The sequence below is a fragment of the Lactuca virosa genome, chromosome 3 (assembly GCF_052849685.1).
Source record: "Lactuca virosa cultivar CGN04683 chromosome 3, Lactuca_virosa_CGN04683_v6, whole genome shotgun sequence".
NCBI lineage: Eukaryota > Viridiplantae > Streptophyta > Magnoliopsida > Asterales > Asteraceae > Lactuca > Lactuca virosa.
Window position 1 is genome coordinate 407,478,414 of NC_136428.1, and position 72,089 is coordinate 407,550,502.

Genomic DNA, 72,089 nt, shown 5'->3' on the forward strand with positions numbered 1-72,089 from the left:
CTAGGCAGGTGAGTCAACTGATGGGTTTTAGGTACAACAAATAAACTAGAAAACAATTCCTAAGTTCACATGCAACCTACTTTGGATCTATGTTTTAACTATTGAACATACAACTTTGAATTGCAAAACAAGAACCCTAGAGGAGAGAGGCTATTATCGAAAATAGTAAACTAGGGTTTAGGGTTTACATACCTTTCAATTGTTATAGCAAACAATTGACAATCCTCTTGATCTTGATCTTGATCTTCTTGGAAGCTTTAGCACCACAAGTGTAATGCCTCTAATGGAATCACACCCAAGAACTAGCAAGAAGGAAACTTGGAGGAGAGAGGATGGAGAGAGTATGCAATTTCGGCCTTAGGGTTTCTTCCAAAGAAATCAGTGACCAAAAACATGAACCAGGAGGCTCCTTATATAGCTGAGGGATCTAGGGTTTAAGGGAAACCCTAGTTATCCTTTGCTTAGGGCCTAAGCAAACCCAAGGGCCTTATCCAAGCCCCTATGGACGAAATTATTAGGGTTTCTCCTAAAGATTTCGTCCACCCTCTTCCAAGGGGGTTCTAGAGCCTTCCACTCAACTATTAGATAATTGCAAACTAGTCCTTGCACCTTATAATTAATTCTTTTAACCCCAAAATCAATTCTGATTAATTTCTGGCTAACATTTTATTAAACATAATGATTTCTAATTAATATATTAATCCATTAACATATTAATAAATCATTTATATATATATATATATATATATATATATATATATATATATATATATATATATATATATTAATTTATTAATCTTATAAATTAATATCTCTCCTTTCATAATTTCCTTGTCCAGTTGCTAGGTTGAGGGCAACCCAAAAGGACTGTGCTGCTATTAATTCAAGTACATACCAATTATAGTTATGGGCTTAGACACCTAATCCAACAGTCTCCCACTTGGATAAGTCTGTAACTATAATTGCTAGTATGCCTTCTAAATTTGACCAGCAAATTGTAGCTTCCAAAAGCTGCTGCCGAACTCTGACCCAGTCAGTTACGTGTCCTAAGATAAGTGATCATATAATCCTTCGTTCTGCTAGATATCCCTAGACATAAGACATGGAATGTAATCAATCTCTTTGTCCAGAATCTATGTTTCCCGATTCCTGATTTGTGATGATGTTGGACTTCTAATTGAACACATCAATTTAGTCCTGGCTGGGCCCAGCACATAAGTCAACACCAAATCATCGAGGGGCCCACAGATATCGCTTTTCCTGTTAGGGCAAAAGGAACGAATAAACGTTGACTCATATGCTTGTATCTTTTACTCATCAAATTATACATGACAATACGTTTTATAACACCAAGTTACTGATGCGGTTTCGTATCACCAATGTATTACCGACTTTGTAAATTACAACTCATATATCTTCGTTTCAAGATTATAAGATATTATCGTCTCAGTATTACTCGTGATGAATTCCATGAAGTGATACTCTGAGCGAGGGTTTATCCAATACTCAAATCTCAATTTCTGAGTACTCATGAACATTGCAGCAATTCTATTGTCATGTCTATCCTTAGACAATCTGCAATCCAATTCATGACAGTCTTAATTCACTACTTACTTCCAAGAGTACGAGCGACTGTGGAGTTTGAATAATCTCATTATTCAGGAAGTAAAACATGCAAAAATGAAACACAATAATAAACAATTGACAAAAGTTAGTAGCCAAACTTATAAATAATACTTTATTATTTAATCACCAAAAGTCAATTACATTTATTTTGTTACAAGTTTCAAAAACTAATCTAACTACTAAAACTAATATCATCTTTCAGTCCTATGCTCCGAGCATGCTGAATATGCTTAGCCCTACTCAGACCCTTTATGAGGGGATCTGCTGGGTTATCTTCAGATGACACCCTCTTTACTATAAGATGGCCTTCTTCAACTCTATGTCTAATGAAATGGTACTTTCTGTCGATATGTCTGGTCTTACCATGATCTCTCGGTTCCTTTGTCAAGGCAACCGCTCCTTCATTATCGCAGAACAGTTCCATAGGCTCCTGGATGGTTGGAACAACTCCGAGATCCCCGATGAAGTTCCTCAACCAAGCTGCTTCTTTCGACGCTTCACTTGCTGCAATGTACTCTGATTCACAAGTAGAATCAGCCACCGTATTTTGCTTAGAACTCTTCCAAGTAACTGCTCCTCCATTCAGTAAAAATACCCAGCCCGACTGAGAACGGAAGTTATCTCTATCCGTCTGAAAGCTGGCATCACTGTAACCATCTACTCTCAAAGTATCACTGCCACCAAGCACAAGAACCCAGTCCTTTGTCCTTCGCAAATACTTGAGTATATTCTTAACTGCTATCCAATGAGCTCTACCTGGGTTTCCCTGATAGCGACTGACCATGCTCAAAGCAAATGCCACATCAGGGCGAGTACATGTCATAGCGTACATGATCGATCCGACAGCGGAAGCATAAGGTACACGACTCATGTCATCTATTTCAACATCTGTACTCGGGCATTGAGTCTTACTCAATTTGGTATTGCTCTGGATAGGTAGCTCTCCCTTCTTGGAATTTTCCATACTAAACCTCTTTAGTACCTTATCCAAGTATGTGCTCTGACTAAGTCCAATTAGTCTCTTCTTTCTATCTCTCAATATTCTAATCCCAAGAATATAGGCAGCTTCTCCAAGGTCTTTCATGGCAAAACACTTTCCAAGCCAAGACTTAACTTCTTTCAAGGTTGGAACGTCGTTACCAATGAGTAATATGTCATCGACATACAACACCAGAAAAGTTACTATACTCCCACTAGCCTTGATATACACACAGAACTCATCTTCACTTCTAGAGAAACCAAATTCTTTGACTTTCTCATGGAAGCAAAGATTCCAACTGCGAGATGCTTGTTTCAATCCATAAATGGATTTCTCAAGCTTGCACACTCTATTGGGGAACTTTGCATCAACAAAACCCTCTGGCTGACTCATGTAAACATCTTCAGCCAACTTCCCATTAAGAAAAGCAGTTTTGACATCCATCTGCCAGATTTCATAATCATCAAAGGCAGCTATGGCGAGCAATATCCTAATAGATTTAATCTTAGCTACTGGTGAGAAGGTCTCATCATAGTCAACCCCTGGGGTTTGAGTGAAACCTTTTGCAACCAGTCGAGCCTTGAATGTGTGCACATTTCCATCCATGTCTGTCTTCTTCTTGAAGATCCATTTGCACCCAACTGTCTTACGACCTGGTGCACTATCAACCAAATTCCAAACTTGGTTGTCATACATGGACTTAATCTCGCTGTCCATTGCCTTTTTCCACTTGGAAGCCTCTGGGCCTGCCATTGCTTCCTTATAAGTGACTGGTTCATCTAAGTTTACCAGTGTTCTGTCACTTATGAATGTGTCACCATCTGAAGTAATATGAAAACCATACAACTCAGGTGGCACACTCACCCTAGTGGATCTTCTAAGAGGTAATGAGTTATCGATTGGTTCAACAGGAACTGTTTCCTCTGGTTGAGTGCTAGTGTCATCTAAGGTTCCTTCATTGGCTGACTCTTGAATTTCTTCAAGGTCAATAGTGCTCCCACTGTCCTCTTTGAATATGAGCTCTCTTTCAAGAAAGACTCCTCTTCGTGCTACAAAGACCACGTTCTCACTAGGCCTGTAGAACAAATATCCAAAAGGCTGCTTTGGGTAACCAATGAAAACACATTTCTCACTTCTAGCTGCTAGCTTGTTGTGAGTCTCTCGTCTTACGAAAGCTTCACAACCCCAGACTTTAATGTGTGCTAACGAGGGAACTTTCCCTGTCCACATTTCGTGAGGTGTTTTGGCAACCTTCTTTGTAGGGACAAGATTGAGGATGTGGGCGGCTGTCTCTAAGGCATACCCCCAGAAGTGAATGGGAAGCGAAGCCCGACTCATCATAGAACGAACCATGTCTAACAAGGTTCGATTACGCCTCTCAGCTACACCATTTAACTGTGGTGTCCTAGGAGGAGTCAATTGTGAGACTATCCCACATTCTTTCATATAGTCGTTAAACTCGATACTAAGATACTCCCCGCCTCTATCGGATCTAAGTATCTTTATCTTTCTGCCTAATTGATTTTCGACTTCATGCTTAAACTCTTTGAACTTTTCAAAAGTTTCTGACTTATGCTTGATCAAGTAGATATATCCATATCTGCTATAATCGTCAGTGAAAGTCACATAGAATCTATTAGCATCTCTTATAGTTGATCTGAAGGGCCCACACACATCCGTGTGTATGAGATCCAACAGACCTTCACCTCTTTCACAAGACCCTGTGAATGGTGATTTTGTCATCTTTCCCAAAAGACAAGATTCACACATATCATCTGACTTTAGGTCAAATGATTCCAACACTCCATCCTTTTGGAGTTGGGCTATGCGTTTCTTGTTAATGTGTCCAAGACGACAATGCCACAAGCATGCCTTGTCTACACTATTAGACAAGTCAATATTAAGTACACTATTTCGTAGGCTATCAACACAAGTCACTGTTTCATACACACCATTACAAGGCAAAGCTTCAAACATAAAAACACCATTCTTATAAACAGAAATTGAACCATTCAAATCATTAAAAGAATATGTAAAACCTTGTCTGAACAATGCATGAAATGAAATAATGTTTCTCGTCATCTCAGACGAATAGCAACAATTTATTAAATCTAATCTAACATCATTACTAAGCAGAAGCTGATAAACTCCGATCTTGGTTACTGGTGAAGACTTTCTGTTTCCCATGATCAGGTTTATCCTTCCTCGCTCTATCTCCTCACTTTCCTTTAGACCCTGCAAATCAGAACAGATATGAAAACCACATCCTGTATCAAGGACCCATGAACGAGAAGATAATGAGTTATTAGCAGAAATAGTGTAAATACCTGCCGAAGATGGCTTCACTTTGCCATCCTTGATATCTTGCAGATATTGTGGGCAAGATCTCTTCCAATGCCCCTTTTGGTTGCAGTAAAAGCAAACTGCCTCTTTTGGATCAGAAACATGGGGAGTGGAACCATTGGGCTTAGCCTTTGGGCCATTACTAGATGACCCAGCTTGAGCCTTGCTCTTCCAGTTTTGCTTGGGAGGACCTTTCCTCTTTTTCCCCTTTCCCTGTCCAATAGCCAAAACAGGGGCACTCGTAGGTGTGGAGGGTATACTTTTACCCTTCATCCCTGCCTCAGCTGTCTGCAACAAGTTGTGCAATTGGGCCAAGGTCTGCTCAGTATTGTTCAAATGGTAAGTTAGAATAAACTCACCATAACATTCAGGAAGTGAGTTCAAGACCATGTCAATGGCCAATTCCTCATCAAAGTGAATATTGAGTTTGACCAAACGCTCTATGTAGCGTTGCATTCTTTGCACATGTGACACAACCGACTCCCCATCTTTCATCTTGCAAGCCATGAGTGACTTGACTACTTCGAACTTTTCTTGACGAGCTCGCTTATGGTACTTTTCCATAAGGTCCTTGTTCATCTCGAAAGGCCAATAGTCCTCATAGTACCTCTGCAGTTCTGGGGACATAGTTGCCACCATGATGCATGCCACTTTGGTAGCATCATCGTAATGTTTCTTGTAGGCAGCAAGATCTTCAGGAGTAGCTTCATTCTCATCAAGCTCTTTGAGCTCCTTTTCAAGAACATATTCTTTGTTCTCGAAACGAAGAGCCATCTTGATGTTGCGCATCCAATCGTTATAGTTTGAGCCATCCATAACGACTTTAGAGCAGATATTGAGCAAAGAGAAGTTTTGGTTGGAGGAGGACGAAGCAGAAGTGTTTCCAGGAGTAGACATCTGAAAAAAAGTTTTAGTTAGATTTCAAGATACCTTAATAAAATAACCCAAAGATATAATATCAAGGTTAGGATCCAACTATGAAGATTCACAACTCAGAAATGGGATGCCGAGATCCAAGTGCAAATTTCATAAAGGTAGGTGAATGACGATTCACCAATTCCACCATTAGACGAAACAAACGAAGTGAAATTCCTAATTCTTTTGAGATACATTGAAACTATTCAATGGCATGTTTTAATCTCAGATTATGCTCTTCTATTTGTGACTGGGATGCCGAGGATCACAAACAAGATGTGAATAACCATGCAAATGTGCTTGGTAACCTCATTGTCTTTATCATTAACTATTGATGTGCTGGTAAACCACACACGCTCCATCAAAATGACAATTATGAGATACCCATTACTACTCTTTATTAGTGCCTTTTAGTGTGCTGGTTAACCACACACGCTCCACTAACGACCAATAAAGCATAATGTGCAATTTCATGGATTAGCATACTTTTCACATTTCTCCTAAAGTAACTAGAGTTGGGATTTTGAAAATAATGTTCTAGTACTTTTAATATCATTATACTTTTAATGAGAAGTAGTTGTCCTATCAAATCCGTTCTGCTAACGACCCTCCACTAATCAAGGAAGCGGTGGGTGAGAGTGGACACCCATTCAACTACCATTTTATAGGCAGTTTCCTTATACCCCCCTTATAGATTAGCTTCGTGAATGAGGCATACTAGCGATTTGACTGACCATATTCTTATACATATAATATTAAACCTTTAATTATAATATATATATAAGGTGTGTTTTAAAACCTTTTTAATACTTCAAGGGTTTATAAATTTCGAAATTTAAGCTATAAAATTCAAATTTAAATAAACCAATTAACTAGATTTAATATTTATCTATTAATTAACTATTAATCAAATTATTAAATCTTGTAAGGATTATCTAATTAAATTAATCAATTAATTTAATCCTAATCCTTATCCCTCTAATTTCGAAAAATAGGGTAAGGATAATTATCCAATTAATCTAATTAAGTAACAATTATCCAAAAACAAGAAACCCTAGTTATCCTCTTAGCATATTTCGAAATTCATAAGGGAGGAGGCTAGGGTTTTCAAAACCCTAACCCTAATTTCGATTAGGGTTCTTTGGAGGCTAGGGTTTTCGAAAAAACCCTTTGATCCAAAATCCTAGAAATCGAAAAATTGGCCTTTAGGGTTTAATAGCTATAAACCCTAATTTGCAATTCAACAATTGTAGCAATTCAATTTAAAACAACAATGTCTCTGATACCACTGATGGGTTTTAGGTACAACAAATAAACTAGAAAACAATTCCTAAGTTCACATGCAACCTACTTTGGATCTATGTTTTAACTATTGAACATACAACTTTGAATTGCAAAACAAGAACCCTAGAGGAGAGAGGCTATTATCGAAAATAGTAAACTAGGGTTTAGGGTTTACATACCTTTCAATTGTTATAGCAAACAATTGACAATCCTCTTGATCTTGATCTTGATCTTCTTGGAAGCTTTAGCACCACAAGTGTAATGCCTCTAATGGAATCACACCCAAGAACTAGCAAGAAGGAAACTTGGAGGAGAGAGGATGGAGAGAGTATGCAATTTCGGCCTTAGGGTTTCTTCCAAAGAAATCAGTGACCAAAAACATGAACCAGGAGGCTCCTTATATAGCTGAGGGATCTAGGGTTTAAGGGAAACCCTAGTTATCCTTTGCTTAGGGCCTAAGCAAACCCAAGGGCCTTATCCAAGCCCCTATGGACGAAATTATTAGGGTTTCCCCTAAAGATTTCGTCCACCCTCTTCCAAGGGGGTTCTAGAGCCTTCCACTCAACTATTAGATAATTGCAAACTAGTCCTTGCACCTTATAATTAATTCTTTTAACCCCAAAATCAATTCTGATTAATTTCTGGCTAACAATTAATTAAACATAATGATTTCTAATTAATATATTAATCCATTAACATATTAATAAATCATTTATATATATTAATTTATTAATCTTATAAATTAATATCTCTCCTTTCATAATTTCCTTGTCCAGTTGCTAGGTTGAGGGCAACCCAAAAGGACTGTGCTGCTATCAACTCAAGTACATACCAATTATAGTTATGGGCTTAGACACCTAATCCAACATCAACAATGACTCAGTAGTGAGTCGACTCATCGTTGCCACGTAAGCCAAAACCTAATTGCCACAAAGATAGAACTAATCCATCAGTTTATATCGGGACGTGAGGGCTTACGAACAGTAACAATGGAGCTTTTTCTTCGTCATTAACGCCATGTACTTCTCCTACGTTCTAATTCCAAAATCCGAATCCTAGAAAGTGTAGGTGAGATTTCCGATGTGGTGGTGGGTGTAAACAGAGAGAAGGGGGTGGCGGAGAAGACAACGGTGGAGCCAACATTAGGGCCACCACCCTCGATTTCGGTATTCATAGACTTTGTTCTTCTTCCCTTCAAGCATATTACTTGCAAATTGATTAAGTAAAGGAAGTTTGTGTAATGCGATTGATGGTTGAAGAAATGCCATGGATCGATCTTCGAGCTCGATATCACCATGGATTCGAGCAGAATTCATAAATGATTCCCATATTTCAAATGTAGGTTCAAAAGGAATGTTTTTGATGAACTCAAAAGCTTCGTTTAGATGCCTAGATTTCCCCAAAACATCAATAACCCCTAAATAATGATCAATTTTTGGATCTAGATTGTAGTCGTTCTTCGTTGATTTGAAGTGTTTGAAGCATTCTTGAACTAAATTAACACTTGCACATGCTGAAAAAAGTAATTGGTAAGTCTCCTTGTGTAACGCTTGATTCATGTATCATTTATTTCTCAAAACTTTAGGGTTTTGGGTTGGAACTTGACGAGTTGGGGAGCTCCAACTCGTCGTGTAGGAATCATTTTTTTAACACCCAGTTCCTGATAAGCATTCTTAAAATGAAGATTTATCGTTTTAGCAAAGGGACTCGACGAGTTGAAGGACCAACTCGTCGAGTAGGATCGGGCGTGGACGCGGGAGTTAAGTGACCTACTCGGCGAGTCGGTATACCGACTCGGCGAGTAGCAGCTGTTTGGGTAAACCCTAAATTGAGGGTTTGCACCCTATTTAAACACCTTATCTCAGCCTCCATCGTCCCTTATACTCCCAGAAGACATCATATCGAAACCCTAGCCGTTTTGTGTGTTCTAAGGCCATTTTGGTGCTTTTTGGTGGGTTGTGAAGCTTGAGAAGAGGAAAGGAGCTTGTGAGACCAAGGGGAAACAAGAAGATCCAGAGTTTGGAGCTCATTTTCAGCTTATTGGAGGTATGAAGTTGAACCTTTGTTTATAGATCTTGATTTTTGGGCCTTTTCCTTCATCTTTCTAAGCCCTAGAGAGGTGGTATTCGGGATTTAGTGTTGGAAGTCAGTGTATGCTTTAGATCCAGGTCTATTGGGGGGTTTTATGGCACAAAGGTGCCCATTTTGTTGCCATGAACACCCCATGCACCATGGAGGCCATCTTTTATGGATTTTCGGGCCAAAGACCCCTTGCATGTGTACCAAGTTTGGAACTTTATGTATGAAATGGACATTATGGGGCCATATCTATGGTTTTGAGGTGTTAAGACCCATTGAAATCGACTGTATAGTATTGCTCAAGGATGGACTCGACGAGTTGTTCTTGGGACTCGGCGAATCGCGGTGTATTGATCACCAAATCCTTTCTGTGGATGGACCAGTTGTTAGGGAGGAAGTCCCGTGGATGTTTAGACACGAAAAGGGACCTGGGAATCATGGGACTCGACGAGGGTATGAACAGACTCGGCGAGTCCAAGGCAATCTCCCAATCTTTGAAGATGAACTCGACGAGTTGTTCATACAACTCGGCGATTCGTAGACCGGACACGTTCTTATGAGGGAGATGAACTCATCGAGTTCAAGGAGAAACTCGACGAGTCGGATGAAGATGGTCCCGATATTTTGAATGAAGGAGAACCCGTCGAGTTCTTGCTAGACTCGACGAGTGGAGTCGGGGTTGGATCGGGTTAGTGGAGTATGGACTCGATGAGTTGGTAGACCAACTCGGCGAGTCAGGTCAACTGGGTGTTGACTTTGACCAATGTTGACCTTGCTTGGTTTTGGTATTGACCCTGGTTAGGGTTGTTTGTTCTGTTTGATGACTTGAGGGTTGTCGTGTAGGGATTGAGGAGTCGAGGAGAGCTGACCTTCACGTCGAGGACAGTTCAGACACTACACGACATCGGGGTGAGTTACCTTCCAGTAGGAGTGGGTCTAAGGCACCAAGGCCGGACCACTAGTGATTGTTTAGTTGGGATGATTATCTTTGTGATAATTGTCTGGTCTGTTATGGATGGATATGTGAGTATGCTAGATTGCTTGGTATGGAAGTATGCTAGTTGCTTTGTTATGTGAGATAGTATCAGTAGGAGGGGACTAGTCCCCGATTCGGTCGTTAGGACCAATGGGTAGGTCGGACACCCCAGATATGTCTGACAGCATGATTGTGATATGATATTATTGTTGGATAAGGTGTCTAAGTCCATAACTTATTTGGTATATACTTGACCCGACCCGGCATGGTCCATTTGGGTTGCACTTCACCCAAACGATTTATGGATAATTTTATGAGAGTTGTATACTTACGATTTATTAATATATTATAAGTTATAATATATTAATATAAAGTCATGCTACTTAATTAGTTTTAATCTTGAATTAATTATGAATTGATTTAGTGATTAAAAGGAAGACTAATTAAATCATGGGCTATTATATTTATATGGTGTGGGCTAATGCTCATTTGTTAATGGGCTAAGCTTATATGGAAGTCCATGGATGATCCATGGAGCTTTTACCCATGGATCCTTGGAAGAGGAAAAGACATGGGTTATTAGGGTTTCACCCTAACCATGTACACTATATAAACAAGCTTATGTTGCATGAAAAAGACACTAATGTGTGTGTAAGTGTGGTGGCCAAAATCAAGAGTTAGCATACTCTCTCATATATTTTCCAAGTTTGTGGTGATTTGTGATTTCCATTTGAGGCATTCACATTATTGGTGCTTGGCTCTCAAACTCCAAGGAATCAACAATCAACAAAAGGTATGTAATTCATCTAGTTCTTTTATGGTTAAAAGTACCCCATGCCATGCTAGATAGGTTATAAACCTTGGAAAATAATATTTTGCATGTATCTTAGACAAACATAGATCCAAGGTTTAATAGGGTTGCATGTACACTTAGGAAGTGTTAGAATGCTCAAAACCCAACAGTGGTATCAGAGCCTAGGCTTGTTTGTTTGATACTTGATGCAAAATAGTGATAAAAAGTCGATTTTTGCTGTCTGACTGATGAACTCGCCGAGTCCATGTGGGGACTCGCCGAGTTCATGTGTAAACTCATCCTACTCGGCGAGTAGGTTCGTGCACTCGGCGAGTAGGAGCCTCAGAATGCAGATTTTCGACTTTTGCTGCTGGAAATGGACTAGAAACATTACCCTAAACTGTTTTGGTGTTTTTAAACTTGTTTTAGTTGGTGTAATGGTTGTCCTAATCCATTTACAATAGCTTATATCAAAATTTCATGTTTTGTATGTGTTCATATAATTCTTGAAACTTTGATGATCATGTTCATGTTCTTATGAATTTAGAAGATGATAGGAATTATTTGCTGAATTGTTTAGGATTAATTCTTGATCATTTATGTGTTTTAATGGAGTCCATAATTTGTCCTCAAGTTATGGATATCCAAAGGTCACTTCTTTTAAACACACACTTAAAACACATAAGTTACATGGAAATGAAGAGTCTTCATTTTTATGAACCTTTAATTCATAAGTTATGAAATGAAAAGTTTTGAATAGTTTCAAAACTTGTCCTCAAGTTTTGGAATTTGTAAAGTTACACACACTTTAATATACTTTAATTCCAAACCCTTAGAGTTTTAAAAGTTAAAATTCAACCCTTATACTATTTATAACATTAATGGTTAATTATTATATATATGTATAAGATTAAAGTCGTCTTACCGCTAGTACGCCTCATTCACGAAGCCAGTCTATAAGGTGGGTATAAGGTTGTTGCCTATAAAATGGAAACTTAATGGGTGTCCACTCTCACCCACCGCTTGCTTGACTGGTGGAGGGTCGTTAGCCGAACGGGTAGGACAAGGACTTATAAATTCTCATTAAAAAGTATGATGAATATTATAAAGTAACTAAACCTTTTATAAATTCCCAATCTTAGTTACTTTAGGAATATGTGAATATGGTGCTAACCCATGAAATTCACACTTTGTACCTTACCAAGCCGTTGGTGGAGCGTGTGTGGTTAACCGGCACACTAACTTGGACTAGTAAGGATCACGAAGGGTGACTTAATGTTTATCATAGATCGGTGGAGCGTGTGTGGTTAACCGGCACATTGATTAGGTGATAATATTAAGGGTACCAAGTGAATTTGCATGGTTATTCACACCTTGTTTTGTGATCCTCGGCATCCCAGTCACAAAACTTGAAGGGCACAATCGAGATTGAAACATGCCATTGAAAAGTTCAATGAATCTCAAAGGAATCTAGGAATTTCAAAAACCAATTAAACCTAATAATTCATTTCGTTTTCATGGTGGAAATTGGTGAATCGTCATTCACCTACCTTCAAATATATTATAGCTTAGATTACGGCATCCCTCTTCTAAGTTATAATGTATTGTGTTGGATCCTAGCCTTAATATTACATTTGGGTGTATTATTAAGGATTCGATATATCTAATCTAAACTTGTTTTCTTCTTTTCAGATGTCTTCCAACAACAAAGCTTCGGGCTCTAACCCTACTGGCTCGTTTTCCCTCATGAACCTTTGTGGGAGGGTCATCTTTGATGGTTCCAACTTCATGGATTGGATCCGGAACATCAGGATGGTTACTCGTTACGAGGACAAGGAATATGTCCTCGATAAGGAGCTAAAGGAGCTTGATGAGTCCACTGCTACTCCTGAGGAGGTCGTTGAGTATCAGGCACATGAAACAGATGCCACAAAGGTGGCATGCATCATGATGGCCACCATGACAGCTGAACTCCAAAAGTCCTATGAGGACTATTACCCTTTTGAGATGCATCAGGATCTGATGGAAAGGTACCATCAGAGTGCTCGTCAAGAGCGGTATGAAATAATCTCCTCCATGATCACTACCCGTATGAAGGATAGCGAACCAATCACGAGCCACATGCAGAAAATGCAAAGGTATGTGGACCGTCTAATGAAACTGAATGTGAACTTCCCTGAGGAGTTGGCAATTGATATCATTTTGCACTCCTTGCCATCGTGTTATGATCAATTTCGTATCACATACCACATGAACAAGGAGGAAGTCACACTCAGTAAGCTTCAAGGACTTCTGAAGACTGCCGAAAGTGGTCTTAAGAGTAAGTCGGTTGCTACTCCTACTCCTACTACTACCCCTGTTTTGGCTATCGGGCAAGGCAAAGGGAAGAAGAGGAAGCACCCTTCGAAGGGTACCAAGGGAAAGTCCCTTGAAGGCTCCTCATCTGGAACCCAAGGTGGTTCTATCACTCCTTCTGCCATTCCTAAGGATGCTGAATGCTTCTACTGTCAAAATAAGGGGCACTGGAAGCGAAACTGCCCAAAGTACTTGCAGGATGTCAAGGATGGGAAAGTGAAACCATCCCATGCAGGTATTTACACTATATTGTCTAATAACTCACCATATTCTAATTCTTGGGTTCTTGATACAGGTTGTGGTATTCACATCTGTTGTGACTTGCAGGGCCTAAGAAGAAGTGAGGATGTGGAGCACGGAAAGATAAACTTAATCATGGGGAACAAGAAGGTTGCACCTGTTACCAAGATTGGAGTTTATACTTTGTTGCTAGGTAGTGGGTTAAAGTTAGATTTGAATAAATATGTGTACTCGTCTGAAATGGCGAGGAATATTATTTCCTTTCATGCTTTGTAAAAACAAGGTTTTACCTTTTCTTTTGATAATGAAGTTGGTAGTATTAATGCTTTCTTTAATAATATTCTTTATTTTAAAGCATTACCTTGTAATGGTGTGTATGAAGCTGTATCGGTTGTAGATAATTTAGGGAATAATGTATTGTGTATTGATTCTTCTACTAGCTTGGATAAAGCATCTTTGTGGCATTGTCGTCTTGGACATGTAAGCAAGAAACGCATAGGCCAGCTCCAAAAGGATGGAGTCTTGGAGTCGTTCGACCTCAAGTCGGATGATAGTTGTGAGTCTTGTCTACTTGGAAAAATGACAAAATCACCCTTCACTGGTACTTGTGCAAGGGGTGAGGGTTTGTTGGACCTTATACATACTGATGTATGTGGACCATTCAAAACCGCCACAAGGGATGCTAATCGCTATTATGTGACTTTTATTGATGATTTTAGTAGATATGGTTATGTCTACTTAATCAAACATAAGTCAGAAACTTTTGAAAGGTTTAAAGAGTTTAAACAGGAAGTAGAAAATCAATTGGGCAGGAACATTAAGATGCTTCGATCCGATCGAGGTGGTGAGTATCTTAGTACTGAGTTCCTCGACTATCTTAAGGAGTGTGGGATTGTCTCACAATTGACACCTCCCAGGACACCACAGCTGAATGGTGTAGCTGAGAGGCGCAATCGAACTTTGTTGGACATGGTTCGCTCTATGATGAGTCGAGCTTCACTACCAATCTCTTTTTGGTGGTATGCCTTAGAGACTGCCGCCCACATCCTTAATCTAGTCCCTACAAAGAAGGTTGCCAAAACACCTCATGAAATGTGGACTGGGAAAGTTCCCAATTTGGACCACATCAAGATTTGGGGTTGCGAGGCTTTCGTGAGGCGCGAAACTCATGACAAGCTCGAACCTCGAAGTGAAAGGTGTGTTTTCATCGGCTACCCACAAAAATCCTTTGGTTACCTCTTCTACAGACCTAGTGAGAATGTGGTCTTTGTGGCTAGGAGAGGGGTCTTTTGAGAGAGAGAATTTATAAGCCAAGGAGACAGTGGGAGGCAAATTGATCTTGAAGAAATTCAAGACTCGATTGGTGAAGGAACCTCAGACACTAGCAATCAACTTGAGGAGGAAATTCATGTTGATACAGCTGACGAGTCTATACTTCCGAGGCGTTCCACAAGGGTTAGGAACACACCTGAGTTTTATTATGGATTTCATATTACTACGGAAGGTGATACATTTATCAGTGACAGTACACTGGTAAATCTGGATGAACCTAACAGTGTTAAGGAAGCCATGGCAGGCCCAGAGTCTGCTAAATAGAAGGAGGCTATGGACAGCGAGATACAGTCCATGTATGACAATCAAGTTTGGAACTTGGTTGACAATGTACCAGGCCGTAAGACAGTCGGGTGCAAATGGATCTTCAAGAAGAAGACCGACATGGATGGGAAGGTGCACACTTATAAGGCTCGACTGGTTGCGAAGGGTTTTACTCAGACTCAGGGTATTGATTATGATGAAACCTTTTCACCAGTAGCAAAGATTAAGTCTATTAGGGTTATGCTAGCCATTGCTGCATTTCATGATTATGAAATATGGCAAATGGATGTCAAAACCGCTTTCCTTAACGGAAATTTGGCTGAGGATGTTTACATGAATCAGCCAGAAGGTTTTGTCAGTGCAGAGTACCCCAATAGAGTGTGCAAGCTTGAGAAGTCCATTTATGGATTGAAACAAGCATCTCGAAGTTGGAATCTTTGTTTCGATGAGAAGGTCAAAGAGTTTGGTTTCTCAAGAAGTGAAGATGAGTCCTGCGTGTATGTCAGAGCTAGTGGGAGTATAGTTAGTTTTTTGGTACTGTATGTGGATGACATACTACTCATAGGAAATGACATCCCAACCTTGCAGGAGGTTAAGTCCTGGCTTGGGAAGTGCTTTGATATGAAGGACCTTGGAGAAGCTACCTATATCCTAGGGATAAGGATATTAAGAGAAAGGATTAAAAGACTAATTGGACTTAGTCAGAGTATCTACTTGGATAAGGTGTTGAAAAGGTTCAACATGCAGAATTCCAAGAAAGGAGAATTACCGATCCAAAGCAATGCCAAACTGAGCAAGGCTCGGAGCCCGAGTACAGAAGATGAGATAGCTGAGATGAGTCGATTACCTTATGCTTCCGCTGTTGGTTCGATCATGTATGCTATGACTTGTACTCGTCCTGATGTGGCCTTCGCTTTGAGCATGGTCAGCAGATATCAGGGGAACCCTGGCAAGGCTCATTGGACTGCGGTAAAGAATATTCTCAAGTACCTGCAGAGGACTAAGGATTGGATCCTTACCCTTGGTGGGAGTGATGACTTGAGAGTAGTAGGGTATAGTGATGCTAGCTTTCAGACTGATAGGGATAACTTCCGCTCTCATTCGGGCTGGGTCTTTACCTTAAATGGAGGGGCAATCACTTGGAAGAGTTCCAAACATGAGACTGTAGCTGATTCGACTTGTGAATCAGAGTACATAGCAGCGAGTGAAGCGGCAAAGGAGGCGATATGGCTGAGGAACTTCATCGGAGACCTTGGAGTTGTACCAGCTATTAAGGAGCCTATGGAGATTTTCTGTGACAACAATAGTGCGATTGCCTTAGCCAAGGAACCAAGAGATCATGGCAGATCCCGACACATTGACAGAAAATATCACTTCATAAGACACAAGATAGAAGAGGGACTCCTCGTGGCAAAGAGGGTATCGTCAGATGAGAACCCTGCGGATCCCCTTACGAAGGGACTGACGAGGGTTAAGCATTTGCAGCATGCGAGGCGCATCGGGCTGAGGGACGATATTAGTTTTACAGATTAGATAGCCTTTTCTGAAACTTGTAAAATGTAATTGACGTTTGATGATGAATAAAATTTGTGATTTATTTATGAGTAAAGTGTTGCTATCATTGTCAATTATTTACTATTGTTTCAGTTTTGCATGTTTTGACTTCCAGAATAATTAATTTATTCAAACTCTCCACAGTCGGTCATATGTCGGAAGTAGGTATGAATCAAGACTGTCATGAATTGGGATTGTAGATGACTAAAGGTGTTTAGCCATAGCAATGGTTGCTACAACATTCATGAGTACTCATAAGTTATGAGTATTGGAATAAACCCACGCTCACTTGTATCACTTCATGGAATTTATCTCGAGTGATCGTGAGACGGTAATATCATATAAGTCTTCAAACCTAGAGATATGAGTTGTTACCTATGAGTTGGTTGTGCATTGATTGCACGTAAACGCATCAGTAACTTGATGTTATAAAACGTGCCTTTGTGTGCAATTCAATAAGTAGTAGAACAAGCATATGAGTCGAAGTTTATCTGTTCCTTCTAGAAATAGAAGCGATATATGGGCCCCTCGATGATTTTGTGTTGACCCATGTACCGGGCCCGGTCAGAACTAAATTGATGTGTTCAGTTAAGTTCTTTGTCAAACAAATCGGAAATCGAGAAACAACTGCTAGACAATAAGCAAGACATTGTTCCATGTATTTGTCCGGCTGATATCATGAGAGCAGAGGATTATATGATCACTTATCTAAAATGGCGCTTCATAGTTCAACAGAGTTTTCGAGAGCTACGATTGCCGGTTGGTTCCTGAAGTAATATAGGCAAATATAGTTATTAGACTTATCCAAGTGGGAGTCTGTTGGATAAGGTGTCTAAGTCCATAACTTATTTGGTATATACTTGACCCGACCCGGCATGGTCCATTTGGGTTGCACTTCACCCAAACGATTTATGGATAATTTTATGAGAGTTGTATACTTACGATTTATTAATATATTATAAGTTATAATATATTAATATAAAGTCATGCTACTTAATTAGTTTTAATCTTGAATTAATTATGAATTGATTTAGTGATTAAAAGGAAGACTAATTAAATCATGGGCTATTATATTTATATGGTGTGGGCTAATGCTCATTTGTTAATGGGCTAAGCTTATATGGAAGTCCATGGATGATCCATGGAGCTTTTACCCATGGATCCTTGGAAGAGGAAAAGACATGGGTTATTAGGGTTTCACCCTAACCATGTACACTATATAAACAAGCTTATGTTGCATGAAAAAGACACTAATGTGTGTGTAAGTGTGGTGGCCAAAATCAAGAGTTAGCATACTCTCTCATATATTTTCCAAGTTTGTGGTGATTTGTGATTTCCATTTGAGGCATTCACATTATTGGTGCTTGGCTCTCAAACTCCAAGGAATCAACAATCAACAAAAGGTATGTAATTCATCTAGTTCTTTTATGGTTAAAAGTACCCCATGCCATGCTAGATAGGTTATAAACCTTGGAAAATAATATTTTGCATGTATCTTAGACAAACATAGATCCAAGGTTTAATAGGGTTGCATGTACACTTAGGAAGTGTTAGAATGCTCAAAACCCAACAATTATGTGTTAGCAGTAGGGGTGAAATAGTCCTTGTGTTCGGTTGAGATAGACCGGAGGGTAGGCCATCACCCCAGAATGGCTTGACATGAGTAGGTCAGCACCCCAGAATGGCTTGACATGGGTAGGTCAGCACCCCAGAATGGCTCGAAATGGGTAGGTCAGCACCCCATAATGGCTTGACATGGGTAGGACGGGTGCCCCAGAACTGCCCGGCAGTATGTATGCGATGTGTGTTGGATTAGTGTCTAAGCCCGTAACTATATTTGGTATGTACTTGACCCAGTTGTGCATGGTCCTTCTGGGTTGCCTTCACCAAAGCAACTTGACAAGGTAATTTGATATGAGAGAGAGGATATTATGGTTTATTAGTATATTATAAGAATAATATATTAAAGGAGAAATCATATTTATTTAATTAGTATTAGTCATAAATTAATTAGGAATTAATTTGGTGACTAAAAGAGATTAATTAAATAAAGGGGTATAAACTGTCAAATGTGTGATAGTTGGATTTTGGGCTAGGAAGCCTAATGGACAAGAGGGGGAACGAAAATATGATGAAAGGATCATCATATTTCGTCCAAGGCCATATTCCAGAAGGTTCCTTGGGCTGCTTGGTGGCTAAGCTGTCCATTAGGGTTTAGACTGAAACCCTAGTAGCCTGCAAGTATAAATATGACCCCTAGGCTATGGAAATCGGCTAGACATTATTCCAAGAGAAACCCTAGGCCGATTTCTAGCATCCTCCCTCCTCTCTCTTATTGCCTTCTTGCTACTTGGTGTTTGTGATCCATTAGAGGAATTACAATTGTGATTCTAAGCTCAAGCAAAGAAGATTCAAGCTATTTGAAGAGGTAAACATCTAGATCTGATGTTGTTTGTTATTTTGATAATATGTATGCTAGTTTAGGGTTTGCAAGACTTGGATTCAAAGCATGTACAATAGAGAAACCTAGATCCAAGCATTAGGGTTTGTATGAGCACATAGGATTGTTTCTTATGCATAAACCCATCAGCGGTATCAGAGCCTTGATTGGTTTCAATTGTATGTGATGCTTAACTGTTTTGCTTGCTGAAAATCGAGTTTTTTTGCCTCTGCCCGACTCAACTCGGCGAGTCAGTATCTGGACTCGGCGAGTTGGCCCCTACTCGGCGAGTTCAGAGCTGACTCGGCGAGTACGAGCGTCAGACAGAGGATATTTCGGGATTTAGTTGCTGTTTTGACTTGGATACAATGCCTAAATCGTTTTTTGAAGTTAAAATCCGAATTTTATCTTAATTAAATGATTATCCTTGCCAAAACAATAGATAATTTCAAATCTTTTGAATATTGGTTGTTTATATGATAAATATGGATTATTTAAAATTATTTGGTAATTATCTTATAACTAAATAAAGTTAGATCAAATATAGATAATTATGAAATTAATTGTTTAATTTGAATTATGTGTTATTTGATCCCTTATGTTTTGAAAAATTCAAAACTTGCCCTCAAGTTTTGAAATTTGAATTTTGTGATTAAAAGTTTAATTTGAATGATTTAAATTTCAAACCCTTAGAATTTTACAAGTTTAAAATTCAACCCTATGCTATTATATTATTACAAGATTAATTAATATATATGTATAAGCATAAGCTAGTCTTATCGCTAGTAGGCCTCATTCACGAAGCCAGTCTATAAGGTGGGTATAAGGTTGCTGCCTATAAAATGGCGCTTAATGGGTGTACACTCACACCTACCGCTTGCTTGACTGGTGGAGGGTCGTTAGCCGAACGGATAGGATAGGGCGTTTAATTCCTCATTATAAGTATAATGGAAATATTAAAGTAACTACATTGTTTTATAAATTCCCAATCTTAGTTTCTTTAGGGTAAAATGTGAAAATGATGCTATTCCATGGAATTACACTTTGTACCCCTGTCAAACGTTAGTGGAGTGTGTGTGGTTAACCGGCACACTAATTTGGGATACATTGGTGACAAAGGGTGGCTCGATGTTTTATCATAGATCAATGGAGCGTGTGTGGATAACCAGCACATTGATTAGGTGGTGAAGACATTGAGTGCACCATGTTGATTCGCATGGTTATTCACAAACTTGTTTGCGATCCTCGGCATCCCAGTCGCAAATTTAAAGTGCATATCGAGATTTAAACATGTCATTGAATTGTCCAATGAATCTCAAAAGAAATCTAGGAATTTTCAAACACATCTAAAACTTAATTTCCTTTCGTTTTTATGGTGAAAATTAGTGAATCGTCATTCACTTACCTTCAAATTATTTACTTTTAGATTACGACATCCCTTTTCTAAGTTGTAAATAATGTTGTTGGATCCTAGCCCTAATTTATCATTTGGGTGTTTAATTGGGGATTCATTTCTAATCAAACTTTGTTCCTTTCTATGTCTAACGCAAACGCAAACAACAACACTTCTGGGTCATTCTCGTTGATGAACCTGTGTTAAAAGGTGACATTTGATGGCTCGAACTTCAATGAGTGGATGAGATACATTCGCATGATAACTCGCTACGAGGACAAAGAATATGTCCTCGACGAGAAGCTAGAGAAGATTAACCCAGAAGAAGCTACTCCTGAAGAGCTGGCTGCCTTTGAGGCCCACGAGCGTGATGCAACGAAAGTTCATTGCATCATGTTGGCCACCATGAACCTCGAACTCCAGAAGTCCTATGAGGACATGTATTCATATGAAATGCATCAAGATTTGCTGGACATGTACCACCAGAGCGCGAGGCAAGAGCGCTATGAGATCATCACCAACATGATCACAGCTAAGATGGGAAGTGGAGAATCCCTAACATCTCATTTGCAAAGAATGCAAAGGTATGTTGATCGTCTTCTCAAACTTAATGTTAAGTTTGATGAGGATTTGGCTATCGACATCATCCTCCACTCCTTGCCTCCTTGCTACAACCAAGTCAGGATGACCTACCACATGAACAAGGAAGAGGTCACCCTGAGTGAACTCCAAGGGCTCCTGAGGACAACTGTGAGCAACCTCAAGGACAAATCTGTTGCATCATCCTCTACTATAGTTGCTCCTGTGTTGGCAATCGGCCAAGGAAAGGGTAAGAAGAGGAAGGCTCCTTCCAAGAGCCACCATAAGGGTAAGACCCAAGATGGTTCCTCTTCTAGTGGGACCAAAGCAGGTTCTATTAAACCCTCTTCTGACCCAAAGGAAGCAGAGTGCTTCTACTGCCACCAGAAGGGCCACTAGAAACGAAGCTGCCCCAAGTATCTGCAGGATATCAAGGATGGGAAGATAAAGCCCACCTTCGCAGGTATGTATTTAATTAAATCTGATAACTCATCACTTGCTACTTCATGGGTCCTTGATACAGGATGTGGTTACCACATTTGTTCTGATTTGCAGGGGCTAAGAAAAGGTAGGGAAGTGCAGCATGGAAGGATAAGCTTGATCATGGGAAACAAGAAGGCTTCACCAGTAACCAAGATCGGAGTTTATTCCTTAGTGTTGAGTAATGGGTTAGGACTAGATTTAAATAATTGTTGCTATTCGCCAGATATGGCAAGGAACATCATTTCTTTTCATGGATTGTTTAGACAAGGTTTCAGATATTCGTTTGATAATAGTAATGGTTCTATTAATGCTTATTTGAATGGTGTCTTTTATTTCAATGCATTACCTTGTAATGAGATTTATGAATCTGTGTTAGTTATTGATAATTTAGGAAATGATGTTTTGAATATTGATTCGTCCACAAGTTTGGACAAAGCATGCTTGTGGCATTGTCGCCTTGGCCATGTTAACAAGAAACGCATAGCCCAACTCCAAAAGGATGGAGTCTTGGAGTCATTCTACCTAAGGGACGATGACGTGTGTGAGTCTTGTTTACTTGGGAAGATGACCAAGTCACCCTTTACTGGCATATGTGAAAGGGGTGAGGGTGTATTGGATCTCATACATACAGATGTATGTAGACCCTTTAGATCCACCACAAGGGACGCTTGTCGCTTCTACGTGACTTTTACAGACGATTATAGCAGATATGGATATATCTACTTGATTAAGCAAAAGTCAGAAACCTTTGAGAAATTCAAAGAGTTTAAGAATGAAGTGGAAAATCAGCTGGGCAGGAAAATCAAGATGCTTCGATCTGATCGAGGGAGAGAGTACCTAAGTCTTGAGTTTCACGGCTATCTAAAAGAGTGTGGAATAGTTTCACAATTGACGCCTCCTAGAACGCCACAATTGAATGGTGTGGCTGAGAGACGTAATCGAACCTTGTTGGACATGGTTCGGTCTATGATGAGTCATGCTTCGTTACCAATCTCATTCTGGGGGTATGCCTTAGAGACTGCCGCCCATATCCTTAACTTAGTTCCCACCAAGAAGGTTACCAAGACACCTTACGAGATGTGGACAGGGAAAGCTCCCTCGTTAGCACATATCAAGGTTTGGGGTTGTGAAGCTTTCGTAAGACGAGAGACTCACGACAAGCTAGAACCTCGTAGTGAGAAGTGTTATTTCATCGGCTACCCATAAAAGTCTTTTGGCTATCTCTTCTATAGACCAAGTGACAATGTTGTCTTTGTTGCTAGGAGAGGGGTTTTCAGAGAGAGAGAGAGAACTCATAAGTCAAAGAGACAGTGGGAGTCAGATTGACCTTGAAGAGCTTCAAGAGTCAGGAGATGAAGGAACCTCTGACACTGGCATGCAACCTGAGGAGGAAACTCCGGTTGAACCAATTGACCAATCCTTACCTCTTAGACGTTCAAGTAGAGTTATTGTTCCACCCCAATTTTATGGTTTCCATATTACTACTGACGGGGACACATTTATTAGTGATAGTACACTAGTAAATCTGGACGAACCTAACAGCTACAAGGAAGCCATGGCAGGCCCAGAGTCTGATAAATGGAAAGAGGCAATGGACAGCGAGATTCAGTCCATGTATGACAACCAAGTTTGGAATTTGGTTGATAATGTACCAGGTCGTAAGACGGTCGGGTGCAAGTGGATCTTCAAGAAGAAGACAGACATGGATGGGAAAGTGCACACTTACAAAGCGCGATTGGTCGCAAAGGGCTTTACTCAAACTCCTGGAGTTGACTATGATGAGACCTTTTCGCCAGTTGCCAAAATAAAGTCTATTAGGGTAATGCTCGCAATAGCTGCGTTTCATGATTATGAAATCTGGCAGATGGACGTAAAAACCGCTTTCCTAAATGGGAAGTTAGCTGAGGATGTTTACATGAATAAGCCAGAGGGCTTCGTCGATGCGAAGCATCCAAATAGAGTGTGCAAGCTTGAGAAATCCATTTATGGATTAAAGCAAGCATCTCGCAGATGGAATCTTTGTTTTGACGAGAAAGTCAAAGAGTTTGGTTTTCTGCGAAACGAGGATGAGTCATGTGTGTATGTCAAGGCCAGTGGGAGTATAGTGAGCTTCCTCGTATTGTATGTCGATGACATACTACTCATAGGAAACGACATCCCAACCTTGCAGGAGGTAAAGTCCTGGCTTGGGAAGTGTTTCGCTATGAAGGACCTCGGAGAAGCTGCATATATTCTGGGAATAAGGATAGTGAGAGACAGAAGTAAGAGACTGATAGGACTCAGTCCGGATACATACTTGGAAAAGGTACTAAAACGTTTTAGTATGGAAAATTCCAAGAAAGGGGAGTTACCAATCCAATGCAATACCAAACTGAGTAAGACTCAGAGCCCAAGTACAGAGGCAGAGATAGCAGATATGAGCCGAGTACCTTACGCTTCCGCAGTTGGCTCGATTATGTACGCTATGACCTGTACTCGCCCTGATGTGGCCTTCGCTTTGAGCATGGTCAGCAGATATCAAGGGAACCCTGGTAGAGCACATTGGATTGCTGTCAAGAATATTCTTAAGTACCTACGAAGGACCAAGGAATGGTTTCTAGTCCTCGGTGGGAGTGATGACTTAAGGGTGCGAGGGTATAGTGACGCTAGTTTCCAGACGGATCGGGATAATTACCGATCACAGTCGGGCTGGGTCTTTACCCTGAATGGAGGATCAGTGACTTGGAAGAGTTCCAAGCAAGAGACCGTAGCTGATTCAACGTGCGAATCGGAGTACATTGCGGCAAGCGAAGCGTCAAAGGAGGCTATATGGTTAAAGAACTTCATAGGAGACCTTGGAGTTGTGCCAACCATAAAGGAGCCCATGGAAATTTTATGTGATAATGAAGGAGCGGTTGCCTTGACCAAGGAACCAAGGGATCATGGCAGATCTCGACATATCGACAGGAAATATCATTTTATTAGACATCGGGTAGAAGAGGGACTCCTCGTTGTGAAGAGAGTATCGTCAGAAGATAACTCAGCAGATCCCCTTACGAAGGGACTGAGTAGGGTCAAGCATTTGAAGCACGCTAGGAGCATTGGGCTAAAGGACGATATTAGTTTAGATTAGATAGGTAGGAAACTTGTAATAGATAATTTTATATTCAACATTTGATGATTAAATAAAGGTGTTTTATTTATAAGAAAGTTACTATCCTATGTTGATTATTTATCTATTGTTTCAATTTTGCATGTTTTGACTTCCTGAATAATAAGATTATTCGAACACTCCACAATCGATCATATGTTGGAAGTAGATATGAAAGAAGATTGTCATAAATTAGTTTGTAGATTGTCTAAAAGGTTTTAGACATAGCAAAGGTTTGCTGCAAAGTTTATGAGTGCTTATGAAATATGTTTTGAGCATTGGAATAAACCCGCACTTGCTAGTATCACTTCTTGAATGTTATCATAAGTGATCGCAAGATGATAATATCATATAATCTTAAAACCTAGAGATATGGTTGTTGTTTGCTAGTTGATTATATATTGATAATACGAAAACACATCAGTAACTTGATGTTATAAAACGTATTATTGTGTGTAACTTAGCTAGTAGATAATAAGAGCATATAAGTCGAAGTTTATCTGTTCCTTTTATTCTAAGAGGATAAAAGCGATATCTTGGCCACTCGATGATTTGGTTTGACTTATGTGCCGGGCCCGGTCAGGATAATGTTGATGTGTTCAACTGAATTCTATGTCGAACGAATCAGAGATCGAGAAACAGAATGCTAGACAATAAGTATTGTCTGCATGATATCTAGAACAGAGGATTATAGGATCCCTTATCTGAAGGACAGGATTTTGATCAGAGTGACAGAAGCGTATAAGAGCTACGATTGCTAATCGGATTCTAAAGACGTATGTGAGATATAGTTACTAGACTTATTCAAGTGGGAGACTGTTGGATTAGTGTCTAAGCCCGTAACTATATTTGGTATGTACTTGACCCGGTTATGCATGGTCCTTCTGGGTTGCCTTCACCAAAGCAACTTGACAAGGTAATTTGATATGAGAGAGAGGATATTATGGTTTATTAGTATATTATAAGAATAATATATTAAAGGAGAAATCATATTTATTTAATTAGTATTAGTCATAAATTAATTAGGAATTAATTTGGTGACTAAAAGAGATTAATTAAATAAAGGGGTATAAACTGTCAAATGTGTGATAGTTGGATTTTGGGCTAGGAAACCTAATGGACAAGAGGGGGAACGAAAATATGATGAAAGGATCATCATATTTCGTCCAAGGCCCTATTCCAGAAGGTTCCTTGGGCTGCTTGGTGGCTAAGCTGTCCATTAGGGTTTAGACTGAAACCCTAGTAGCCTGCAAGTATAAATATGACCCCTAGGCTATGGAAATCGGCTAGACATTATTCCAAGAGAAACCTAGGCCGATTTCTAGCATCCTCCCTCCTCTCTCTTATTGCCTTCTTGCTACTTGGTGTTTGTGATCCATTAGAGGAATTATAATTGTTATTCTAAGCTCAAGCAAAGAAGATTCAAGCTATTTGAAGAGGTAAACATCTAGATCTGATGTTGTTTGTTATTTTGATAATATGTATGCTAGTTTAGGGTTTGCAAGACTTGGATTCAAAGCATGTACAATAGAGAAACCTAGATCCAAGCATTAGGGTTTGTATGAGCACATAGGATTGTTTCTTATGCATAAAACCCATCAATGTGGTTGTATGGTATGTGGTATGATGGGGAACTCACTAAGCTTTGTGCTTATAGTTTCAGTTTTGCTTTCAGGTACCTCTTCGTCTAAGGGGAAGGAGCCGGCGATGTAGCAACGCGTCACACACACACCTATGATTTCCGCTTAGAGTTTTCTGGGATTGTACTCTGATATTTGATACTTCAGATGTTTTGGTTTGAGACTTGATATTATGGTTCTATGTATTGACATGATTTTGGCAATGATTTGATAAACTATTTATAAACCACTTAATTAAAATGAAATTTTTGGCCTCGAATTTTGGGATGTTACAGTTTTGGACGCGGGATTAAGGGTCTACTCGACGAGTTGGAAGGCCCCAACTCGACGAGTAGATGTTGGAAAGGAAAACCCTAATTATAAGGGTTTGCACCCTATTTAAAGGCCTTAAGCCTCATTGTTAGCCTCCCTTACCGCCCCCTTTTGTCCAGAGAAACCCTAGTTCGTGATTTTCCTACCATTTTGAGTGTGTGATAGCTTGAGGGGTGCCTTTTTGGTGTTTATGTGAAGAAGCTTGAAGTGGTTGGTGCATAGCTGAAGGGAGAGGCTGTAGATCCGGTGTTTACTCTGTTGTGGCAACAGTTTTAAGGTATAAAGTCGATACCTTGGCCTTTTATTTCTTAGATCTTCTCCTATGAAAGTTTATGGCCATTATTAGCCTATTTTGGGACCATTCTTGGATTTGAGCATGTTATGAAGATATGGCTTCAGATCTGGACATCTCATGGCCTTTGTAGACTTAAAGTTGCCAACTTTATCAAGTCTTGGCCCTACTTCATGCTCTAAGTCCCTTGATAAGCTTTGTTTGAGTGTTTTACCCCTTTGATGCCTTGCCTGGATGTAAAGTTAGGAACTTTACATGGTATCTTAACCCTAAGGGACCGGATCTGTAGTTTGGGGCTTTAGATTCGACTGGAAAGGGTTGAATATGTTAAGACTGGGAAAAATCGAAGAGTTTCCCTGACACCCAGACGAGTTGGATCGGGTTTTCCCGCCTTCTGGCAACTGAGCGAACTCGGCGGGTTGATGAGATAACTCGGCGAGTTAGCTAAGGTTTTTCCCGGTTTTCTGAACACTGAAGGAACTCGACGAGTTGCTAGATGCACTCGACGAGTTGGGTCAACATGGACTGTTGACCTTGACTTTGACCATGGTTGACCAAGTTTGACTTTAAGGGTATTTTTGGTATTTCGGGATTTTGACAAAGTTAGTCACATGGTGGTTGTAGGCAGTTGAGTTGGAGATGTGAGTTGGGATTGATCTTATCAGTTCAACATTTCTTGAGAGGTGAGTCTTCTCACCATACCAATGGGTCGAAGGCACCAAGGCCGGCCCATTATATGATATGTGGATTGTTAGTTGATTATGTGTTATGTTGGTATGACATTTGCATGGAAGACCCCGGGGGGTTCCCGTGGCGGTAGATTAAGACCATGTGGGGTTCCCATTGCATTTGGTGTAATGCCTTGGAGGGTTTCCATGGCATCCTAGTATGTTGGCATGTTTAGTTTGTATGTCATTTCCTGATTAGCTAAGACCATGTGGGGGTTCCCATGGCAGTTAGTGAAGACCGTGTGGGGGTTCCCATGGCAGTTAGTGAAGACCATGTGGGGGTTCTCATGGCCGTTAGTGAAGACCATGTAGGGGTTCCCATGGCAGGTAGTAAGACCATGTGAGGGTTCCAGTGGCACTCGGTATAATACCTTGAAGGGTTTCCATGGCATCCTTATATGTTTTTATGCATGGCTTATGTTGTTTATGTAGCTGATATAGCTAATATGGATTATGTGATTATATGGATTGCGTGGGGTATGCTCTGGGAACTCACTAAGCAGTAGCTTACAGTTTGTTGGTTGTTTCAGGTACTTCATAACCTAAGGGCAAGGGCCCGACTTGATGGCGCGGCATGCACTCTCCGATGTTTCATTTGGGGACACTCTGATATTATGAATAAAATGTTTGATGTTGTGGATTTTGAAAACAATTGTGATTGGTATTTCATGTTTATTGGAAATGATTTTGTTATTTAAAAATGAAAATTTTTATTGGAAATTTGGTTTGTTACAAGTTGGTATCAGAGCCTTGGTTTGAGGGATCCGGGCACACTCTCGGGTGTGTCAGAACTCAAACTAAGGAAATGGTAAAATTGTTTTCAAAAATCAAAGTTAAAACAACTTAAAACCGAAAAAGGGAGAGTGCAATGCGCGTAATCGGCTGAGCTCAAGTAAGTGGTTCCCCAATATGTTAGCCATGTTATACTGATATTTGGAATATGATAGTTGGATGGATTTTGCTATGTGTATGCTTTAAAAATTGTATACGGTTAGGATCTTATATCCTTAGAATGATTGATTTGGCCTTATTTCCTGTTCCTCGTCTGGTTGTGGTCCTAGGGTAGAGTCTGTTATTCGAAAGTCTATTTGATCATGTCATGTGTGTAATTTTCATGCATAGGGCAACCTGTTATGATTGATTTGAGTTCTGGTTTGATGGGAATGGAGCAAATCTTAGGGTAGCCTTGGATTTGAATTGTGCGATAGTTTGTGAGATATGTTATGTTCTGGAACGAATTAGAGTTATCATGAAGAGCCTTGGGGAAGGTACAGGTAGGTGTGGAAAGTAGTATTGGGCCCGTACTACTGAAAGCACAGGACCTGTACCCGAACTAATGCTAGATCTGGAAGCTCTAAGGAGAACCGGTGTGGAGGGATCCCCTTTTTGGATATCTTGATCATTCTGTCTTGTGGTATTTCAGATCAGAATGGTGGTGACACGTCATAGAGCAGGGGGATCAGGATACGAATCTGGGTCGGGCGACGGTACCGAGCCTGTAACACCCCGACTCTCAGGTATAAACTTTCAGTTATATATATCTCCATTAAAAGGTCGACTCGACGAGTTGGATGCCCTGACTCGTCGAGTAGGCAAGGTTTTGGTCGCGGGTCTTAAGTGACCGACTCGACGAGTCATAGGACAGACTCGACAAGTTGGAGCTGGAATGAGAAACCCTAATTTTCGGGGTTTTACACCCTATTTAAAGGGCCATTAACCTCCCTGAGCCTCCCTTGCAGCCCCCTTTGAGTCCAGAAACCCTAAATCGCCGTTTTTCTCTCTTATTGTGTGATATTAAGCTTTGTGGTGGATTGTGGAAAGAAGATTTTGAAGTGCTCGAGCTTGGAACAAGAGGAAGGCTATAGATCCGGGTTCTTCTTCATCTTAGCACTGTTTTTGAGGTAACTAGTTGTTACCTTGACCTTCTTCTACCTAGATCTATGCATGTATGAGATTAGGGCCATTTTGGCAATGTTGATATGTTATTTTGGGTATTAGGCATGATCTGAAGTTGCAACTTCAGATCTAGGCTTATCTTGGTCTGTAAGATCATAAAGTTTCATCCTTTAGTGACTTAATACCTTCCTCATCCCTTAGAACCTTTCTTTAGCTTGATTTGGACCATTATCACCTTGCATGTACGTAAAGTTTGTAACTTTACGTAAGAAGTATGCCTTAAGAGCTTGGATCTGCATTTTGGAGCTGTAAAGTGGCTTAAAAATCGTCTGGATGGAAAAAGGACTGAAGGGACTCGACGAGTTGCATAGCCAACTCGGCGATTCCAATGAAGATTGGCCTTGAAGGTTCCTGCATGGACTCGGCGAGTCAGTAGGGTGACTCGACGAGCTAGTTAGGGTTTCCGCGATTTCAGATTACGCATAGACTCGACGCGTTGGTGGTAAACTCGGCGAGTCAGTGAGGGTTTTATGACCTTCTGAACCCTTAAGGAATTCGACGATTTGCTAGCTGCACTCGACGAGTTGGGTCAACATGGACTGTTGACTTTGACCATTGACTTTGAATTTGACCAAGGTTTGACCAGTTGACCTCTGGGGGTATTTTGGTAATTTGGAAATTTATGGAAATGGTCTTATGGAACTATAGGTGGTGGAGTTAGTGGCGGTGGTCCGAGAGTTTGAGCTTATCAATTTCGTTCGACAGTTGTGAGGTGAGTTTTCCTCACTATGCTCAAGGGTCTAAGGCACCAAGGCCGGCCCTTTTTTATTGTGACTCTGATATGTTATGCTAGTATGATCTGTTAGATTAGCATCCTGGTAGAGAGGATGGTATTATATTTCTATGATCTGTAGATCAATATCCTGGTAGATAGGATGATGTTATGCTAGTATGATCAGTTAGATCGGTTTGTATGTCTATAGACTGTTATGTGATTATCTGATATATGTGCACATGTTGATTAGTGGTTGAGGCTCCTCTTCTTTGTGCGAGAGCCAATAGACCTGTGCATTCCAACCCGATGGTTGTGGGCCGTGAGTATTCCATCCCGAGGATGATTGGACTCATAGTATGAGGGCATTCCAACCCGATGGTTGTGGGCCTGGGGTATTCCATCCCGAGGATGACTGGACCTATAGCATGAGTGGCATTCCATCCCGATGGTTGAGGGCCTGGGGTATTCCAACCCGATGGTTGATTGGACCCATAGTATGCTGTTTGTAATAGTATGTGTATAGTTGTGTGTATGGGTATTTTGGGGGAACTCACTAAGCTTCGGGCTTACAGTTTCAGTTTTGGTTTCAGGTACCTCAGATGATCGCGGGAAGGTAAAGGCGTGATCGTACAACTCCTCACTTTTTATGACTATGTTTATGGGATACTCTGATATGGAATTATTTTGAAAACAAATTTGTAATAACTGTTGGTTTCTAAATGTTTTAAAAAGTTTAAATTTGGCTTGATTTTTATGGATGTTACAGAGCCCATTGATGAGAGGCTGCGGGAGCTCATCGTAGCCGAGGTTATGAGGGGCATCCTTGACGCTGCCCCAGTGATTTTCGGGACCGTCAAGGAAGGGATGATGGAGATCGTGGAGGAGCGGCTCAGGTCTTCCGAGTCGAGATTGCTACGGACTAGGTCGGGGCCCGAACTCCCTCGTTCCGGGAGGTCAAGGTGTGCGGAGCGCCTGAGTTCTTTGGGGTCAGGGACCCCATAGCTAGTCGACGCTGGGTGGCAGACATGGATAATGCCCAGCACACGAGCTTTTTCCCCGAGGCGGCAAAGGTGGGGTTTGCCTCGTGTATGTTGAGGGACCGAGTCAGGGATTGGTGGGAGGAGGTGACTAGCCAGGTGGGATCAGCCGGTGTGGTTGAGATGTCATGGGAGGAGTTTGTCAGCCGCTTTGATCTGGAGTTTGCACCATCTATTGAGGTGAAACGGTTAGCGAGGGAGTTCCATGAGCTCCAGCAGACCACCGAGACTGTGGCGGAGATCCCTGCCAAGTTTCGGGAACGAGCGTTGTTGATCCCGCAGTATGTTGCGGATGAGGATATGAGGAGGACGAGGTATCATTCTATACTGAGGGATGACATCTGTGAGTTCATAGCTTTACGGGGTGCAAAACCCTGAATGAGATGGTGGAGAAGGCCCGAGAGCGGGAGATGGAGTTGGAGCTTCGCACCAAGCGGAACCCATAGCAGGTTCAGACAGCTGTAAGTCAGGCTAAAAATCCTAAGACCTCTGATTCTTCCAGTAGGGGCCAGTAGGGTCGTGGCCGGTGTACCAAATATGGGAGATCGCACGGTGGGGTTTGTCGGGTGACGGGCCCGGTGTGTTATACATGTGGTCAGTCGGGCCACGTAAGTAGAGATTGCCCCAAGAAGGGCTTGATTTGTTTCCACTGCAACCAGACCAACCATAAAAAGGTCGATTGCCCGAGGTTGCAGGGAGGAGGAGGAGCAGTGGCGGCGCCTGCACCCGCTACAATGAGGATCACTGATGGCCGCCCTGCTAAGGCGGATGCTCCTGTGGTGAAGAGCCGCTCATTTCAGTTGACCACCAAGGATCGGGCAGCGCCAGACGTCATGGTTGGTACGTAAATTATTTTCCTGCTTGATATTGATTTGTATTGCTTATGTATATATGTGCTCCTGTATAGGGACCTTTTTGTTCAATGGTATGTCGGCTCATGTTCTTTTCGATTCGGGAGCTACCCGATCGTTCGTATCTCTTGCGCTTAGCAAGAAGTTTTAGGATGCTCCGGGGACTTTGGATTCCCCGCTTGAGGTTGAGATTACGGACGACCGCACTATGAGTGTTGCGAGAGTATATCGGGACTGTGTCCTGAATGTGTTGGGGTGAGGTTGGGCACCAAGTCATGGGAAGCACCGAGGTGGTGCTTAAGACTACCGAGCTGATCCAGCAAGTGCGCGACAGACTGCGAGTCGCGCAAAGCCGTCAGAAAAGTTATGTTGATCGGTGTCGCTCGGATCTTGAGTTCCAAGTGGGAGACTTCATTTTGCTGAAAGTGTCACCATGGAAGGGCGTCATTAGGTTTCAGAAGAGGGGGAAGTTAGGGCCCCGATATATTGGTCCGTTCAGGATTTCTGCCAGGGTGGGCAAGGTGGCTTACCGTTTGGATTTGTCAGACGAGCTTAGCCAGAATCACAACACCTTCCATGTGTCTCTGCTTCGGAAGTGTGTCACAGAGGAGGCCACGGTTATTTCTTTGGATAACATTCAGGTGGATGAGAGCCTGAACTACATTGAGAGGCCCGTTGCGTTCTTGGATAGGAAAACTAAGGTTCTCCGTAACAAAGAGGTGAAGCTAGTGAAGGTGCAATGGCAGCACCGGAAGGGCTCGGAATGTACATGGGAGCCGAAGGAGGAGATGCGAGAGCATTACTCGGGTTTGTTTGCATCAACAGACTTCGAGGACGAAGTCTAGTTCAAGTGGGGGACATTTGTAACGCTTGATTCAGGTATCATTTATTTCTCAAAACTTTAGGGTTTTGGGCTGGAACTCGACGAGTTGGGGAGCTCCAACTCGTCGTGTAGGAATTGTTTTGGACGTGGGATTAAGGGTCTACTCGACGAGTTGGAAGGCCCCAACTCGACGAGTAGACGCTGGAAAGGAAAACCCTAACTTTTAGGGTTTGCACCCTATTTAAGGGCCTTAAGCCTCATTGTTAGCCTCCCTTATCGCCCCCTTTGTCCAGAGAAACCCTATTTCGTGCTTTTCCTACCATTTTGAGTGTGTGATAGCTTGAGGAGTTCCTTTTTGGTGTTTATGTGAAGAAGCTTGAAGCGGTTGGTGCATAGCTGAAGGGAGAGGCTGTAGATCCGGTGTTTACTCGGTTGTGGCAACCTTTTTAAGGTATAAAGTCGATACCTTGGCCTTTTATTGCTTAGATATTCTCTTATGAAAGTTTATGGCCATTATTATCCTAGTTTGGGACCATTCTTGGATTTGAGCATGTTATGAAGATATGGCTTCAGATCTGGACATCTCATGGCCTTTGTAGACTTAAAGTTGCCAACTTTATCAAGTCTTGGCCCTCCTTCATGCTCTAAGTCCCTTGATAAGCTTTGTTTGAGTGTTTTAGCCCTTTGATGCCTTGCATTGATGTAAAGTTAGCAACTTTACGTGGTGTCTTAACCCTAGGGGACCGGATCTATAGTTTGGGGCTTTAGTTTCGACTGGAAGGGGCTGAATATGTTAAGACTAGGAAAAATCGACGAGTTGCCCTGACAACTAGACGAGTTGGATCGTGTTTTCCCGCCTTCTGGATACTGAGCGAACTCGGCGAGTTGATGAGATAACTCAGCGAGTTGGCTAGGGTTTTTCCCGATTTTCTGAACACTGAAGGAACTCGACGAGTTGCTAGATGCACTCGACGAGTTGGGTCAACATGGACTGTTGACCTCGACTGTTGACCTTGACTTTGACCATGGTTGACCAAGTTTGACTTTAAGGGTATTTTTGGTATTTCGGGATTTTGAAAAAGTTAGTCACATGGTGGTTGTAAGCAGTTGAGTTGGAGCTGTGAGTTGGGATTGATCTTATCAGTTCAACATTTCTTGAGAGGTGAGTCTTCTCACCATACCAATGGGTCGAAGGCACCAAGGTCGGCCCATTATATGATATGTGGATTGTTAGTTGATTATGTGTTATGTTGGTATGACATTTGCATGGAAGACCCCGGGGGGTTCCCGTGGCAGTAGATTAAGACCATGTGGGGGTTCCCATGGCATTTGGTGTAAGGCCTTAGAGGGTTTCCATGGCATCCTAGTATGTTGGCATGTTTAGTTTGTATGACATTTCCTGATTAGCTAAGACCATGTGGGGGTTCCCATGGCAGTTAGTGAAGACCGCGTAGGGGTTCCCATGGCAGTTAGTGAAGACCATGTGGGGGTTCCCATGACAGGTAGTAAGACCATGTGGGGGTTCCAGTGGCACTCGGTCTAAGACCTTGGAGGGTTTCCATGGCATCCTTATATGTTTGTATGCATGGCTTATGTGGTTTATGTAGCTGATATAGCTAATATGGATTATGTGATCATGTGGATTGTGTGGGGTATGCTTTGGGGAACTCACTAAGCATTAGCTTACAGTTTGTTGGTTGTTTCAGGTACTTCAGAACCTAAGGGCAAGGGCCCGACTTGATGGCGCGGCATGCACTATCCGACGTTTCATTTGGGTACACTCTGATATTATGAATAAAATGTTTGATGTTGTGGATTTTAAAAACAATTGTGATTGGTATTTCATGTTTACTGGAAATGATTTTGTTATTTACAAATTAAAAATTTTATTGGAAATTTGGGCCGTTACACCTTGTTTGGAGTTAACCCCAGCTCTTTCATTTGGTCGTATAACAACAAACCTGCATTGGGTTCCCCGTTATCTGTGTAGCCCTTTATCATTGAATGTCATAAGCTTAAGTTGTCTCGTTCATGCATTCTGTCGAACACCCTGCATGCATCCCTCATGTTGTTGCATTTTATGTATAGTACTATCAATTTAGAGTTCAAATTCACAAAACCGTAGTAGGGAGATCGAATAAGAAGCTGCTGAACCTTCTTCCCCAGTTCAAGATCGTCACACGAATCCAAAACAAGCTCAAAAACATCGGATCCTGCGGGCACACCTTGAGACATTAACTCAATCGTTTCTTTAATCGACCCATTTTTACATAGTGCCATTAAATCCACATCTGGTGGCGGAGATGGGTTGGTGTGTTTTCGTGTTTTGGGAAGAGTTGGTGGTTTTATGGATGTGTTGAGTCGGCGATTGGTGTTCGATTCTACCGAAGTCAACATCAGGGCCACCGCCGGAGCCGAAGAAGACAACGGTGGAGCCGGAGAAGACAACATCGGAGCAGGTAAAGATGAAAGACGGTAAGGGATTTGATCGGATTCGGGTTCTAAAGAAAGCATTACATTAGGTGTTACACGTGGCAATTGAGTTAACATCTAAACCTGCTGATTAGGATGAGTGTCACCGGGTGACCCCTTTAAATTTTCCAAAAGGACCTTTTAAAACCTAAAAATACTAGTTCGTGCCCTTCAAATGCAAAAAATAGTCACGAGGGACCATTTAAACAAATATATTAAAACTTAATAGTTTAAATATGAAATAATTAAATAGAGTTTATCTTTTATGATTATCTAATATAAACAATGATTAAAACTTTGAGACACATTGTCATTTTTTTGTTTCCACTAAACATCCTTCATAATATTCATATTATGATTTTTTTAACGTACTTCTGGAAATGAGAAACTCAAGGTGGGTAGTTAGGGAGATTGGAACGTCGTAATTCTTAATACATGAAGTGGCAGTCTCACCACTTTACCGATTAAGATATTCCTAATGTCTTAATTATTTAATATCAAACTAAGTAAGTAAAAATAAACGATCGCCAAAATGCTAATCAAATTAAATTAATATATTTTTATTAATGCTAAAATTAATTAGTGAAAAATACATCCGGTTTCGTGGTGTAGTTGGTTATCACGTCAGTCTAACACACTGAAGGTCTCCGGTTCGAACCCGGGCGAAGCCATATCTCTTTATTTTAATTTTCAAAAAACTTGACATATGTAATCATAAATATAAAAATAGAAACTATAAGCAAATGGTTTCGTGGTGTAGTTGGTTATCACGTCAGTCTAACACACTGAAGGTCTCCGGTTCGAACCCGGGCGAAGCCATATCTCTATTTTTTTTATTCGCAAAAAAAAAACTTCATAGGTGTGATCATAACTAAAGTGTTATGTAACTTATGTTCATAGCTACATATTGCAAGAATTCTCTATTCCTTTTCGAGTACATCAATATCTTGTATAATCTTTTTATGATTATTTTTCTCTTGGTTAATTCTCGTGTCCTTGTTATAGCTTATGCCACATATAGCATCTTTCTTGTGAAAACACCCACTTCCAATAATATAGGCATCTCCCATAAGGTTGTCAAAGTCATGTGTCTTGTATGAAAAAAAATAAATAAATAAATAAATACTTGGTATAACTAAGGAAACCGAGTAAATGGAAGAGATGCTAAGAACAAGACCATTTCAATCAAACACAAGGAAACCGGAGATGGATTAGATGGTATAACTAAAAAACCTTTCATATGCTCCTTCTAGAGTTGGGATCCTCTTATTAACAGCTTGAAAAAGTCGGCCGAATTAATTGGTTTAGAGATGAGGGAGGCAACAAAGACATTTGATAGAGTTTTTGGAATTAAAAGCAATAGAGAGGAACTTCGTAACAAGCTTTTTGCGAACATAGTTGAGGTTTTGACTATTCATTAGTGTACCCAAGGTTGTATGTATGCTCATGAAAACAAATTTGGATGGGCAAAGGACGTGTTTTCTGATGCTTCTTGACGTTATATATGAGGAATTTTCGATAAATTTTTTTTTAGTTGACAGCAATAAAAAAAATAGAACTGATTCGTACACAACAAAATTTCTCCATAGATAACATTTTGTGCTTTAAAATATTGTATTGTACAACTCTATTAAACATAAAATGTTGTGTACGGATAAAAACTGTTGTGTACAAATCACTTCTCATAAAAAAAACTATTGTTTGTTTTTGTTTATCCTGCGAAGACATTGATATTATATTTCTTACGAATTATTTCAAATTTATTTACACTTTTAGCAAGATAAATTAAAACATTGATCTTCTAATGTGTTAATAATGCTAATGCGATAAAAACAGTTTTTTCTTAATATATATTTATTATAATTTCTAATTAGATAATGTTGTAAAAATTTGTAAATTGTATGTATGTTGTGCATGAAGATTTTTTGTCATTTGTTAATGAATTTAATTTAATTTCGTTCGTTATGTATCTACTTACCAAACAACGTATCTTATAATTTATTCCACTCTAATAAGATAACCAAAATAATGAAATGGTAATGATTCTTTTCTTTATATTGTCCATTCTATTACGTGCTCCATTCCATTTCATCCTATAAAATAGACCTTTTAAATCTTAAAGGCATGACACCTTGAAAATTTTAATTAATAAAAACCATTTATTTTAGGAAACTCAATATTAATTTTTCAGATGAGTTTTGTAAGTCTAGGATTTTAAAATGTTAAATCTACGCTTTTAGAATAATAAATGTATTTTACATTATAATGTTCATAATATTGTGACAAAAACAACATAAATTCAGAATTTTGGATCTATTTTTTTCGAGATTTGAAAATAATCACATTGAAAACCAACTCAACAACCAAATAGCTCTAAAATATCAGGCATCATAATTCATAATCCTTAGAGCTCTAGGGGAAGTTTCAAGTTTTAAGCAATCAACTTTTTTTTTTATGAAAAATAGTAACCTACTTCTGACTTCTTCCATTTTGGGTTGTATGTTAAGTTTTGTTGTAATGAAATATAGAGTATGTTGCTATTATGTGATAAATAAATAAATAAATTACATGAAATATAAGCAGATAAACATTGGTTGCTATTTTCTGAAGAAAAAAAAGTACGTCCATAAATGGAAATTTAACAATCAGAAGTTGTTCTTTTATTTATCTTCCTTTAAACTATCTAAATCTACAACCCAACTTCAATTCATAAATCATATACCAATACATTTCTATACATATTTTAGAATTCAAAATGCCATCAAAATATAAAAAGCTAGTCTAATAACTTTGAAGTACAATCAACAGCACTTGTACTTCATGCAATAAAAGTTGTACCTTAAACATTAATTAGTTGTTTAATTAGGGCTTGTATATTAGTTAGATCCAAACTCTTTGTTCCAATTGTCAAGTTCTTCCCACTTGCTTTTTACATAGCTTGGTCGGATCACGGCCATAGCCTTTTGGAAATCTCCATATTTTAATCGTCGTACCTAGTAAAAACAATTGGAGATTAATTACCATTCTATATCAAGGGTATTTTGGTCTTTTGTTAAAAAAAAGGAAGAATGAAACCGAATTCCTTCCACTCTCCTCTATTTGAAGAAATAGAATTCTTAGTTGCATAAGTTAGAAAAAAAAGGTGAAATGTTGGTTGTATAAATGTGTATTTTAACACATCTGAAAATGGGCAAATGGGTAATTTTACCTGATCAGCCTTGACTGTCAGAATGTTTGAACCAAGTTCTCTTATTGGCATCATTGCAGCTTCTTCACACAAAGCTTGCAGATCACTCCCAGAATACCCTACATGATCACCACATTATAGAAGATTATTTGTATAAATACAAAAAAGAGGTAAAATACATTAAACCATTATATTTTTTGATCTTTTTATTAAAAAAAAAAATCCCAATTACTGGGTTTTAAAAAGTAATCTAAACCGATAAATGAAAGTACATTGCTATTTCTTACCCTCAGTGTCTTTCACAAGTCTTTCCAAATCTCCACCTGTACAATAAAACACTATTAGAAAAAGAACTTATATACATAAAAGATGTATATATTTTTTATGAAAAGTTAATAATTAATGGAAATGTATTTAAAGAAAAAAAAAAAGGAATATATTCTCACTTGGTAAGGAAAATGCTTGACCCTTGAGTTTGTGCTTGAGAAGATTTTTTCGAACATTTGCATTTGGCAACGGGATGTATATTCTCTTCACCTGATTCATGAGTTAAAAAAATTAAATAGTTGAAATGCGAGAAATAGCAATGTACTTTTCATTTATTTGTTTATTATAGAAAGGAATGTGTTGTTAAAAATGATTCAAATTACAATGTTTTAATAGAAAGGAATGAAAGTAAGATGATATCATGATATAATAATAAAAAAAAAGATGAATATATGTTGTTATTTCTTGCATTAAGTCCAAAGTAAAAACTTATTATTAAATTATTGAATGAACTCATGCAGCAGAAATTAGAAAACTTACCAATCTCCTAAGGACAGCATCATCTAATTCTTGTGGCTTATTCGTTGCACCTACATGAATAACAATGTACAATAATACGGATTAAATCCAGGAAATAGCAATGTACTTTCGTTCATATGTTTATTACAGCATAATTCTTAGAAAAATCTATCCAACTATAGCAATTTTCACTGCTATAATTGGGTAAAATTTTCAAAGTATAATGTTCTAATAAGGCAAAAAATAATAATAATAAGTAGAATGCTATGATTAGGTAGATTAGATTTTTCAATTAAATAGTATTGTATGAAGGTTATACCGATAACAATTACTAGATCATTGGAGTTTGAGGTAACCCCATCAAATTGAACTAGAAACTCTGACTTCAATCTTCTGCTAGCATCATGCTCATTAGATGTTCTTGCTGACATCACACTATCAATCTATAAATCACACAAAAAAAAAAAAAATCAAATTAGATGTTGACACATGTCAAACATAAGGGGCTCCCTCTCCATCTCTCTGTTACACATCCATTTCAGCCGCGTATCTTAGATAAGGGCAAAATGGGAAACTCAGCAAAATGCAGAGCATCTTTTAGTGGAGGGGTATTTTAGGTATTGTGCTTAATATAGTTTGTTATGACATATATTATAAGAGGATAGTGGGGAAGGAGAATGGAACATCTTTTGTGAAAAATCTTGTTCTTTTGGTGAATTATCAATATAGTGAAGCTTTTGATTTTCTGTTATTGTGTTTGATTTTATCTTAAAAGTAAGTTCATAGCACTCTCGTTTGTGAAAAAGACGTAAATGCCCTCATCAGCGTACCTCGTCCATGAATATCACAGAGGGTTGTCGTTCAACAGCAACTGCAAAAAGGGTCCGAACAAGTTTTTCACCTTCTCCCACCTGTTTCAGTTAAACACCAACATATGATGCACGTGAGAAATATCAACATCATGAAGGGCAAAGTTGGAAACTTAGAATCATGAAGGAAAAAAAAAACATACCCATTTTGATGTTAAAGAGGAAGCAGAGATGCTGAAAAAGGTTGCTTGTGATTCTGAAGCAACTGCCTTGGCAAGCATGGTCTTACCAGTGCCAGGTGGACCAAAGAGAAGCAAACCTCAAAGAAAACAAACAACACACTAAAAAATACTGATACATTCATTGGGTATAAAGGATTAAACACAAGAAATAGCATCCTACTTTTCTACCCAATTATAGGCTGCCTATAATACTATAGCAATGTATCCATGTAAATAGAAATTTCCACTGCTATAATTGGATATAGTTTTCTATAATGTCATAATAAGAATAAAATTGAAATTACAATGTGTTGATAAGAAATAACTTGAAAGTAGATTGTTGTAATGAAAAGAAATGGAAGCAGAAAGCTATAATACACAAATATATGAAAGCAAATTGCTATTTGTTGTATTTAACATGAGTATAAAAAGTACTTCAATTGCAAGAATACCTTTAGCAGGTCTACGGAGGCCTGTGAATAGATCTTTTCTTTTAGTTGGCAGGATTACCATTTCCAGCAAAGCTTGTTTAGCTTTTTCAAGCCCAGCTGCAATCACACAATCAGTTATGAGTTCTAAAAACTTAAAAAAAATCTTTTAAAAAGTAAAAGTAACTAGAATTAAGGTTAAATACAAAGATAACAATGTACTTTCATTGATCTGTTTATTAGATCCATCATTGTACTTTGAAAAATCCACCCTATTATAGCAACTCATCCACATATAAAGCAGATATTACTGCTATAATTGGATAGATTTTTCAAAGTATAATGTCCTAATAAGAATAGAAAGAAAGTAAAACACTATAATTGGGTGACTTTTGAATGTATAATGCCTTAATATGAAAAAGAAAATGAAAGTACAATGCTGCAATAGAAAGAAATGTAAAGTAGGATGCTATATTACACAAACAGATAAAAAGTGCTTTGCTTTTGTCTTACCAATATCTTCCCATTTGACAGATGGACTTCTGTCCACAATAACAGAATTTATCATCTCAACCAATTTTGAATCAAGACCACTATTAGATTCTTGAACAGGCTTTGTTATGTTCATTGCTTTGTTACTCTGATTTCGTGTTACAGCACCACGTAAACTGGAAGCAGCAGAAGACTTTTGTGACACTGATTTTGTAGGATTAGGCTTCGATGGAGAGACTGGAGTAGCTTGTAAATGAGTAGAGGCATTCTGCAGAAATAGCAATGTACTTTCATTGCATTGTTTATTATAGCATCCTACTTTCAATTCTTCCAATTACAGTATTGTACTTTGATTTGTTTATAATGTCTTAATAATAAAAGAAATCGAAAGTATAATGATATAATTGGATAGAATTTTAAAGTCCCGTGACTTGATAAGAAAAAAACTGACAATTCTGTGATAGAAAGAAACGAAAACAGGATGCTATAATACATTACAGAGATAAAGTAAAGTATAATGCTATTTCTTGCATGGAGCCCTATATACAAACATTAGTAGTTACTCTCCTATAACTATCCTTTATGTCATAAATGCATGCATTACATGATAACTTAAAGGAATCGCCAATTTTAATACCAAAGATGATGTATAAACTAGATATATAAACTTACACTTTAGTTAGACGAATGCGTACCTTGTTTACTGACGTGCCACCTGTGAGCAGAAAATCCAGAAAAAGGCAGCATAAGGAACTTAAAGCAAAGAAAAATCAAGACCATATGAAATAATATAGAAATCATCTGAAAGAAGTGTGAAATCTTAGAACCTGATCGATGGTTTAAAGTGCGTAGTCTCTCAGAAACTTGACCCTGCCATTTTGATATCTTTTGGCGATAAGATTTCACCTTCTCTTGTTCTCTGTTGAAGTATGAAGGGGAAAATGAGCATTGAGTTTTAGTAATTATGATGTTCTAAAAGTTTTAAATTCTGAAAACTATTGCTCTACATGACAGCAAGATCATGAAATCGAAACTAATTTTGTAGTGTTTGGCAAACTGATTTAGAGAAGCATGCAAGGAATTGTTGCAGAAAACCTAATTTTTGAGGCAAATCTAAAATCACCTAACTATCCATTACTTTAATCCACTGATTATCTGAGAAGTGTCTTTGAAATCGCAAATTGAAACACCCTTTCAATTAATCAATATGAGACTTATTGATTGATTTTCAAACTAACCACTGTCAAACTTCTAACCAATAAAAAAAACAAAACTTAATACACGAACGCAGTAATAATCACCACAAAAATAAACAAAATCTATTACCTGGAACTGATATACGAAGGTACAGGTGTAGCAATGGCTTCGCCTAATATACGTTGAGCGTTTTGATAATGTAAGATAGCATCATCAATTAAACCCCATTCTTCTGCCCTAACCGCTTTATCAATCTCTTCTTTTGCCAGATCAAAGTATCCCTTAAGCTTATACGCGGCCCGTTCATTCTCCACCCCTTCCATGGCTGCTCGATTTTGATAATTGGATGAACTAGGGCTTTGATTTGCTCTGTTTGATGGTGAACCAGAATCAGAAAATATGGAGCTGAAATTGTCGATTAATTCTCGGAAAAAACTCATATCTGAAGGGGCTCTTGATCATGATTGAACATATCCATGATGATTTTTACAGAAATTTGCAGTTGATTCCTCACGCAATTGCTTGAACCTTGAAGAAGTGAATGTTGACTATTCAAGAACTGAATAATGATTATTGATGTGTGAATTTTATGCCACGCGAATACCACGGCCACGGATGTAGTTTTAAGACATGGAATAACTAACGACTCATAACTCATGAGATTCTTTATATTTGCAAAATTAATTTATGTCAAATCTTCTAAACTATTCTATGTGTGTTGTAAAGATATGACTTTTCTCGACTGATATTCTAGATACACAAAACTATAAAAATATCATTGTGGTATGTATTTTTTTTTTTTTTTGAAGTTTAGTCAAAACCTCAATCTTTTTGGCTTTGTGGTTCTTTTAAGCTAGTTTATGTCAAATCTTCTAAACCACAGGAAGCACATGATCCATACTCGAATCGAGAAAATCGAGAAAGGTCTTGAAGAATCTAGGAAGCCTATGGGATGAGGATTCTTGGGTATATTCAGATCTTTTGCATGTTGTTTCGGTATGGTGTTGAGCACTCAGGAATGGGGTTCAGATTTGGTTTCGGCTCAGGAGCAGGTACTGAGCTGATCGATGCACGGACGCAGGAGTTCATCTCATCGGAGAATACTCGCGGTATTTTGGAATGGACCACGTTGGTCTTTGGTTCAGCCAAGGAAGGGATTTTGGAGCTCTTGGATGGTCAGCTCGGGGCCTTTCGGGACGAGGTTGTATTAGGGCAGTTGAGGGCTCGTCTGGAGCCAAAATCTTGTGGATCTCTAGAATCCTTCAGGAAGGAGGATCCTATTGTCGGTTCTTGTCATATGGGATCGAGGGGGAGTTTTGCACCATGTCCTCAGGGTGTTCGGGGTAGCTCGAGAGGAGGAGGTATGATTTCTTCGGATGCTTTTGCAGGTATGTTATCTTCTGTTTCTTTTGGGTTGCTATCGGGAATATGTATTGCGTTGGAATTTTGCTCGGGTTTGGGAAAATTATATCTCAGGTTGGTCCCCTGCTATTGTCTGGGTTATCCTAGATTGTGATATGCTATTCTGCATGCCGAGAGCCTTCGATGAATCTTCAGAGGGCCGTATCTTGTTGAGTGGGTTTCAGCGTGTTCCATTGTTGAACCTGGTTTTTTTTCGGGATCAATTCAGGGGTGTTGTTGGAAGATCTTTGGTCGGGGTTCAGTGGTTTTATCATTTGTTCTAGTATGATCGGCGGTTGCCTAAGGGAGAAGACCTGAGAGAGACTAGACTTCTAGTAAAGGTCTTATGTTCAGTACTTCGTATCAGGTTCTATCTATGGGACCTTAACGATAATTTTTTTGTTCTTTCTGAAAAAACCTAAGAGGTCGGGTTCAAGCACTACCGTTTCTAGGAGAGGAGAGGTAGCAGGAAGATGGTGGTGTCAGTTGCATGAGTTGTTTGGTCATCAGAAATGTCAGGGGAGTTGTATGTTCGCATGGGTTGAAGACAGTTAGAGTTCAGTGGTTCTTTGAGAATGGAAATTGGAGTGAATGTTCGTCAGTGCATGGAAAAGGTTGTGGTTTTTGGTCGACATAGGAACTTAAGGAATTGGTATGGTATCATTGGAAGTGATTTGGATTATCAGACTGGTTAAGATTTCAAGAGTATTCTTCAGGATTTCAGGAAACCTTCTTTGACGCATGTTCTCCCAATAGTGCGAGTACTGACTTGTTCGTAGAAAAGAAGAGTCCTGACAAGTATACCGTCTGCTATTCTTACTAAATCTCAAGATTGAATTGGTAGTTGTACAATTGAACACGGTATGGGAAATATACAAATTGAACACGGTATGGGTAGGAGTCAAGTGGAACATAGAATTGTTTGTAGTCAAATTGAACATAGAATTGCTTATTGACAAGTTTGTGGGTATGTGGTTTTTGCATTTCGTTCAATAGGGGGAACACGAGACCTATAAAGAAAGGGGAATACATATAAATGTTTTTTAGATTTTGACGCATTAGTAGGATTCATTCTTTTCCTCTCCACAGATACCGAGATCTATCCTTAGATAGACGCACTAGAAAGTTGAGACTGGTTTGTTCATGAGGCTAGTTCAGGAATTAAGGTTTTCTAGTTTCAATCTATAAATACCATTGGGTGATCATTGAGTTTGGCTAACAATGGAACGTTAGTATTGATTAGTGTAGGTCGTAGGCAGTTCATGCTATATGAGGCTGATGGGTTGGGAACCCATCTGATTTAAGGGATGAGAGAGCTTCATCGAATCCTAGTGGGGGAGAATCGATCAGGTTTTCTGGGAGGTAGGAAGGGTGTGAACTGGGGCAAGTTTCACATTCTGACTAGGAGGAGAGACGTCCCAAGTGGCTGTTTATATTGAGGTTGTGTAAGTGGGAGTTCAGGAAACTTCCAACCGTTGGTCGGCGTCTTCTGTATTATGCATAACAGGCTTGCGGTTGAGTCCAGGTTGAGGGCTTCAGAATTCAAAGTACGACCCGAACACCTGATTGGATGCAGTTGGATGCAGGTTTCGGCTCGGGCTAAGTGGGGTCGTGATGGTTGGGTGTGGTAAAGTCATGGGTGGCAACCATGGTTGGTTCGAAGTGTTGTAAGACTGCGATGGGATCGTAGCATTCACCAGTTCGAGTTAAACTATCATTGGAGGTGGTCATGGGCGTAAAGGGGGAATCAGTTTATGCCTTGGGCACGCCGGTCAGGATTGTCGAGGAGCATTTCTCTATTTTAGGTTGAGGACCATTGGGGTCCGAGGCGGAGTCGGGCCTGTGTAGCTCTAGATGGGTGGGACCCGTGGACGAGGCTGCTCTGTGGTATAGTTTTGGTGGGACCCGTGGGCGAGGCCCGAGTGATTTTGGCAATACAGGTGGGACCTGGTAGAGACCGTTGGGTCAACGATTTGGATCTTGAGTGGCAGGATTAAGTGGATGGTCAGTGTGACGCATAGGGGTTTATAGGCTAGGTAGCCTTGTTATTAGGACTCTTAGGAACCCGATGGTTAGACTAGGTGCGAGACTAGTAGTCTCAGCGATGGTTTGGGAACCTTTATATATCTCGGTCTAGTGAGGGGTTGTCGTGAATCAGAAGGTTTTGGGTGAAATGCAAGTGCAGATTTGTGGATCTCGGGTTATGAGTTGAGTATCGGGTTGGTTTTGGGGGGATATCTCGAGTTAGGAATCGCGAGTGTTTTGTGCAAGATTTTCTTTTCGGTAGGATAAGGATTGGGGTATCTATACGCCGGGGGCATCGATCGAAGGGTTCAAGGGTAAGGAATGGATTCAGTTTTGATGATAGATCAATCCGTTGTGATTGTGTCTTGGATTGGTTCTATATCTGAACGACATCAAGATAAGTCAATGCAATATTATTGATTTGAAACTCATGTGTGAAGTAGCTTGTTATTCGGAGATGTCAGGTCACTTGCAGTTGGGATTGGATAATCTCAAAGTAAATGATTTGATCTTGTTTCCAAGCTCTCGTCTGAGTCTAACCGTTGCAAGGATAAGTCTCCTACTCAAAGGACTATCTGAGCCTTCTGTCAAGTATAAGCATTCTGTAGGGATATTTGGTCTGTGATTCTGTTTTCTAGTGGGAACCTTAAGTTATTAGAAGTTGAGTAGTCAGTTGGGAGATAAGTGGAATGGATTTAGCAATGATTCAGTTTGGGCGGTCTGCCAGGGATTCAGACCACCTCGAGACTTCAGATTTTAGATTGAGTAAATGTGGTTATGTTGCAAGGGATTATTTTTTCGGATGGAGAAGGGATTTGTTCATCTTCGGGTTGGAGAGCCCTGCGATGGATGGTTTCAGTTGCCTTAGGGAAGGTTGGGGTATGCTCGGGGTTGTGGTCGTGTTGCTCAGATTGTTTGGCATGTCGGGAATGGTAATGAATGATTTCGAGGACAAAATCTAATTAAAGTGGGGGAGAGTTGTAACGCCCTGTTTCGAATCGTTTCCCATTTTGGAGTGGTGATCAGGGATTGGGTATTAGCAGGCTTAGGACCCTTGAAGAATTGAGTTTTGGACTCATTTGGAGGTGGATGATGTAATTTGGATGATCTGGGTATTCGGTTTGTGTTTTGGAGTCAAAGGGGTATTTCGGTAATTTGTCATCTCGGGCTTCTATCGAAAATGGATGTTTGTTCGGGATATGGTAAGGAGGGTATGATTTGAATGAAGTGAAGAGCTTCTCGTTACCTTTTCATGGATATAAGGATCGTCAAAATCGGATTTATAATGAATAAGTTATGGCCTTCGGAGTGCTTAAGGGTTTAAGGGGAAACCCTAGTACGCAGGGCGTACCTAGGGAGTACGTTTAGCATACTGATGTGAAGGGTATTACGTTGGGCATAATGTGGTGTACGCTTAGAGTACTGTGAGGATTGGATCTGGGGTGCAAGACCTCGTACGCTGGGCGTACGAGGAGTACACGGGGCGTACAAGGGGTAAAGTGAAAACCCTAATTTGGAAGTTGTAACCTATATAAGCACATTAAGTCTTTTTGGCTGGCTTCTTTACCAGCCTCCAAGTCCCCAAAATCCTAGAAATCGTCCCTAAGCCTCCATGGTTGTGATTTTGAGCTCATGGTGTGCATTTTGGTGTTTTTGGGTCATTTTCAAGAAGATGAAGTTTGGTGCAAGCTTGTGGATCAAGGAAGAGCTTGTGGATCTGGACTATTTGCTTTATTTCGATCTTGTTTGAGGTAAAAAGGTTTGATCTTGTTCATTGTTGGCTTAGATCTATGTTGTATGAGTTTTGGTCCCTTTTTGGCCCCAAGAATGAGATCTAGTGGTTTGGTACCACTCCAGGAGCTATGAGTTGCCACTCTTGGTGTTTCTGAGGTTCTAGATGCATAAAGTTGCCTCCTTTAGGGTTTGGAATCCCCCGTGCATGAGATGGTGTCCATTTGGTGAAAGTATAATGCTTTATCTTGAAGATTGGTTCTTTTGGGGCATGCAAAGTCACCAAGTCAGTGACTTTATGGTTCTAGACACTTGTGTGGACTCAGATCTCTGGTTTGGACTTCTGTACTTAAGCATTAAGAGCTTAATGTCGAAATTGGCTTAATGGATGAGTACGTTGGGCCTACAAGTCTGTACGCGCAGTGTACAAGCCAAATTACATGTACGCTTAGCGTACAGCTGAGTACGCCCCGCGTACTCAGTCAGGAGGGTTTTGCTTTTGGGCTTCGTGGTTGGGCTTCCTTTTTGGGCTTGGGTATTTGAGTTCTTAATGGGCCATCTGAGTACAAGTGTTTTGGACTAGGAAAATTGGTTGGTCTTTAGGGTAAGGCCCATGTAAGGAGGTTGGGCCCAATTTGGGCCTTGGTTGGTTATTTGGCTTTTGGGCTTTTTAGGTTGTGAGTTTGGGCCTTAGTCTTGGACCAATCTAGGTTAGGGGTAAAATGTTCTTTTTACCCCGGGTATGGATTTATGGTTATGGATTGGAACCCAATTGTTAAGTGGGTGTTGTTTTGATATTGACATTTTGGGGAATCTGTCAGCCAACAATCAGGGATCGTCTGTGTGTTTCGGTAGTACGAGGTGAGTCTCCTGTAACGCCCCAAAGATCATGACATAATTTTTTTTCTTTTTGATTAATAAATCGTTAATACATTTCTTTCTCATGAAACCAAGGTAACCAAGAGTTAGCAAAAACATTATTAAATCAGAGTAATTCACAAAATGCGGAAAACATGTGGTGTGTGCCATGCAATAGTTCCGAGCTCTTTCATTTGAAAACTGGAGTACCTGAAACATAAACTAAAAACCGTAAGCACAAAGCTTAGTGAGTTTCCCAAAATACCATAAACATACAACCACATAATATCATGCAACATACACATAATTGCCATGGGCTCCTCCGCATGGTCTTGGTCTGGAATGCCATGGACTCCCCCCATGGTCTTTACCTGGAATGTCATGGGCTCCCCCCATGGTCTGATATCCAAGTGCCCCGGGCTACCCCCGGGGTCTTCCATGCAAGTATCACAAAGACAACTAGCATACCACATATGACAGAACGACTATCATACCACATAACACATAATAGGTCGGCATTGGTGCCTTCGACCCATGGATATAGTGAGGAGACTCGCCTCGCACTGTAGAAGCTCACTGAAAGGATCCCTAGCTGCTGCCCTGACGGCTTCCATAACTAGCAATATCAATAATACACCCAATTAACAATTTGGCTCCAATCCATAATCACAACTCCATACCTGGGGTAAAATGACCATTTTATCCCCAACCTAGCTTTGACCAAGCCCATGACCCATACTACAATCTGAAAGGCCCAAGGCCTACTGATCAACCAATGGCCCAATTTTTCAAATTGGGCCCAAACTCCTTACATGGCCCTGCCTTAAGGCCCAACCATTCTTTCTAGTCCAAACACTTTGTATCTCGATGGCCCATTAACAACTCAAGCCCAAAATACCAGAAACTACTAGATCCATCAAATCCCACTAATGGCCCAATTTTCCAAATTGGGCCCAACCCCATATGGGCTAAGCCCATAATTACCTTAATTATAAGTCAAAAGTCAAATTCAACAGTCCGAGTTGACCCAACTTGTCGAGTTGTCCTTCAACTCGTCGAGTCCTCCCGTTAAATGCACAGATCGGGAAAATTCGCATCAACTCGCCAAGTTCTCCTCATGAGCTCGTCGAGTTGGCCATGAATCAAACAGCTTAATGCATTAAGCCGTTTCCATCGAATCTAGAAGCTTCCATTTCCCAAATGATGACTAGAAGGGTAAAGTTTCCAACTTTACCCTTAAAAACCACTACAATGAACCCAAACCCGAATCCTTGACTTAATAGAGTGAGGCTGAACCCATTAAGCCCTTAAGCTTTCATAACATACTCCTCAAACACAGCTCTGGCATCCCAAGGCTGGATTATCACGTAAAGTTTCCAACTTTACGTCCATGCATGTAAGAAAGGAACCATAGTGCCCAAAAGGGCTAAATAAAGGACTTAATGCATAGATGGGACTTAGGACTTAGCAAATCTTGCAACTTTATGCCAAGAGAGGTCATAAAAGGGTCAGATCTAGCATAATAACCCCTGATACCCTTAACCTTTGGACAACCCAAATCAAACACCCAAAAATCAAACTAAAACATCCCACAAAGAGATCTAGAAGATAACAACACAAGGTTTCGACTTTATACCTCAAAAGGACTGCAACAAATGGAGAGTTTCTGGATCCAAAGCCTTCCTTCCAAACTAAGCACCTTCATTCTTCAAACTCCTTCCAAAGATCACCAAAAACCAACTCTCCAAGCTCACCACAAGCTCACACACTTAATCTTGAAAGGTAATACACGAAATTAGGGTTTTCTGGACAAGGAGGCTAGTAAGGAGGCCAGCAAAGGGAGTTAAGGTCTTTAAATAGGGTGCAAAACCCTAAAATTAGGGTTTTCTCAAACATCGTCAACTCGTCGAGTTTCCCTATATCAACTCGACGAGTTGGTCCTTAAAAACACGCGTCCTAAAAGCTTCCAACACGTCGAGTTTATGCCATAAACTCGACGAGTTGGCCCCTAAAAAGGGAATTTATTACCATAATTAACCTTCTAGATTCCGGATGTAACAACCCTCCCCCACTTAAATTAGATTTCGCCCTCGAAATCGCTCCTTATTAACGCTCATAACAAAACAACCAACCTGATGATCAAAAACAAAAATTCAACGCACAAAATAATCTTCCCAAGGCAACTGGAATCAATTATGGCAGAACGAACCTCAAACTCTTGTAGAAAACCTCCTTTACCTTTCCTGATACTCGCAATCTCAAATTGATCTGACTTCCTGTCAGCTCACCCCATCTGAGCCACTATCAAACTAATTCCACAACAAAACCAGACTAGGCAAAATACTTCTAATCCCATAATATCTTGATGCTTTTGAAGGAACAAAATCACCGATCATATACAACTATAGAACACTTATACCCGACAGAAGGCTCAGATAATCCTTTGAGTAGAAGATTCATCCCTGCAACGGTTAGACACAGCAGCCCCAAACGATTCCCGAAAGAAGATCTCAACTGACGAAAACTGCTCCACAACACCCCGCTATCAAATCCACTTCTCCTGATTATGAACATGTTGTGGTCCCTCCACATATAGTATCATCCAAAGACACAACATAATGGATCCTCTGTTATCATATTAAGCCCATTCCATACTCTTCAACCCTGCGATTGATGCCTTAGGCATAATGACACCCCAAATCCTTATTACACTGAAACAAAACCCTGTACATAACGTGCACAAAACCCAACTTCAGATTTTACCCAAAACCGATTCGATACCCCACTCATAACCCACAATCTACAAATCTGCACCTGCATTCCACACCACATGTGACAACTGTCAAATTCAGGACATTCTCGGACTCATGCATCTTTTTATAAACCATATATGCACATCATGTTATGGCCTAGTAGTATAAATTAGGTCATAATCTTGTAGAAACTAGGATCCAACAAAAATCTAGGCCTAATATACTTGACTCTTACGATTCTAGTAAGTTGTCTAGCTACTGTAGGAAATGCCAATATCCGAATTAGAACGAACTCCAAACATTGTTACAATTGAAAAAGAGTGTAAAACCTTAAAAATAAATTAAAATCTTCTAATTTCATTTCATTATGATGGTAAATATCTTACAAAGTTCCAAAAGCCCTAAAGAGCCCAAAAATCCAAATTTATAAACTTTAAAACCTAAAAACTCTATAAGATTTGTTATGAACCTCATTATATCAAATTTAAATAATTAAGTTATGAGATATAATGAAAGACATAAAAATTTAATTATCAAACATTAATCATAATTTATTAGTTAAAAACAAATATTTTTAATAAATCAAGAATTAAATAAAGAAGCCTTTTTATAAAAATTGGGGTTTTATAAAAATTAAGGGGAAATTATATAAATGTGAGTTAGGAGAGAGAGGACCTCTCTTATACTCATAAAATTCGTCCATAATCTCTCTCATGCTCTCTTTTCCCTAAAACTTCAATCATTAAGTCCATTTTTACACTTCATGTCCCTCTCTTCACTCTCTCTCACACTCCACTGTTTACCACACTCAAACACTCTCTTCTCTCTCTCAAAGCCACGAAATTCTCCAGCCAAGAACACCTCTCAACCTTCAAATCTCCATCTTCTAGGGTTGTCCTTCAAGGTAATTGTCACAACTAGGAATTCTAAGGTTTTTGTAAACATTAACAAGAGTAACATTTGTGGCTAAAACTTGAAAGTATGCATGATGTTTATACAATGAGAACAAAATTTCATCAAATACTCTATACAAACACTTCAAATGGTCAACAAAAGATTGGAAACCCTTAAAATCCCGGTTTAAGTCCATTATGGACTAGGATTTCCTTATTGGGCCTAATGGACCAATAAGCTTCCAATTTGACTATTTTGGGCTTAGGACCCTTAAATGGGCCCTAATTGGGCCCACCTTCATGAAACTTAACATTTTGGGCCATAATGGACCCCAAATGAATGGGTTTACCTTAATGGGCCTTATTGGGCCATAACAAACCTAATAAACTTCAATGGGCCGTGAAACCCATTCTTTCATTCTAATTGGGCCGTAAACCCTCCTAAGGGCCCAAATAGGCCGAACACTGTAACATCTGGATTCCCAGGTATCTTATTTTAAGTATTTATCTTGAGTTTTAGGGAGGGACTCGGCGAGTAGGCGCTCAGACTCGCCGAGTAGGATCACGCATTTCTTGTCTGATTTAATGAAGGACTCGACGAGTCAATGCGTGGACTCGGCGAGTCCGCGCTGTAGATTGAAACCCTAATTCTCGGGGTCTGTGCCCTATTTAAAGGCCCTTATAGCCTCCATTTGCGGCCAATGCACCCCTGAGAAACCCTAGAGAGCAGAGAGAAAGCTTATAGTGCAAGAGGAGGGCTAATTCATCATTCTAAGTGTAATTTTGCAAGAAAGAAGGAAGGAGGACAAACAAGGAGGATTGAGGAGCTCAGATCTATCATCCATTTGATCAGAAGAGGCTGCTAGAGGTACTAATTTGTGCTCAATCTCGTGTATTTAGTAATCTACTTGAATCTAGGGTTTTCTTATGCCTTCTTTGGCTTGGATTCGAAGTATGTGAGGTCCCAAGGTGGAGTTCTTCTTAGATCTGGACCTTAAGAGGTCCAGAGAGTCCTATCTATCTTGCTTTTTGCTATTCCATTAGAGATATGACCCTAGGTTGCCATTCTAGAGGTTATTTCACCCAAAGAAGCTTTATGGACATTGCATGAGTATAAAGGTCGGACCTTTACGTGATTATAGTGGTGGGGAAGGCCAGATCTATAGGTTAGAGAAGTAGATCTAACCTCAGAAGGTCATTTCAGTGTTGCTATGGATGCAACTCGCCGAGTCCATAATGGGACTCGACGAGTCGAGTCGGGGTTGCCCCGCGATTCGTGACAGGTGTAACCCGTCGAGTAGGACGATGACTCGACGAGCCAAGAGAGGCTAGAAGGATTCAGAGAACCCGCATGGACTCGCCGAGTCGCCCATGTGCACTCGACGAGTCGGTCAAAGTTTGACCATTGACTTTCATTGACCTTAGGGTTCTGGTCAAGACTGATTCAAGAGAGTTTGGGGAAGGGTAGAAGGGCCTTCTACCCAATCTGTAGAGATGAGGCTATGAGAGAATATTGATCGGGAATGTTATTTGAATAATAGGAGGAGGCTAGGTCGGGACGTTGAGCACGAGAGTTTATCCGACTTCATTGAGGTGAGTCTTCTCACTATACTGTACCTGGAAGGGTACCTATGTGTGACCGGAAGGTCTTATATGCTATGAGATGTATGAGCTATATGTGTTATGTGATATGTATGTTATGTATGATAAGGACCGGAAGGTCAAGATGATATGGACCGGATGGTCAAGAGATTACGGACCGGAAGGTCGATACGGGTAGGACCGGAAGGTCTACCAGGATTCGGGACGGAAGTCCCCTGAGACACATGGATCGGAAGATCCTACAGGGTTATGGCCTGGAAAGGCATATGTGTTGTATGTGGTATTTTGGGGAACTCACTAAGCATTTATGCTTACAGTTGTTGTGTTATGTGTTTCAGGTACTAGCGAGGATCGCGGGAAGGCGCCGGCATGATCCGTACTCACTCATAGAGATTATGTTTTGAGATTCTGGGATTTGTTTGTTATGATGACGTTGGATACAGTTTGTTGACATTGTTTTTGATGATTGAAAATATGATTTAAACATGAAAAATTGTTTTGAAAATTTACGTTGTTACAAGTTGGTATCAGAGCCTTGGTTTGAGGGATTCGGATGCACCTTCGGGCGTATCTGAACTCAAACTGAGGATTTCAGAAAGTTTTTCATAAAAGGAACAATTTTTCTAACAGAGTAAAAGATTTTGAGAAAAGTAAAAAGGAGCAGTGTGTACGATCAGCCAGCGCCCGAACGATGATTTCCCAAAATACCCTTATATTATGTGCTATGAGACATGTTATGATATGCATGCTAGAGTAGGCTAGGTATTCATATTAGGACTAGAGTGGCCTGATTTGTGATGCCTTAGCCTAGGGAGATTTCTGCTGCTATGTGATGCTTGAGAGGGAGTAGATAGCAGTGAGGAGCTTATGAGAGGTCTACCGAAGGGTAGCCTATGCCAGCGAGATGTAGGGTGCTTGTGATCTGGGGTCCAAGGAGGAGGACTTAGGGTGAATACTGATGTGGTGTGGACGGTAGTATAGGGCCCGTACTACTGAAGACACCGGAGCAGTGCGCACTCTAAGTAAGAATCCTTTGGGTACTAAGGAACAAGTAGAGTTGAGTTATCGAGTGCGAGTATGCTCGAGCAAATCTCTGATATTATTATGTTGTATTTCAGAGATATCATGGTTGGGACACGCCACAGACCTGAGCCGAGCGGCGTGAGTGACGAGGAGCTTCGTCAGATGATCCACGATGAGGTGGCAGCGGCGATTCGAGCTGAGATTCGGGAGATGTTTGGGTCTATCAAGACCACATTGATTGAGACTTTTGATGAGCGGTACGCAGCGGTGACTGAGGTTGTGGCTGCTGCAGCTACTGCAGCAGTAGCTGCTGCCAGGCCTCAGGGAGGTGACTCGTTGTTGCTTCGAGAGTTCAGCAACACGAAGCCACCAGAGTTTGACGGGACGTAGGATCCGATCGCTGCGATGAGATGGATTTATGATATTGAGGGATGCTTCTACACGTGTTCATGTCCGGAGCATCTGAGGGTACGGTTCGCGCTGAACCAGCTTCGCTTGGGGGCGAAGGACTGGTGGAAGTTCGTGACGGCGAGCTTCACTCTTGCAGAGATTTCAGCGGTGACCTGGGAGAGGTTCACCACCATGTTCAGAGACGAGTATGTTCCCCCAGTGGAGAGGGAACGGTTGGTTCAGGAGTTCTTGACCCTCAAGCAGGGTATTGATTCTGTTACTGTGGTTACCAGGAAGTTTCATGAGAGGGCGATGTTCTGCCCTGAGCAGGTGTCTACCGACCAGGCACGTATGAGCTGGTATTTGGGCGTTTTGAGGAGGGATATTCGGGAGTTCGTGTTGAACTCGACTTACCAGACGTTTGCTGAGCTCCAGGCAAATACTCGGAAGAGGGAGATTGAGTTGGAGACTCAGGCCAGGGAGGAGGCCGAGTCTTAGAGGATGGATCGGCGACCGTCACAGTCTCAGCTGGCAGCTAAGCGGGCCAAGTCCGCTGATACGAGATCTGGAGGCCAGAAGGGCCGCACTTATGGGAAGTGCGGCAAGGGACCTGATGGGGTCTGTCGATCGGGTGCTTGCTACAAATGTGGCAAGGAGGGGCATATCGCCAAGGATTGCCCCAAGGGATTTATGGTTTGCTTTCATTGCAACCAGACTGGCCATCGGAAGGCCAAGTGCCCGCAGATACATCAGGGATCAGCACAGGGATCTGCACCTGCTGCTAGGGCTACCGAGGTTCGGCCAGCAAAGGCCGAGGCACCGAAGGCTCGTGGGAGAGCTTTCCAGTTGACAGCGGAGGAGGTCCGCGCAGCGCCCGATGTTGTGGCTGGTATGTATTCTTTATTTATTTATGCTGAGTTGAGATATTGTGCTTATACTATGATATGCATAGGTACTTTTCTTGTGAGTTCTGTACCTGCCTTAGTGTTATTTGACTCGGGTGCGAGTCGATCATTTGTGTCGATAACGTTTAGTCGGCACATCAGTAGCCGACGAGAGGCGTTGAGTCGACCTCTACGAGTTTATATAGCTGATGAGCGAGCAGTGTATGCTATGGAAGTAGTTCGAGGATGTGTACTCGAGATCTTCGGTGTTGAGTTCCCGATAGATCTAGTTCCGATTGCAATGGGGGACGTATGTGTCATAGTGGGCATGGATTGGTTGAGCCGATTTGGGGCTGTTATAGACTGCGAGCGACAGTTGGTGACGATACGAGACCCTAGTGGGGGAGTACTTACGGTGTACGGCGAGGGTACCCGATGTGGGTCGGCGTTTTGTTCAGCCGCCAGAGCGAGACAGAGTTTACAGCAGGGCTGCAGCGGGTTTGTAGCCTATGTGATGGACATACGAGAGGCCGCTGGGAGGCCAAGTTCGATGGATGACGTTCCGATAGTGCGTGAGTTCCCGGATGTTTTTCCCGTGGAGTTGTCGGGTGTGCCTCCCAAGAGGCAGGTAGAGTTCCGCATCGATTTGGTTCCGGGGGCAGCGCCTATCGCCAAGGCGCCTTATCGCCTTGCGCCGCCAGAGATGCAGGAGTTATCCTCGCAGCTTCAGGAGCTGCTGGGGAAGGGGTTTATTAGACCGAGTAGTTCCCCTTGGGGAGCACCGATCCTTTTTGTCAAGAAAAAGGATGGTTCACACCGGATGTGTATTGATTACCGGGAGTTGAACAAGTTGACGGTCAAGAACCGTTACCCATTACCGAGGATCGAAGATTTGTTCGATCAGTTGCAGGGAGCGTCTTGGTTCTCCAAGATTGATCTGAGGTATGGATATCATCAGATGAGAGTGCGTGATGAGGATATCCAGAAGACGGCGTTCAGGACTCGTTATGGGAATTACGAGTTCGTGGTGATGCCTTTCGGGCTCACCAATGCACCAGCAGCGTTCATGGATCTCATGAACAGGGTGTGCAGACCGATGTTGGATCGTTCGGTGATCGTGTTCATCGACGATATACTGGTGTATTTGAGGTCTAGAGAGCAGCACGAGGAGCGTCTGAGAGAGATCCTCGGGGTATTGAGGACGGAGAGGCTTTATGCTAAATTCTCCATGTGTGAGTTCTGGTTACGGGAGGTCCAGTTCTTGGGGCATCTCGTCAACCAGAATGGGATTTTGGTCGATCCGGCCAAGATTGAGGCGGTTATGAGGTGGGAGGTGCCAAGATCACCCACCGAGATCAGGAGCTTTCTAGGATTGGCCGGCTACTATCGGAGATTTATCAGAGATTTCTCCAAGATCGTCGTGCCTCTCACCAGGTTGACCCGGAAGGGTGTTGCTTTTTCATGGGGTCCAGAGCAGCAGACCTCGTTTGAGACACTTCGCCAGAAGTTATGCGAAGACCCTGTGTTAGCCCTCCCGGAAGGGATGGAGGATTTTGTGGTGTATTGTGACGCATCGATATTGGGGTTGGGTGCAGTACTTATGCAGAGGGGGCATGTGATAGCGTATGCATCGAGGCAGCTGAAGCCTCATGAGACGAGATATCCCACCCACTATCTGGAATTGGGGGCAGTGGTGTTCACCCTCAAGATCCGGCGTCACTATTTGTATGGAGTTCGGTGTACCATATACACGGACCATAAGAGCTTAAAGTATTTGATGGATCAGCCCAATCTGAATATGAGCCAGAGGAGATGGTTGGACGTGGTAAAGGATTACGATTGTGAGATCCTGTACCACCCGAGCAAAGCTAATGTTGTAGCTGATGCGCTGAGTCGTAGGACGGAGAGTGCCCCGATTCGAGACACTTGTATGCGATTGACAGTGATGACTCCGGTGTTGGACACCATTAGGGAGGCCCAGGCAGAGGCCGTGAGACCGGAGAACCGCAAGAGAGAGCGGGTGATTGGACCGGTACCTGAGTTCGTTACCGATAGTCGTGGGCTTATGACCTTTCAGGGTCGTATTTGGGTGCCGTATGCAGGCGGGACGCGCACCACTTTGATGGAGGAGGCGCACCGATCGAGGTTCTCGATCCATCCCGGGGCCACTAAGATGTATTTGGACATGAAGAAGGACTATTGGTGGCCCTGTATGAAGAGGGATGTAGCATGGTTTGTTGAGAGGTGCTTGACCTATCGCAGGGTTAAGGCCGAGCACCAGCGTCCGCATGGCAAGTTGCAGCCACTTGAGGTTCCCCAGTGGAAGTGGGAACAGATTTCTATGGATTTTATCACCAAATTGCCGAGGACCGCGAGGGGCGTCGATGTAATTTGGGTGATAGTCGACCGGCTGACTAAGAGCGCTCACTTCCTTGCTATCAGCGAGAGCTCTTCCGCTGAGAGGCTGGCCGAGCTGTATGTGAGAGAGGTGGTATCGCGTCATGGAGTACCGATCTCGATTGTATCAGATCGAGATGTACGATTCACTTCCAAGTTCTGGAAGAAGTTCCACGAGGAGTTGGGTACGAAGTTACATTTCAGTACCGCCTACCACCCACAGACGGACGGGCAGAGTGAGCGGACGATTCAGACACTTGAGGACATGCTTCGAGCATGTGTGTTGGACTTCGGAGGAAGTTAGGACACGTACTTGCCGTTGGCTGAGTTTTCCTACAACAACAGCCACCATTCGAGTATTGGTATGCCTCCCTTCGAGTTGTTATATGGGAGGAGGTGTCGAACTCCTATTTGCTGGGGAGAGGTAGGGCAGCGCATGATGGGTAGCACTGAGATAGTGCTTCAGACGACAGAGCAGATTCAGCAGGTTAGACAGAGGTTACTGATGGCTCAGAGTCGTTAGAAGAGTTATGCGGATCGGCGACGATCCGAGCTGGAGTTCCAGGTGGGAGACTTCGTACTCCTGAAAGTATCTCCTTGGAAAGGAGTGATCCGATTCAGGAAGAGGGGCAAGCTGGGGCCCCGATACATCGGTCCGTTCAGGGTGATTGCGAGGGTGGGCAAGGTAGCTTATCGGTTGGAGCTACCTGAGGAGCTGAGCCAGATTCATGATACCTTTCACGTGTCTCAGTTGAGGAAGTGTATAGCCGACGAGTCGGCGGTGGTACCGCTGGAGGATATTCTGGTGGATGCGAGCCTGAATTATGCTGAGAGACCAATCGCGATCCGGGATCGGAAGATCAAGGTTCTGAGGAACAAGGAAGTGTCCCTGGTGCAGGTCCAGTGGCAACATCGGAAAGGGTCCGAGCTGACTTGGGAGCCGGAGATGGAGATGCGGGAGCAGCATCCAGAGTTGTTTGCCGAGCAGGACTTCGAGGGCGAAGTCTGATTCTAGTGGGGGAGAATTGTAACATCCGGATTCCTAGGTATCTTATTTTAAGTATTTATCTTGAGTTTTAGGGAGGGACTCGGCGAGTAGGCGCTCAGACTCACCAAGTAGGATCGCGTATTTCTTGTCTGATTTAATGAAGGACTCGACAAGTCGATGCGTGGACTCGGCGAGTCCGCGCTGTAGATTAAAACCGTAATTCTCGGGGTCTGTGCCCTATTTAAAGGCCTTTATAGCCTCCATTTGCGGCCAATGCACCCCTGAGAAACCCTAGAGAGCAGAGAGAAAGCTTGTAGTGCAAGAGGAGGGCTAATTCATCATTCTAAGTGTAATTTTGCAAGAAAGAAGGAAGGAGGACAAACAAGGAGGATTGAGGAGCTCAGATCTATCACCCATTTGATCAGAAGAGGCTGCTAGAGGTACTAATCTGTGCTCAATCTCGTGTCTTTGGTAATCTACTTGAATCTAGGGTTTTCTTATGCCTTCTTTGGCTTGGATTCGAAGTATGTGAGGTCCCAAGGTGGAGTTCTTCTTAGATCTGGACCTTAAGAGGTCCAGAGAGTCCTATCTATCTTGCTTTTTGCTATTCCATTAGAGATATGACCCTAGGTTGCCATTCTAGAGGTTATTTCACCCAAAGAAGCTTTATGGACATTGCATGAGTATAAAGGTCGGACCTTTACGTGATTATAGTGGTGGGGAAGGCCAGATCTATAGGTTAGAGAAGTAGATCTGACCTCAGAAGGTCATTTCAGTGTTGCCATGGATGCAACTCGCCGAGTCCATAATGGGACTCGACGAGTCGAGTCGGGGTTGCCCCGCGATTCGTGACAGGTGTAACCCGTCGAGTAGGACGATGACTCTGAAGGGTTTTAGGTAAAACAAATAAACTAGAAAAACAATTCCTAAGTTCACATGCAACCTACTTTGGATCTATGTTTTAACTATTGAACATACAACTTTGAATTGCAAAACAAGAACCCTAGAGGAGAGAGGCTAATTTCGAAATTAACAAACTAGGGTTTAGGGTTTACATACCTTTCAATTGTTATAGCAAACAATTGATAATCCCTTGATCTTGATCTTGATCTTCTTGGAAGCTTTAGCACCACAAGTGTAATGCCTCTAATGGAATCACACCCAAACTAGCAAGAAGGAAAGTAGAAGAGAGAGAGGAGAGGGAGTATGCAAAATCTCGGCCTTAGGGTTTCTTCAAAAGAAAGAGTGACCAAAAACATGAACCAGGAGGCTCCTTATATAGCTGAGGGATCTAGGGTTTAAGGGAAACCCTAGTTATCCTTTGCTTAGGGCCTAAGCAAACCCAAGGGCCTTATCCAAGCCCCTATGGACGAAATTATTAGGGTTTCCCCTAAAGATTTCGTCCACCCTCTTCCAAGGGGGTTCTAGAGCCTTCCACTCAACTATTAGATAATTGCAAACTAGTCCCTGCACCTTATAATTAATTCTTTTAACCCCAAAATCAATTCTGATTAATTTCTGGCTAACAATTAATTAAACATAATGATTTCTAATTAATATATTAATCCATTAACATATTAATAAATCATTTATATATATATATTAATTTATTAATCTTATAAATTAATATCTCTCCTTTCATAATTTCCTTGTCCAGTTGCTAGGTTGAGGGCAACCCAAAAGGACTGTGCTGCTGTCAATTCAAGTACATACCAATTATAGTTATGGGCTTAGACACCTAATCCAACAGTCTCCCACTTGGATAAGTCTGTAACTATAATTGCTAGTATGCCTTCTAAATTTGACCAGCAAATTGTAGCTTCCAAAAGCTGCTGCCGAACTCTGACCCAGTCAGTTATGTGTCCTAAGATAAGTGATCATATAATCCTTCGTTCTGCTTGATATCCCCAGACAAAAGACATGGAATGTAATCAATCTGTTTGTCCAGAATCTATGTTTCCCGATTCCTGATTTGTGATGATGTAGGACTTCTAATCGAACACATCAATTTAGTCCTGGCTGGGCCCAGCACATAAGTCAACACCAAATCATCGAGGGGCCCACAGATATCGCTTTTCCTGTTAGGGCAAAAGGAACGAATAAACGTTGACTCATATGCTTGTATCTTTTACTCATCAAATTATGCATGACAATACGTTTTATAACACCAAGTTACTGATGCGTTTTCGTATCACCAATGCACAACCGACTTGTAAATTACAACTCATATATCTTCGTTTCAAGATTATAAGATATTATCGTCTCAGTATTACTCGTGATGAATTCCATGAAGTAATACTCTGAGCGTGGGTTTATCCAATACTCAAATCTCAATTTCTGAGTACTCATGAACATTGCAGCAATTCTATTGCCATGTCTATCCTTAGACAATCTGCAATCCAATTCATGACAGTCTTAATTCACTACTTACTTCCAAGAGTACGAGCGACTGTGGAGTTTGAATAATCTCATTATTCAGGAAGTAAAACATGCAAAATATGAAACACAGTAATAAACAATTGACAAAAGGTAGTAGCCAAACTTATAAATAATACTTTATTATTTAATCACCAAAAGTCAATTACATTTACTTTGTTACAAGTTTCAAAAACTAATCTAACTACTAAAACTAATATCATCTTTCAGTCCTATGCTCCGAGCATGCTGAATATGCTTAGCCCTACTCAGACCCTTTGTAAGGGGATCTGCTGGGTTATCTTCAGATGACACCCTCTTTACTATAAGATGGCCTTCTTCAACTCTATGTCTAATGAAATGGTACTTTCTGTCGATATGTCTGGTCTTACCATGATCTCTCGGTTCCTTTGTCAAGGCAACCGCTCCTTCATTATCGCAGAAGAGTTCCATAGGCTCCTGGATGGTTGGAACAACTCCGAGATCCCCGATGAAGTTCCTCAACCAAGCTGCTTCTTTCGACGCTTCACTTGCTGCAATGTACTCTGATTCACAAGTAGAATCAGCCACCGTATTTTGCTTGGAACTCTTCCAAGTAACTGCTCCTCCATTCAGTAAAAATACCCAGCCCGACTGAGAACGGAAGTTATCTCTATCCGTCTGAAAGCTGGCATCACTGTAACCATCTACTCTCAAAGTATCACTGCCACCAAGCACAAGAACCCAGTCCTTTGTCCTTCGCAAATACTTGAGTATATTCTTAACTGCTATCCAATGAGCTCTACCTGGGTTTCCCTGATAGCGACTGACCATGCTCAAAGCAAATGCCACATCAGGGCGAGTACATGTCATAGCGTACATGATCGATCCGACAGCGGAAGCATAAGGTACACGACTCATGTCATCTATTTCAACATCTGTACTCGGGCATTGAGTCTTACTCAATTTGGTATTGCTCTGGATAGGTAGCTCTCCCTTCTTGGAATTTTCCATACTAAACCTCTTTAGTACCTTATCCAAGTATGTGCTCTGACTAAGTCCAATTAGTCTCTTCTTTCTATCTCTCAATATTCTAATCCCAAGAATATAGGCAGCTTCTCCAAGGTCTTTCATTGCAAAACACTTTCCAAGCCAAGACTTAACCTCTTTCAAGGTTGGAACGTCGTTACCAATGAGTAATATGTCATCGACATATAACACCAGAAAAGTTACTATACTCCCACTAGCCTTGATATACACACAAAACTCATCTTCACTTCTAGAGAAACCAAACTCTTTGACTTTCTCATGGAAGCAAAGATTCCAACTGCGAGATGCTTGTTTCAATCCATAAATGGATTTCTCAAGCTTGCACACTCTATTGGGAAACTTTGCATCAACAAAACCCTCTGGCTGACTCATGTAAACATCTTCAGCCAACTTCCCATTAAGGAAAGCAGTTTTGACATCCATCTGCCAGATTTCATAATCATGAAAGGCAGTTATGGCGAGCAATATCCTAATAGATTTAATCTTAGCCACTGGCGAAAAAGTCTCATCATAGTCAACCCCTGGGGTTTGAGTAAAACCTTTTGCAACCAGTCGAGCCTTGAATGTATGCACATTCCCATCCATGTCTGTCTTCTTCTTGAAGATCCATTTGCACCCAACTGTCTTGCGACCTGGTGCACTATCAACCAAATTCCAAACTTGGTTGTCATACATGGACTTAATCTCGCTGTCCATTGCCTCTTTCCACTTGGAAGCCTCTGGGCCTGCCATTGCTTCCTTATAAGTGACTGGTTCATCTAAGTTTACCAGTGTTCTGTCACTTATGAATGTGTCACCATCTGAAGTAATATGAAAACCATACAACTCAGGTGGCACACTCACCCTAGTGGATCTTCTAAGAGGTAATGAGTTATCAATTGGTTCAACAGGAACTGTTTCCTCTGGTTGAGTGCTAGTGTCATCTAAGGTTCCTTCATTGGCTGACTCTTGAATTTCTTCAAGATCAATAGTGCTCCCACTGTCCTCTTTGAATATGAGCTCTCTTTCAAGAAAGACTCCTCTTCGTGCTACAAAGACCACGTTCTCACTAGGCCTGTAGAACAAATATCCAAAAGACTGCTTTGGGTAACCAATGAAAACACATTTCTCACTTCTAGCTGCTAGCTTGTCGTGAGTCTCTCGTCTTACGAAAGCTTCACAACCCCAGACTTTAATATGTGCTAACGAGGGAACTTTCCCTGTCCACATTTCGTGAGGTGTTTTGGCAACCTTCTTTGTAGGGACAAGATTGAGGATGTGGGCGGCTGTCTCTAAGGCATACCCCCAGAAGTGAATAGGAAGCGAAGCCCGACTCATCATAGAACGAACCATGTCTAACAAGGTTCGATTACGCCTCTCAGCTACACCATTTAACTGTGGTGTCCTAGGAGGAGTCAATTGTGAGACTATCCCACATTCTTTCAGATAGTCGTTAAACTCGATACTAAGATACTCCCCGCCTCTATCGGATCTAAGTATCTTTATCTTTCTGCCCAATTGATTTTCGACTTCATGCTTAAACTCTTTGAACTTTTCAAAAGTTTCTGACTTATGCTTGATCAAGTAGATATATCCATATCTGCTATAATCGTCAGTGAAGGTCACATAGAATCGATTAGCATCTCTTGTAGTTGATCTGAAGGGTCCACACACATCCGTGTGTATGAGATCCAACAGACCTTCACCTCTTTCACAAGACCCTGTGAATGGTGATTTTGTCATCTTTCCCAAAAGACAAGACTCACACATATCATCTGACTTTAGGTCAAATGATTCCAACACTCCATCCTTTTGGAGTTGGGCTATGCGTTTCTTGTTAATGTGTCCAAGACGACAATGCCACAAACATGCCTTGTCTACACTATTAGACAAGTCAATATTAAGTACACTATTTCCTAGGCTATCAACACAAGTCACTGTTTCATACACACCATTACAAGGCAAAGCTTCAAACATAAAAACACCATTCTTATAAACAGAAATTGAACCATTCAAATCATTAAAAGAATATGTAAAACCTTGTCTGAACAATGCATGAAATGAAATAATGTTTCTCGTCATCTCAGACGAATAGCAACAATTTATTAAATCTAATCTAACATCATTACTAAGCAGAAGCTGATAAACTCCGATCTTGGTTACTGGTGAAGACTTTCTGTTTCCCATGATCAGGTTTATCCTTCCTCGCTCTATCTCCTCACTTTCCTTTAGACCCTGCAAATCAGAACAGATATGAAAACCACATCCTGTATCAAGGACCCATGAACGAGAAGATAATGAGTTATTAGCAGAAATAGTGTAAATACCTGCCGAAGATGGCTTCACTTTGCCATCCTTGATATCTTGCAGATACTGTGGGCAAGATCTCTTCCAATGCCCCTTTTGGTTGCAGTAAAAGCAAACTGCCTCTTTTGGATCAGAAACATGGGGAGTGGAACCATTGGGCTTAGCCTTTGGGCCATTACTAGATGACCCAGCTTGAGCCTTGCTCTTCCAGTTTTGCTTGGGAGGACCTTTCCTCTTTTTCCCCTTTCCCTGTCCAATAGCCAAAACAGGGGCACTAGCAGGTGTGGAGGGTATACTTTTACCTTTCATCCCTGCCTCAGCTGTCTGCAACAAGTTGTGCAATTGGGCCAAGGTCTGCTCAGTATTGTTCAAATGGTAAGTTAGAATAAACTGACCATAACATTCAGGAAGTGAGTTCAAGACCATGTCAATGGCCAATTCCTCATCAAAGTGAATATTGAGCTTGACCAAACGCTCTATGTAGCGTTGCATTCTTTGCACATGTGACACAACTGACTCCCCATCTTTCATCTTGCAAGCCATGAGTGACTTGACTACTTCGAACTTTTCTTGACGAGCTCGCTTATGGTACTTTTCCATAAGGTCCTTGTTCATCTCGAAAGGCCAGTAGTCCTCATAGTACCTCTGCAGTTCTGGGGACATAGTTGCCACCATGATGCATGCCACTTTGGTAGCATCATCGTAATGTTTCTTGTAGGCAGCAAGATCTTCAGGAGTAGCTTCATTCTCATCAAGCTCTTTGAGCTCCTTTTCAAGAACATATTCTTTGTTCTCGAAGCGAAGAGCCATCTTGATGTTGCGCATCCAATCGTTATAGTTTGAGCCATCCATAACGACTTTGGAGCATATATTGAGCAAAGAGAAGTTTTGGTTGGAGGAGGACGAAGCAGAAGTGTTTCCAGGAGTAGACATCTGAAAAGAAAGAAAGTTTTAGTTAGATTTCAAGATACCTTAATAGAATAACCCAAAGATATAGTATCAAGGTTAGGATCCAACTATGAAGATTCACAACTTAGAAATGGGATGCCGAGATCCAAGTGCAAATTTCATAAAGGTAGGTGAATGACGATTCACCAATTCCACCATTAGACGAAACAAACGAAGTGAAATTCCTAATTCTTTTGAGATACATTGAAACTATTCAATGGCATGTTTTATTCTCAGATTATGCTCTTCTATTTGTGACTGGGATGCCGAGGATCACAAACAAGATGTGAATAACCATGCAAATGTGCTTGGTAACCTCATTGTCTTTATCATTAACTATTGATGTGCTGGTAAACCACACACGCTCCATCAAAATGACAATTATGAGATACCCATTGCTACTCTTTATTAGTGCCTTTTAGTGTGCTGGTTAACCACACACGCTCCACTAACGACCAATAAAGCATAATGTGCAATTTCATGGATTAGCATACTTTTCACATTTTTCCTAAAGTAACTAGAGTTGGGATTTTGAAAATAATGTTCTAGTACTTTCTTTAATATCATTATACTTTTAATGAGAAGTAGTTGTCCTATCAAATCCGTTCTGCTAACGACCCTCCACTAATCAAGGAAGCGGTGGGTGAGAGTGGACACCCATTCAACTACCATTTTATAGGCAGTTTCCTTATACCCCCCTTATAGATTAGCTTCGTGAATGAGGCATACTAGCGATTTGACTGACCATATTCTTATACATATAATATTAAACCTTTAATTATAATATATATATAAGGTGTGTTTTAAAACTTTTTAAAACTTCAAGGGTTTATATAAATTTCGAAATTTAAGCTGTTAAATTCAAATTTAAATAAACCAATTCATTAGATTTAATATTTATCTATTAATTAACTATTAATCAAATTATTAAATCTTGTAAGGATTATCTAATTAAATTAATCAATTAATTTAATCCTAATCCTTATCCCTCTAATTTCGAAAAATAGGGTAAGGATAATTATCCAATTAATCTAATTAAGTAACAATTATCCAAAACAAGAAACCCTAAAACTTCTAAGCAAATTTCGAAATTTACAAGGGAGGAGGCTAGGGTTTTCAAAACCCTAACCCTAATTTCGATTAGGGTTCTTTGGAGGCTAGGGTTTTCGAAAAAAAACCCTTTGATCCAAAACCCTAGAAATCGAAAATTTTGGCCTTTAGGGTTTAATAGCTATAAACCCTAATTTGCAATTCAACAATTGTAGCAATTCAATTTAAAACAACAATGGCTCTGATACCACTAATGGGTTTTATGTACAACAAATAAACTAGAAAAACAATTCCTAAGTTCACATGCAACCTACTTTGGATCTATGTTTTAACTATTGAACATACAACTTTGAATTGCAAAACAAGAACCCTAGAGGAGAGAGGCTAATTTCGAAATTAACAAACTAGGGTTTAGGGTTTACATACCTTTCAATTGTTATAGCAAACAATTGATAATCCCTTGATCTTGATCTTGATCTTCTTGGAAGCTTTAGCACCACAAGTGTAATGCCTCTAATGGAATCACACCCAAACTAGCAAGAAGGAAAGTAGAAGAGAGAGAGGAGAGGGAGTATGCAAAATCTCGGCCTTAGGGTTTCTTCAAAAGAAAGAGTGACCAAAAACATGAACCAGGAGGCTCCTTATATAGCTGAGGGATCTAGGGTTTAAGGGAAACCCTAGTTATCCTTTGCTTAGGGCCTAAGCAAACCCAAGGGCCTTATCCAAGCCCCTATGGACGAAATTATTAGGGTTTCCCCTAAAGATTTCGTCCACCCTCTTCCAAGGGGGTTCTAGAGCCTTCCACTCAACTATTAGATAATTGCAAACTAGTCCCTGCACCTTATAATTAATTCTTTTAACCCCAAAATCAATTCTGATTAATTTCTGGCTAACAATTAATTAAACATAATGATTTCTAATTAATATATTAATCCATTAACATATTAATAAATCATTTATATATATATATATATATATATATATATATATATATATATATTAATTTATTAATCTTATAAATTAATATCTCTCCTTTCATAATTTCCTTGTCCAGTTGCTAGGTTGAGGGCAACCCAAAAGGACTGTGCTGCTGTCAATTCAAGTACATACCAATTATAGTTATGGGCTTAGACACCTAATCCAACAGACTCGACGAGCCAAGAGAGGCTAGAAGGATTCAGAGAACCCGCATGGACTCGCCGAGTCGCCCATGTGCACTCGACGAGTCGGTCAAAGTTTGACCATTGACTTTCGTTGACCTTAGGGTTCTGGTCAAGACTGATTCAAGAGAGTTCGGGGAAGGGTAGAATGGCCTTCTACCCAATCTGTAGAGATGAGGCTATGAGAGAATATTGATCGGGAATGTTATTTGAATAATAGGAGGAGGCTAGGTCGGGACGTTGAGCACGAGAGTTTATCCGACTTCATTGAGGTGAGTCTTCTCACTATACTGTACCTGGAAGGGTACCTATGTGTGACCGAAAGGTCTTATATGCTATGAGATGTATGAGCTGTATGTGTTATGTGATATGTATGTGTTATGTATGTTATGTATGATAAGGACCGGAAGGTCAAGATGATATGGACCGGAAGGTCGATACGGGTAGGACCGGAAGGTCTACCGGGATTCGGGACGGAAGTCCCCTGAGACACATGGATCGGAAGATCCTACAGGGTTATGGCCTGGAAAGGCGTATGTGTTGTATGTGGTATTTTGGGGAACTCACTAAGCATTTATGTTTACAGTTGTTGTGTTATGTGTTTCAGGTACTAGCGAGGATCGCGGGAAGGCGCCGGCATGATCCGTACACACTCATAGAGATTATGTTTTGAGATTCTGGGATTTGTTTGTTATGATGACGTTGGATACAGTTTGTTGACATTGTTTTTGATGATTGAAAATATGATTTAAAAATGAAAAATTGCTTTGAAAATTTACGTTGTTACAAAAACCATCAAAATGGGCCTCATATTATTAGAACCAAGCATTAAAGGCCCATTCCATCTCTCTTCTTTCTCCCTCTCGGCCCAACATATATATAAAAAAAAGAGATTTAGAGAGTTGACTTTATGTTGCCACCTCTTTATTACACAACATATAACCATGCACTTCTCATGCATCTATACACCCATCACTTCAACTCTCTTCCCCCCCCTCTCTTTTTCTTCTTCGGCCGAGAGCAAGAGGAAAACACACACACACACACCTTCAAACTTCCTTCAAACTCTCTAAAGTATTCTCTTCCTTCTCCCTCCAAAAATCTCGAAGGTTTGCTTGTGTATTCAAGAGGATGTTCACAAGAACATCATCATTTCTTGGTAAGTTATACATATCCAAGAATTATATAACTCTTTTCTCATGTTAGATCCCTTCTCTTAAACATTTGTGGTAATCATACTCCTTGAATCATCTCAAGTTCGAGATCCACATCAAGGTGTTGCTAGGACCAAAAATCTTCTTTCATTCTTCTTCAAAACCATGAGCAACTAAGCAAGGTGAGTTCATACCCCTTTGTTTTCGGTTTTTACTTGTTTTTGGGGGAGAATACAAGTATTATGTGATGATTTATGTGTGTTTGCATGTTATGTGTGTTTTCTTTAGTTTTTGGTTGTGATAATATGTAATACTTGTGATATTTCGAGATCTATAGCAAAAAGGGTGAAAGAATCATAAACAAAAACAAAATAAACAACATACATCATGGATCTAAGGGTCCTTAAGTTTAAAATGTGAAAAACCAAACCAAAGAACTTTACAAGTGTCATTTTTGCAAAAATAACAAAGATTGGGTGTAAATTGATAATTATCGGTTTTATGAGGGCTATAAGGTATTTATTTGTATAAAAGCTGATTTTTATGAAAAATAATACTTCTCAAAGGGTCAAAAACATAAATTTTAGCTTATTGGGCTTTAAATGGGGCCTCACGAGTTTTTGGGCCCAAGGTTGCGAAAAAATGAAGTTTTGAGGGGCTGAAATGTAAAACTTAACAAACTATGAGTCTAAAATGTAAATAAACTATTTCAGGGGTTGAAAATGATTTTATTACCAAATTGGACTAAAAATGCAAAGTTTTTGATTTTGGGGTCAAAATTGTAAAACTTACGGAAACTGGGCCAAAAATGTAAACTTTTTACAAATAAAGGCTGGAAATGACAAATGCAATAGTTTTGGACTGAAATTACTATTCAAATAAAGTTTGGGTGGAAAATGTCAAGAAAAATGGTTTAAGGACCAAAAATGTCAATTTTCATAAAAAGGGACTAAAAGTGCCATTTTTTAAATAAAAAGGGGCCAAAATGGTCAATCTAAATGTTTTTGGGCCAAATAAACAATTATAAATGTTTGGGTTAAAAATATCAAGCTTATAATGCGTGGTTTTAAATATATATATAAAACTTCGTTATAATTCAAACGTTAAGATATTTTTTAAAAACATTGTGAATAAACATTTAGCATACAACAAATACTAACAATATGAACTTAAACTCGATAAAACATAAGCGATTCAATGGTTGGTCCAAATACCTTCTATTCGTGCTATTGGGCCTTTGTGGCCCAATATCATGATTATTGGGCCCAATATAATTACACATGTTTATTGGGCCTCAGGTGACCCAATTACATGCCTAATGGACCCTCAATGGTTTTTACATGCTATTGGGTCGTAGTGGCCCATTTGCATTGCTAGTAAGGTCCAAATCAATCATATGCGTGATTGGCTAACGTGTCCGTCGCATACTCGACATCCTATAATAACATACGTGATTAGTGGGCCCCCGTAGTCCTCTTCTCTTCGTCTGTTAGGCTTACCTTTTATTCAAGTAAACATAAATTAGGTTGTTAAACAAGGTTATTCAATTTCATTTGGATTTAGTGAGTAATAACGGGCGACACCAATAAGTGTCGGTCGTAGTCTGTAGTTATAATCAAAGTCTCCTGGAGGGAGAGCGAGAGTTTGTGTATAGATCTATATGGGGGTGACTCCACCACACCTATGCTGTTCGCTACAGTTAGACTCGGCCAGTCTAGGGTGACAAAATCTTAATTCAATACCGACTTTCACTAGAATGCCAAGACAGACGAAATAGTCATTATTATGCATGGTTATAACGACTCACATAGAGATCCAATACCATCTAAGTAATCATGGGAAATCATATTCATTCGTTGTGACGATACAATAATACAAGATGATCATACTATTTATATCGGAAAACATCGGGTTTTCCGGGGGAACAACATTATTCATTTTTACTTTCGATAACTATAATACAAGAATTCATTATGAGAAAAATACTACTTTTACACGTTTTGAAATCATTCACGCATATACTTATGGATCATCACACCTATTTCGTAAACAATTGTCGTTTCAGAAAATATCGGATTTTCTGGGTTTTACAAACAATACAAAACATTTTCATACCAAACCTGCTTATGAACTCACCAACATTATATATGTTGACCGTTTTCAAAATAACTTGTGTTCTCAGGTAACCGTTAGAGCGAAGAATTATCAAGCATGTGTCTGAATGTCTTTTATGTGATGTCATTTGATAAACAATTTATTTTTGGGATTATGTAATGTAAACAATGTACTGGATGTGAACAATGACGGTTGTAATGTATTAATGCATGGTGATGTTTATGTTATGTTTCATGTATATTCATTGTGATAATATTTCAATTTAAGTCACACGAG

General features: G+C 40.5%; 1 protein-coding gene, 2 non-coding genes and 1 pseudogene across 3 annotated transcripts; 2 read left to right on the forward strand and 2 right to left on the reverse strand.

Moving 5' to 3' along the window:
- Positions 1 to 8,289: 8,289 nt before the first annotated feature.
- Positions 8,290 to 35,669, reverse strand: LOC145165018 (pentatricopeptide repeat-containing protein At2g15690, mitochondrial-like; annotated as a pseudogene).
- A 519-nt stretch (positions 35,670 to 36,188) lies between these two features.
- Positions 36,189 to 36,262, forward strand: TRNAV-AAC (transfer RNA valine (anticodon AAC)). The gene has a single exon. It is a non-coding gene; the product is annotated as a tRNA-Val (tRNA).
- A 74-nt stretch (positions 36,263 to 36,336) lies between these two features.
- TRNAV-AAC (transfer RNA valine (anticodon AAC)) lies at positions 36,337 to 36,410 on the forward strand. The gene has a single exon. It is a non-coding gene; the product is annotated as a tRNA-Val (tRNA).
- Positions 36,411 to 38,222: 1,812 nt separating this feature from the next.
- LOC145167782 (AAA-type ATPase family protein) lies at positions 38,223 to 43,343 on the reverse strand. The gene is made up of 13 exons (XM_079087035.1): positions 42,841 to 43,343; positions 42,342 to 42,433; positions 42,210 to 42,229; positions 41,536 to 41,782; positions 41,047 to 41,142; positions 40,577 to 40,692; positions 40,395 to 40,475; positions 39,884 to 40,007; positions 39,586 to 39,635; positions 39,225 to 39,315; positions 39,066 to 39,101; positions 38,800 to 38,897; positions 38,223 to 38,584 (listed from the first exon to the last, which is right to left on the reverse strand). The coding sequence occupies exons 1-13, from the start codon at positions 43,149 to 43,151 to the stop codon at positions 38,468 to 38,470; spliced, it is 1,479 nt and encodes a 492-aa protein (XP_078943161.1). The 5' UTR covers positions 43,152 to 43,343; the 3' UTR covers positions 38,223 to 38,467.
- Positions 43,344 to 72,089: the final 28,746 nt, after the last annotated feature.

Excerpts from the sequence above, each read along its gene's own strand:
- LOC145167782 (XM_079087035.1), bottom strand. The coding sequence starts at position 43,151 with ATGAGTTTTTTCCGAGAATTAATCGACAATTTCAGCTCCATATTTTCT. Across the intron at positions 39,636-39,883 it reads TGATCTAGTAATTGTTATCG|GTGCAACGAATAAGCCACAA; the intron begins GTATAACCTTCA and ends TTATTCATGTAG. Across the intron at positions 38,898-39,065 it reads ACTTGTGAAAGACACTGAGG|GGTATTCTGGGAGTGATCTG; the intron begins GTAAGAAATAGC and ends GTGATCATGTAG.